Consider the following 72089-nt stretch of genomic DNA (forward strand, 5'->3'; position numbering starts at 1 on the left):
CAACGAAATAGGATTCGTATACTGACTCCATACGTTATCTCTCCATCGTAAGTATTAACTGTAAGTTCTATATTTCCTCGAAAGAGTATCTAACTCTTGGACTTCTCGATAGCAGGTAGTGCTCAATCCTGCATCTGCTCTTCGTACTATGTTGTACTTTCAATTGTAACCTTCGAGTTACAAAATAAATCCTTATTGTGACTCCTTCTTCTTCTTAGGATAAATACTTTCCTTTATCTATTGTAACAGACCGATGGGTCATGTTCTAATGACCTCTCATCGTATGATGCAACGCTTAGACTCAAGTCTCTTAGAGTCAAATTCCAGAATGGATTATACCTTCCTTTATATTCTAATGTGATATAATCACATTTTAGCTTGTAGCATTTCTAGCTACTAACTTCTTTAACAACGAGCGCGATGCTATCGATCGCATTGATTTCAATCTCCTGACTTAAGTCAGATGCTACATCAAACTCGGTTCTCGGAACCACGTAACAAACTCATTGCAGTCGGACTCAATTTGTCATGACCGCTAGGGTCAGAATAACAACCCTCTTACTAGTCATTACCGAAACAATGGTAATGACATACATGAATAAAACGGAATCAATTACTAGTTTCTTGGTAACCTTGCGACTTTCCCTGATTCAAGCGTGAGTCCTATGCTTCCAGTAGTATAGATCTCTACTACTATTCACACCTACTCATACTCGTCCCATGTATTATCTCGCAGTCCCCAAGTCCTAAAATCACAAAACAATTTAACACGTACTAATGTGTCCAATTAATCATAAAAATTCTCCTAGACTCTACTAGGACTTCTTCCATGCGTATCTTCAATCATTAATTCTACTTCAACTCGGTTGGTGATGGAAATTCCAGACGATGGGATAACTTCAAGAATTACACCAATCGTTCCATCATCTTGCCAATCGCAGGTGTACTTCAGACGTATCATACTCCTCTTAACGTTCCGTTATTTTATCAGACATATTCTGAAGGCAAGATACCACTCTTACGATATCCTTCGATAGGTGTCATTCAACACATTAGATAACAAAACCAGGGTTTATATTAATTCTTGAAACTATTACACAAAAGTTCAAGTTCACCCTATACTATGCCCCTAATAGGCTACACTTCCTAATACTAGCTATACCTTGATATGAAGTCTTCATCCTTGATTCCTCGCTTTATCATCTGCTTCGTCAAGGATCATTTAAAATGCTTCTGCCTTTGGCTGTGGCAGTGCATTTGGTTTTACTCCCTCATTCTTCTTTGGGCAGTCCCTAGATAAATGCCCTTCTCCTCGGCATTCATAACACACCCTCTTTTTGGATACACACTTGTTGGCATAATGCCCTGTCTTTCCACACTTGTAGCAAGTCACCTCTTCGTCGCATCTCTCAAAATGTTTCAGTGGAATATTTGGCTTTGTAGCTTCTTCCCTCTTTGGGCAGTCCTGTTTGAAGTGCCCTTCCTCATTACATCCGTAACATACCTTTTCGTTGAATGTACATTCATTGGCATAATGCCCATGCTTTCCACACTTAAAACATGTCACCTCCTCGCCACTTTTTCTCGAGTTTTTCTTTTTGCATTTCCCGCACCATTTTTCTTTATCTCCTCTTTTTCTAGACTTCGAGAACATGTTGCTCTTGTCAGACTTTGAAGACCCCTCAAATTTCCTCTTCTTGCCAACTTCAACCTTGTTGGCGATACAACCATTGATCACTTCTTCGACTGACTTAGCAACCCTGATAGTTGTCTCAAGAGTAGGTTCCTGGCGTACTGGCACAGTATGTTCATCCTTACTTTGTTGAAGTAAACGCCTTGTTTCCTCCATCTGATGATCCAACATCATTCGCACCATTGCGTATACTCCCGCCATCGTGATTGGCTCAGGTGCAACTGATAGCTCTGATGCACTCCCAATCACGTGTGGCTTAGGCTGCGGGTTATCGTTTCCCAATCCATTTTGTGTGTTTTACATTTCGATCTATACACCAAATTAGGTGAATTTAGATCTCTATTTCGATAGACGTTCAAATCATCCTTTTCACTCCGAAACGTTTACATGCTAGTTCTAATACCGTATTCGTACGCTTAGAATCCTAAACACATAAGGTTTCCAGACCCGGTCGGCAACAGACCATAGATCCGAACAAACAATATCATATATGGCAAACATATAGCATTTAGCAAATAAAAGCATTTTAGGCATCTCTCCTAAAGCATACTAGTGCTCGTGTCAATTTAGGTGTACTGCCTAAAATATAAAAGACACACTCAACTCACAATCATCGCTTAGCATCCTAAGTTTAAGTCTAGAAATTTACTACAAATTCCTAGTTCGATTAAACTAATGCTCTGATACCAACTGTGACATCCCTAATTTCACGGCCAGAAAAGACCGATTTGTTTATGCTTTGTTTTATAAAATCTGAGTGATCGTTTAAAGAAAACGGTTGCGGAATTTGTTCCCAAAACAAAATATGATAAGAGTTTATCAAAGCATTTCTTTAAAGAAATGTATTTTCATTATATAACAAAATCTCGGGATGTCATGTTCAATACAGACCAAAAGCATAAACAGAACAAAATAGACCTTACAACAGTTATTTATAACTACCGATCTTTAATCCAAAACCTCTCGTCAAGTCCACCAACTTATACTCTTGTGCCATTACCTGTAATGCAAAGAAAACCGAGTGGGTCAGGCTTGGGAGCCTGGTGAGCATATAGGGTTTTCAAACCACAATAAATAATTAATTTAATTTCATCAACCAATAATAACCCAATTACCCATTCCCGTTATTCTCACTTTACGTCCCTAAGACAACTAACACAAGGGACCTAGTCTAAGAATATTTCATCGGGGCGACAACACATGCTTCGGGGGTTCCTCAGCAATATAAGTCAAATAAGGCAACCATGAGGGGGATGGAATACAGCGAATAAACACCCAAGTTCATTAACACCTACAGGTTATGAGCCTGCTGGTGTTCCACGGGACTGTCTAGAAAGAGTCCGTGGTCGTCATCTAAATTCCGCTAGATGACTGGATCACAATGACATCGAGGCCTCTCAACATTTTTATTTCATCACACATCACTATCTACCCATGTTCTATCCACATATTTGTAGATAAAATATATTTGTTTATATACAACATAAAACCTGTATAACAAATTCTTTCGACACTCATATCACATGAGAAATAGTATATATTCACATAGCACATATTTTATAGAGTATAATCTATATATGTGTGTTAACAGAAAGCAACCACACACACTTACCCATTCCAAATAACGAGATAATATACATATAACACATAGCACGTATTTTATAGAGATACTTCATATCTATGTGTTAGAAGAAAGTAACTACACACTCACACCAAACATATACTTAATACATTCAAACAATACTTGTATTAAAATCGTGTTTATGAAAGGGACTATACACTCACTTGATCAGAAGATGATCAGACAGCACTACGGCTTGTAGAAGAAGTATTCTTCGGTAGATCTGGAAGATCTTCACAAAAACCAGACTCCTCGCGGGCAGAGCTTCGGCTCAGAAACTCTTTTCTTCTCAGGATCTTTGGGCTTCGGGACTCGCTTCGGGTCTCGGGATGATACCGGGGCTTCGGGATATTTCTTGCATGTAAATCGAGGTCAAACGGGAGAGAGAGGAGAGAAAATAGCAACCCTAAACGGCTGGCCCTTCAAATCTATTTATAGGGCAAAATCTGCCCTTGCCACGTCGTGGCACCTTTTTCCACGTTGTGGGCTTGATCGTCACTGCATGCGTCATCGCAAGTTGCGTCTGGGGGACTCCCGGAGGTGTCAGAAGACCTGCCACGTCGTGGCACTGCTTGCCACGTCGTGGTCTCTGACACAGCTTTAGGGTTTCATTTCTGGGCCGGGTACGCCCCGCATACACATTGGTACGCCCCGCGTACCGGGCAATCCTCCGCGATCAAACACGCGCACGAGTACGTTGAGCGTACACCCCAGTACGCCCCGCGTACCCGTCTTCCACTCTTTTCTTGACAAGGGCCTAAATGGACAACCGCCCAAAGATTAGGGTTCGTAAGCATACCTGATTTTCGGGATGTTACATAGTGATCCTCTAAACTATACCTATTATAGTTTACTAGAAAATTATGTAGTTGAATGAATGATTCTGTATGTACACCTTTGCTGCCCAAAGGTATTGAACTGATTGATAGTACTTTTATATCTACATATATATACATAATATATAACTAAGATTTAAGCGACATTCGGACAAACAACCGATACCCTAACTCCACATCCAACCAAGGAAAAAGAAATAAAGCGAGTTATCAGTCCTAAGTCCTTTAAACCTTATTTATATAACTATATCTATATAGACATGCTTTTGACCATATAAGTTTAAAAAGAGTTTTGTAATACATTTGAAGAGTTTAACTATTTGAATAAATAATGATGACTTGATCTAATTTTATAAAATGATTTGAAACCGTTTGTTTGATAACACAGTTTGAAGTATAAGAAATCCTTTGTTTGATAGTTATAAATCACATGTGATTGACTATATAACTATACTGTTTTCTACTTGTATTCCCCCCGTAAAAGCATTTAAAACCATTAAAGGATTAGTTTAGGGGTATAAACTCACATGTAGCGAGTGATTCAAATGAAATATTGATAGAGGATGCTAAATATGCCATGTGAAGTCCCGAGCACAAACAGATCCTAATAAGCATATAATAACATATATATATATGTATACAATTAGTGTACAAAACAACTAATCATGTAAGGGAAACATCCTTAGTAATTAGGAATCACTCACAATGGAGTGTATCAATCACATATGATTGATTGAAGGTAGTTCACGACCACTCTTTAAGTGTTTACGGCCAAATCATGATCTTATGAAGGGTTTACGGCCAAAGGAAGAGTTTACGGTCGTAAACTTTTGAAGATCATGCACTAATTGATTGTTTCATGGCTTGGAATCAAGTGTTTCTTATGGATAACTAGATGATAGAAGAGATACTCACACTTTGGAGGTCTTTAGGTTGTTTACGGCCAAAGAAACAAGTGTGTGTTCTTGGTGAAAAGGATGATGATTTGAAGATCTAACCCAAAAGAGTTGAATTCATGGATGAAATCAAAGGCTTTCACAAGATCAAGAATGAGATCAAGAAAAAATGGAAGAATCACTTACAATATTGAAGAGAAATGGAAGTGTTCTTGATGATACTTGAGAGAGAAATGAGTTTCAGCCTTGAAGATGTGAGAAGTGTTGAAGAAATAAAGGAAATTGATACTTAAGGGGAGGGGTTCACGGCCAACATGGAGTTTACGGCCGTAAACCCTAGTTTGCGGTCGTGAACTCCTTGTGATAGAGTTTCCGGCACGATTGCAACTCAATAATCTTTAGTTAGCTCATTCCTAGACTCAATCCTCGAATGTACTAGGCTTAGAACACTCAAACAGACCCTAAACAATGCATAACAGATAGCAGAAACAAGTCTGACTTCGGATTGAATTGATTGGCTTTAGAAGATAGAAATTTCGGGTTGTCACATCATCCCCCTGTTAAAGGAAATTTCGTCCCGAAATTAGAGTTTAAGAAAATATAGATAACTATGTGAAAAGATGTGGATATTTCAGTTTCATTTGATCCTCCCACTCCCAAGTGAATTCAGGTCCTCGCTTGGCATTCCAGCAAACCTTCACGAGTGTCTCATCAGATAGACACTTTTTAAGGTTGACCTCACGGTCCATGATCTCTACTGGTTCTTCCACAAAATGTAAGTTCTCGTTCAATTCGATCTCCTCGGGTGGGATCACGAGTGTCTCATCAGATAGACACTTTTTAAGGTTCGAGACGTGGAAAGTAGGGTGTACGTTACTAAGTTCCTGAGGTAGTAAAAGTTTGTAAGCTACGGGGCCAATTCGCGCGAGAATCTCAAAAGGCCCTATGTATCTTGGATTTAGCTTCCCACGCTTTCCGAAGCGTATCAAGCCCTTCCAGGGTGAGACCTTCAATAGAACACGGTCACCAACCTAGAATTCCAAAGGTTTCCTTTTCTTGTCAGCGTAGCTTTTCTGTCGGTCTCTAGAGGCTTTTAATCGTTCATGAATCTGAACAATCATCTCTGTCGTTTCCCGAATGATTTTCGGACCCGTGAGAGTGCTGTCAGGGACTTGCCCTTTAGCTAACTGAGTATCACCCACTTCAACCCGACACAGAGGTGATCTGCACTTGCGGCCATAGAGTGCTTCGAACGGTGCAACCTTTATGCTGGTGTGATAATTGTTATTGTATGAGAATTCGACAAGGGGTAAATAAGTATCACATGCCTTCTAAAAGTCTATCACGCAGGCTCGCAACATATCTTCTATTGTCTGAATGGTACTCTCACTCTGTCCATCTGTCTGTGAATGGTAGGCTGTACTCATGTCCAGCCTAGTTCCTAGTGCTTTCTGTAGTGACTGCCATAACATCGAGGTGAATCTACTATCTCTATGGGAGATAATAGATATGGGTACACCATGAAGTCGCACTATTTCTCTTAAGTAAGTTCTGGTCAGTTTCTCCATCTTGTTAGTCTCCTTGATAGGTAGGAAGTGCGCGGACTTGGTCAATCTGTCTACGATCACCCAAATGGTATCAAGTCCACCTGTTGTCTTGGGAAACTTGGTTATGAAGTCCATCGTGATCCACTCTCACTTCCACTCAGGTATCTCTGGCTGTTGTAGTAAACCTGAGGGTTTCTGGTATTCGACCTTCTTCAAAAGTAAGACACTTACTCACGAAGGTAGCAATCTCATCTTCATGTTAGGCCACCAATATAACTTTTTGAGATCCAGATACATCTTATCTGAACCTGGGCGAACGGAATATCGTGTATTATGTGCTTCTCTCAGGACAACGTCTCTGAATCCATCGAACTTCGGTGTCCAGATGTGATCCATGAGGTATAAGACTCCGTCACTCTTGCCTTCTAGGTTCTTATCCATCCCTCTAAGGGATTCACCCGCCACATTTTCAGGTTTCAAGGCTTCCTATTGAGCCTCCTTAATTTGTGTGGACAGGTGTGAATGGATTGTTATAGTCAATGATTTGAGTCGTCGATCTGAGTACTCTTTCCGACTTAGGGCGTCAGCTACTACGTTGGCTTTACCCGGATGATAACGAATTTCGCATTCGTAGTCATTGAGTAGCTTGACCCACCGTCGTTGTCTCATGTTGAGCTCCTTCTAGTCGAAAATGTGTTGAAGGCTTTTGTGGTCTGTAAAGATAGTGCTTTTCGTACCATACAGGTAGTGTCTCCAGATCTTCAGAGGAAATACCACTGCTCCTAACTCAAGATCATGTGTGGTGTAGTTGACTTCATGTGTCTTTAGCTGGCGAGAGGAATAGGCGATGACCTTTCCTCGTTGCATAAGAACACAGCCAAGCCCTTGGTTGGATGCATCGCAATACACTACGAAATCTTCTATCCATTCTGGGAGGGATAATATCGGTGTGGTGCATAAGGCTTGCTTCAGCGTTTGGAACGTTTTTTCTGGTTTCTCTTCCCAGTCAAAGGTCACACCTTTCTGGGTCAAGGTCGTAAGTGGTTTCGCGATCCTTGAGAAGTTCTGAATAAACCTACGATAGTATCCAGTGACGCCTAAGAGTTGACGAATCCTGGTAGGCGTCCTGGGTGCTGACCAGTTCTCAATGGATTTGATTTTGGAAGGGTCCACGTGAATACCCTCTTCGCTAACCACGTGACCTAAAAATTCGACTCTTCGAATCCAAAATTCACATTTAGAGAACTTCGCGTAAAGTTTCTCTGCTCGCAGTGTTTCTAGAATCAGTCGCAAGTGCTGACTATGTTCCTCCTTACTGCGTGAGTAGATAAGTATGTCATCAATGAATACTATCAAGAACTTATCTAAGTAAGGACGCCACTCCCAATTCATTAAGTCCATGAATACTGCCGGTGCATTAGTTAATCCGAAGGGCATCACTACGAACTCGTAGTGACCATAACGAGTTCGGAAGGCTGTCTTCGGAACATCCTCCTCTAACACTCGCAATTGATGGTACCTGGATCATAAGTTAATCTTCGAAAAGTAGTTCGCCCCTTGTAGTTGATCAAATAAGTCGTCTATGCGAGGTAGTCGTTAACGATTCTTAATTGTAAGTTTGTTCAGTTCGCATAGTCGATTCACATACGAAACAATCCGTTTTTTTTCTTCACGAACAAGACCAGTGCTCCCCATGGTCAGAAGCTTGGTCTAATAAATCCTTTACTGAGAAGTTCATTAAGTTGACTGGAAAGTTCCTGCATCTCTGCTGGATCTAGACGGTAAGGTGATTTAGCTATTGGGGTAGCTCCTGGGATTAAGTCGATTCGGAACTTGACTTGATGTTGCGGTGGTAATCTTGGCAGTTCTTCGCTGAAGATGTCAGGAAAATCGCGGACTTCTGGAATGTTTTGCATGTCTTTCACTTCTTGTCTCGCATCAACCATGTGAGAAAGGAATGCATGATATTCCTTTCGTAAGTACTTCTGGGCTTGCATACTTGATATGATGCGAAGGTTCGTACCTGGTTTGTCGCCGTAGATAACTAGAGTTACATCGTTTGGGAGGTTTAGACAGGCGACTTTCTCAAAGCACATGATGTCGGCGTGATATAGACTCAACCAATCCATGCCGATAATGACGTCGAAACTTTTAATTGAGATCGTCATGAGATCGATTTGAAACGAACAGTTATCTAAAGATAGGGTACATCCTATGAATATACAGTTTGTGCTCTCTGTCTTTCCATTAGCCATTTCTACGGTGAACGGTTCTTTCAGTGCTCGTGATTGTTGTTTAAGTAAGTGTGCAAATTTTTGGTTCACGAAACTCCTCTCCACTCCAATATCAAATAGTATGCATGCATATGAGTTATCGAGGAGAAACGTACCAGTGACCACTGTAGGGTCTGCTACTGCTTCCTCATGACTTATCGCCAAAACTCTACACACTCAACCAGTATTTCCTGCCTTCGGGCAGTTCCTCTTATAGTGACCAACCTCGCCAGATCCGTAGCAAGCCTGGCCCACTCCAATGCCAGGGACCTGGGTGATTGGCCTAGCCGGGGATTTGTTGAAACGGTTAGTATGCCCCTTCTTGTTGCAGTTTGCACAATGCATTTCCCTGTAGGGTCCGATGTGGTGGAAGTTGCACTTGTTGCACTTTGGCAAGCGCCCAACATACTGTTTCGCCAGCGCAGTGGCAGCAGGTGTTATCGCGGCATGAACCGCCACGATTTGCTGCTTCTTAGTAGAGTCCTGCGCGACATTGCTTTTCTTCTTGTCCTAAAATTTGCGTTTGTTGCCGGCTGTTTTGGATGGTTCTGGGATGGTAAGGGTTGTTGTTGTTGTTGTGCGAATTCCGTGATCGATGAGCCGCTATGCCAATCGCTTGGCACTGTCGAAGGTTGTGGGGTTTGAAGCTAAAACAACCCCTGAAATGGAGGCACCAGCCCCCAAATATATCTCTCGACCTTCTTTCTCTCAGTAGGGACCATTCCTGGACATAGAGCCACCAGATCACTGAACCTGACAGTGTAGGCTATATGTCGGGGCCCTTCACGGTTAGGCTCCAGAGTTCCTGTTCAAGTTTCTGAACTTCGCCCCTCGGGCAGTACTCCTCAATCATAAGCTCCTTTAGAGCTTCCCAGCCCGTTGCATTAGCCACTATCAGTGTAAGTGACTTAACATGGCTATTCCACCACGTTAGGGCTCTATCCGAGAAGGTGCAGGCAGCAAATTTTACTTTGCTTCCTTCCGGACAGGAGCAGATATCAAAAATCAACTTCGTCTTTTCGAACCATTGCGACAGAGCAATGATCCCACCGCTGCCATTGAAGGCTCTGGGTTTGCAGTTGGTGAAGTCCTTATAGGATCAATCTCTAGAGCGCACGGGAACATCACCTTGGGTAGAATGTATAGTTGTTCCACTCCCGCTAGTACCGCTAGCGCTGAATTGAGCTAAAGCTGCCGCAGCCACCGCAGCTTGGAGGGCTGATGGATCAAATTGTGGAGGAGGTAGTGATGGTTGAGTTAGAGTTATCAGGGGATTGCGTCTTGTTTATCTACATGGAGGCATCTTTCAACTATAAGTTTACAAAGATGGAGGTAATGGTAAGAATTCAATAGTGAGGATAATGAAAGTGACCCATGAACTAAATCACCATAGTTGAACAAATAGATGAGAGTGTGATTTCGATAGAGTTCTAACAATAGAAGGATGAAAGTATTTGGACAAAGATTTCCCCAGGAGATTAGATGTCTGTCAATATCATTGGTACTAAAGATGAGATAACTTCGGGAAAATTGACCTTGGAGTAGGTCTTACATCATACCAGAAATGAGAAAATTTTGACAGCACGAAGACCTAACAGAGTGAAAGTTTGAGGTCTTAACATAAGCAGGAAATTAATACTAGAGTCTATACATAGACCTAATTTATATCCAAAAGAGAGAGTATAGTACAATCTACTTCCTACTAGACCCGACTCTGGATTTGGACAATTGGCGTTCTAGCTCAAACAAACGTCTTTCCTGTACCATCTGACGGTCTCGCAGTTCTCTAAATTCAGCTTGGGATGCTGCTAGTTCTCTTTGCAAGAAGTTTGTATGATCTCTTATGGCATCATGATTGTATTGCAGGTTGTGAAGATGAATGGTATTGATTCCAGTCGTAGCATCAACCTGCATAACTCGGTTGATGGCGGCTCTTCCCTGTTCAGTGGTGCGAGCAACACGACGAACCAGTATGGGAAGTGCCCTATTTGCCGAACCCCCTGCTTCTAGATTGTAGAAGCTTCGGTCTCCTTGGTAGGGGTGATTATGTCCTTGTTCGTCACTCCACCTATCTAAGTTTATGGCCCACAGAGGCTTCGAGCCTTGAAAGTTCTGACGAGCGTTAGGGTTCTGAGCAACTTGAGGTGGATTGTAAGCCTCTGATCCTGAATCGTCGTCTTCGGGAAAGTCTTCTTCAAAGTCCTCTTCTATGGGAACCGCAGAATCTTCTTCTGGTTCGGCTTCGAGCTAGCCAGCATTCCTTCGGGAAGATGGAACCCAGCCATTATTATCTAAGCGAGAAATAAGGATATAAGAAATATTTAACAATTCTAAATAAAGTGATTAAACAATTAGACTTTTCTGTATTAGAAACTTACAGATAAATAATAAATTAATCTACTTAATATGACTCTTACTGGGTCCTTCTATGAAAACATAGTGCACACCAACTATATATTAGTTGGGTCCGATAGACCTTTGAATAAACGATCATACTCTAAGTCCACATCCAAACAAGGAAAAGGAAAAGAAGCTTAGATCACATATTCTCAGTCTATGAAACCTAATTATATATAACCGTACTGCATGCACTTAGTACTCCTAGAACTATCAACAAAAGCCTTTTGTTCTCATGTAGTTTATTCTTTGAATGAATAGTGCCTAAATACTCCTATAGTATTTTACTTTATGTTCTGTTCTAACGTTCTTCTGTATGTAGTATATGTATAGTTTGGTAAGTTTTAGACCTGTCGCAACACCACTATCACTCCCAAACACATGTTCATCGTATCTCAAATAAATATAGTTGATCATGCAATATTGATCCCAAATATGATTACATAACTGTCCAGGTTTGACTGTAGTATCCAACATCAAATTACTTTTGTTCTGTTTCTAGTATGACACTGTTCTGTAGTATATATGTAAGTATGTATACTTTAGTAAAATATTTTATTATTTAAAAAGTATATACTCTTGGTCAGAGTGTTTTAATCCCGATGTGTTTATAGTTGTATATATTTTTGTTGAGTATTAGTATTGCGTCATTGGGCTTATTATCTTGTATATCCAAAATGGGCCTGTCCATCCGTGATTATTAATTAGGGTTAAGTTATTTATAGTGCATGCATGTATAACATTAGAGGTAATCGTTCTCATTAATAGCTGCATTGTAACCCTAAACACCTCTACAATCGAAGTTCTTAATCGAGCTCTTCTGAGGTGTTAAAGTTTAATCACTCGACATCGTTTGAGCCATTCTCGTGTTCTTTACGTTATTGTTCTTGTTTTTCTGTTTAGAATCAATCGATCCTACTAGAACTTTATTCTATCAATTGGTATCATAGCAGGAGACTGTGTAACTAATACACATTCCTTCTGTTTGAAGAAATCTTTAGGGTTTCCGCTTTTATCGAATATATAGAGGCCGTCTTCTTCCTATCGACGGTAACTCTTGTGTTTGATAAAACCCTAATCTCAAGATTACAGGTCTGATTCTAGCAGTACCAAGGAAAGGATCATCATGTCTCATGACGACTCTCAATCTAATCCCATCAACATCTCCAACAACATTGGATCCAGTACCAGGATTCCCATTCTTTACACTCAAGATTATGAAGTATGGTCGCATCACTTTGAAGATTACGTAGTTGGATATGAAGACAATGGTTATCTCATCTGGGAAGCAATCACACTGGGTCCATTCGTTCACTCTGGAACGAATAGAACAGTAAAGACTCAAAAAGAGTATAATCAACTCTTGGTGGACGTGGAGAAAATCCCTTAAGACGAGAAAGACAAGCTGTTGTACAATATCAAAGCTTTGAGGATGATCAGATTTGCCTTACAAGCCAACACCTTTCGTCTGGTAAGTTCATACACTACCGCTAAAGAAATATGGGACAGGTTGAAAGAACTGTATTCAACCGACGAGGATCTGGATCACTCGATCCAAACCCTATTACTCTCTGAGTTTGGAGCTTTTGCACAAAAACCTGAAGAGACACTACTTCAGACTTTCGACCGTTACAATCATCTGCTTAGAAAGATGATGAAGCATGGTATTGAAAGGAAGGGGATTGAACAGAAAGTCACGTTTATGAATGGCCTGAGACCCGAATGGATGGCGGTTGTCTCAACAGTGAAAGCTTATGAACAATTCAAATCATATTCGCTGGCGAAACTGATGGGGATTTTAAAATCTCATGAAAGCATAGTGACAAAAGAAGCGAAGGTAGTTTCAGGTGTAGGTTCATTGGCTCTCGTTTCTAAAAGCAAAAGTGTGGCAGACGAGGAGGAAGAATCTGACATGTTAGAATGTGATCTAACCAGTGAAGAATATGCAATGATGGTCACAAACCCAAAGAAGTTTGCTCGAAAGAAATTCCCTGTCAATAAGAACCAAAACTGGCAAGGCAGCTATAGTTCGAAGAAGGTGAAGGAAGAGACAAAGAACACTTCTCAGAAGGATGAGGAAAAGAAGGAAAGCAAGCTTGTGGGAGACTCGGGGTACGATTGCCACTATTGTCATGGCAAGAACCACTTAGCCAAGGATTGTATGCTAAGGAAGATGGCTGAGAAAAGGGATGGTGAAGACGACGAAGCTTACTACATGAGAAAGCTTGAAGAAATAAAGAAAAAGAATGCAACTAACAGTCCCATGAATGCCTTGATCGTGCAGGAAAACGTAGATGAAGATGAGTTCGGTGGTGTTGAAGTTTGGTCCACAGATTCTGAGGATGAAGAGGTCAGAAAACCCACACATGGGAGATCTTTTGTGGCAAAAGAGGAGGATGGAAATTCGGCTGGGAAATGCTTAATGGTGACTGCTGGAGTGTCAACAGAAGATAATCATGAGGAACCGAACGTGTTTGAAGATAAATGCTTTGCAGCCAAGCCCGTCAGTGAAAGGATCAACGACTGCGATCGGTTGATCAAGAAGGTACAATCCGTCCTTGAATCTCATAAAATTCCGGTAACTGATTATGAAAAAGAATTAAATGAATTAATATTCAAATTCTCTAACTTAAGTGGTAGTCTTATGCAAACTCGCTTAACGAACTCTAACTTAACCGACCAACTTAGCAGGACGACTTCAAAGAGTGAGGAGAGAAGGATGTGGATAGAGCTGAAGGAGGCGGAGTTAGTTAGAGCTAGAGACGAACTTATTTATTTACAACGAGACAATTTAAAGTTTTAAAAGCAACGAAATGTTTTTTGTTTAATTGCAAAACGTTTATATACGAATATTACTCAATTGCACTTAGATTGTGAAATAGGGAAAAAGATTCATAAGATGATTTTACCCTTCCTTGAATTTAAGGAGGATGAGGTCATTGGTGAGTGTGAATCTATAATGTCCTCAGACGAGACTTCCATCACTTACAAAATCGGACTGGACAAAATTGAGACCTTTATTGACTCCAAGGAAAACAAATGCATGCTTAAGAATCTTTTGGATGAAAATGATAGGTTGAAAATTAAGTCCGAGACCATACAAACATTTGACTCGTCAAATGCCAAAGTTAGTTCAGAACATAAAATCGATGTAGAAAGCACGTCTGAATTTGATGAGGAAAGTGAGATGAGCGAAATATCAGTGAATGATGTGGTTGATTGTTCTGAATTTCTGAAGAGTGAAACCGAGAATGAACAACCCCTCATATCTGAAAACTCGGTTGAATATGCTCGCCTGTCAAAAGACAAATCAAAGAAACTCAAAGAGAAGGCAGTGGTCTATCAGAAAGTTCAAACAGTGCCAAATCAAGTATATACTGTTAAAGGTGTCATCAAGAAACAAACGGCAGAATTGAAAATCTTGGTCGACAAAGATAATGCTGAAGGATGCGACGATTACTTCTTGTCCGCCCCTATCGATAATGCAGACGAAACCGTCGGCTTATCTGAGCGAACTTCGTGGAGGGTAAAGGGTAGATACGTTGCTGAACCTATCAACAAACCCTCAAGTTTTGACAAACCAAGCTCAAGTGGAACAAAAGAGATACCAGAAGAACCAAGGAAGGCATCCAATGTATCTTCCAAGACAACCGAAGCTCAAAAGGAGAAACCGAAACCAAGCTTCAATATTTATAAATCTCAAAAGAAGCTGGCTGATCAAAAACGCCAAAGAAATAAGAGATACATGAAGAACCTAAATGAGCGAAAACAGTTTTGACAGTCACACAATCCTGACTTTGTCCCAACCAAGAGAGAAACTAGTGCCAAATCTCCTTCAAACAATCACCACAAACCTAGCAGTCAGATGAACCGAAAGCCCAGTTTCGGTCCCAACTCTTTCTACTCTCAGAACCGAAACCCTAGTTTTGGTCCTAACTCCAAAGTTCAAAAACGAAAGCTCAGTTTCGGTCCCAAAGACAAAGTTCAGAACCGAACATCAGGTTTCAGTCATAAAATCCATCATCCTCACTCCCAATCAAAGCCTAACTCTGAGAAGGATATCAAAAGTAAGAGAAAGCTAGTCTCGAAATCTGAAGTCAACGATAAGAAAAAGGCAGCTAACTCTAGGACTCAAAGCAAAACTTCACCTGAAAAACCATCTAACAAGAAACCATCTGATACACCACAACTTAAAGAAGATAAAAATAAAATCAAAGTGTACACCATCAAAAGAAAAGACGAAACCACTTTAATTAAACGAACATATTTGGTTGATCTTTCTGTTGCTATTCCCTTTTCTGTAAAAGACTCACCAGGGCCTAAGAGACTTTGGGTTCCTAAATCTGCTTGAATTTGCAGGTGATTAGTGACGAGCATTTTGACGACGAATGGTATATAGACAGTGGCTGCTCTCGTCACATGACAGGAAGGAGGGAAGAATTAAGGGAGTTTCGGTCCCTTAAAGATGGTGGTTGTGTCAAGTATGGAAATAACTCTTATGGAACGATCAAATGGTATGGGATGATAACCAATGGATAATTCTCAATAAGAAAAGTGGCTTACGTGAAAGGCTTGCAGCACAACCTCATCCGTGTTTCTCAACTAGTTGTGGGAACCGGGTTGAAAGTTTCATTCGATGATCAGGGCTCAGAAATAATTGAAAAGCAAACCAAAAAGGTGTTGTTGAAGTCTGAACGCAAGGGAGAGATGTATCCTTTACATCTCAATCCAATTCGAGGAAAACCAGCCATATGTCTGCTAACGAAGGCGAAATCTGATGAAAGCTGGTTGTGGCACCGACGACTTTCTCACCTGAACTTCAATGATCTTAATAAATTGGTGCTTGGTGATCATGTTCGCGGTCTTCCTCTTCTTAAGTTTGATAAGGAACACTTATGTGCAGCATGTGAGATGGGCAAGCAAAGCAGAAAGAGTCATCCTACTCGTATCAACACAAAGATCATCGAACCCCTTGAACTTCTGCATATCGATTTATGTGGCCCTTCGACTATTGAAAGCATCGGTGGTAATAAGTTCATTCTTGTAATAGTTGATGATTTTTCACGCTTCACCTGGGTTTTCTTTCTTAAACAGAAATCATAGGCAACTCCCAAGCTAAAAGCATTCATCAAGCAAGTGGAACTGCAACTGCGAAAGGTGGTGAGGAACATCAGAAGCGACAATGGGCTTGAGTTCAAGAATAAAGAGTTTGAAGACTTTCTGGCTGAAAGGGAGTAACTCACAACTTTTCTGCTCCCTATACTCCACAATAGAATGGGATTCTTGAAAGGCGAAACGTTCCTTATATGAAGCAGCCTGAACCATGCTGAGCTTCGCCTCTCTTCCACTTTATTTCTGGGCTAATGCCATTGCAAGTGCTTGCTACACTCAGAACCGATCCTTCCTCAACAAGCGATTCTCAATAACTCCATACGAGATTTTAAACAATCATAAGCCCAATGTAAAGTTTTTCCATGTTTTCGGTTCTAGATGCTTCATTTTCAACTCCAAAGAGAACCGAAACAAGTTTGACGTCAAAGCAGATGAAGGGATATTTCTTGGATATTTGCTTACATCGAAGGCATATAGGGTTTTGAATAAACGCTCCAGGAAGATTGAAGAAACCTACTATGTGACTTTTGATGACAATTTTATGAAGAAGATTCAAACAAGCGAAGGTACTGTAGAAGACATCTTTCCAGAATCAGGTCATGTCTCGGTTCCAATCTCCAATCTGTTTGAAGAGTATATGCTACTCTTTGATGAACCTGAGAAGGAAATAAACTCGGAAGCGAAAGCAGCAGATAACAACATCGACCACCTCAAAAATATCATGGATGATGCTGCAAAGGAAATGGAAGGTGATCATCCCACACCAACCGAAACTCAACCGACTCAAGACCCTCCAAGTGAAAGCGCTACATTCAAGGGGGAAGGTTCATCTGTACCAAAAACAACCGAATTGCCTTTCGAGGGGGAGAATCCAACTCCTACGCCAACCAATGATGGTCCAACCGAGGGGGAGAGTCCTGAACCCGATATGGATTACGCTTCCCCATTTGAGGGGGAGAATGAAAATGCAAATGACGAAGGCGAACAATCTGAACTTGAAGAAGAAGTAAATGCAGAGTTGGATCCTGTTTATGACCCGAACTACCCTCCTCTTACGAAACGGACAAAGGATCATCCCAGAACGCAAATAATTGGTGAATCATCTAAGCGAGTTCTCACACGCTCCCAACTTAAAGCGAAACAAACTGCTTTATTCTCACAAGTTGAATACTGCATGTTTAATTCGTTTGTCTCCAAGATTGAACCGAAAACGGTCAATGCTGCCCTTGATCACTCTGATTGGGTACAAGTGATGCAAGGCGAACTCCATGAGTTTGAACGTAATCGTGTTTGGAGATTGATTCCCACACTAAATGATGCATTTGTGGTTGGTCTGAAACGGGTTTTTAGGAATAAGCTGGACAAAGAGGGCAATGTCATTCGGAACAAAGCAAGACTGGTGGTGAAAGGATATTTTCAAGAAGAAGGGATTGATTATGAGGAGACCTTCGCTCCTGTAGCAAGGTTGGAATCTGTAGGAATCTTTCTGGCATACGCTGCACATAAAAACTTCGAAGTTTTCCAAATTGATGTAAAATGAGCTTTCTTAAATGGAGAACTAGAAGAAAGGGTGTACGTTGAGCAACCACGTGGGTTTGTGAACGAAAAGTATCATGATCATTGCTATGTTCTGGATACAGCAATATATATGGTCTGAAGCAAGCACCGAGAGCCTGGTATGAAACTCTAACTCGCTTTCTCAAAATGTCGAAATTTAAACAAGGTTCGGTTGACTCAACCTTCTTTCGCAAGAAAGAAGGCGAACACTTAATGATAGTTCAAATTTATGTCGATGACATCATCTTCGGCTCCACGAATCCTAGCTTAACAGCTGAATTCAGGAAGTTGATGAAGACTAAGTTTGAAATGAGCGCAATGGGTCCAATTAACTTTTTCCTTGGACTGCACATTAGACAGGGACTAGAAGGCATATTTATTAACCAGGAGGCTTACACCAAGACCCTGTTGGCGAAGTTTGGCATGATGGGAGATTCTAAAGTGAAGGTTCCCAAGGCGTTTGGCACAAAGCTTACACCGTCTCTGGATAAACCGGCTGTTGATATGACCCTCTATCTTCAAATGATAGGGTCTCTTATGTATCTAACAGCTAGTAGACTAGATATTATGTTTTCTGTGTGTTATTGTGCCAGGTTCCAAGCTAATCCTAGAGAACCTCATATGACTGCTGTGAAGAATATTTTCCGGTATCTGAAGCGAACCTCGTCTCTCGGTCTCTGGTATCTAGCTAAATATGGATTCTTTGTTCAAGCCTTTTCTGACGCAGATGTTGGTGGATGTGGTCTGGAGCGAAAGAGCACAACTGGAGGATGCCAATTTCTTGATGACAAACTCGTCAGTTGGCAGTCAAAGAAGCAGACATGTGTGTCACTTTCAACAGCCGAAGGTGAGTACATTGCAACAGCATCCTGTACGTCACAAGTCGTTTGGATACAAAGCCAGCTTAGAGATTATGGACTGAGTATGAAGAAGATTCCCCTTTACTGTGACTCAGAAAGTGCGATAAGGATATGTCACAATCCAGTCCAACACTCTATGACCAAACACATTGCACTAAGATATCATTTCATCAAGATGGCAATATGGAAGTACATTTCGTTCGGTCCTCTGATCAACTGGCTGACATCTTTACTAAAGCCTTACCAGAAGCAAGTTTTAATAGAATATTACAAGGCTTGGGAATGATGGAAGCAGATTCGGTACCGAAACCCCTTACATCTCTTTAAAATTAGACAAGAGAAATAGAGCGAATGCTCGGTCTATTTCGGTTCCGGAATTTTCGGGAACCGAAATGAACCGAACGCTCGGTCTATTTCGGCTCCGTAATTTTCGGGAACCGAAATGAACCGAACGCTCGGTCTATTTCGGCTCCGGAATTTTAGGGAACCGAAATGAACCGAACGCTCGGTCTATTTCTCTTCTTCTTTTCTAAGGTTAGGTTTCGGTTGTATATCTTGTATATTTTCTTCAATGTTTTTGCTCGCCTTTTTTTATCTTTTAACCTTATCTGCTATCTTTTAATTTTCTGTTTTTATTATTTTTTCAGAAATTCCAAAATCACAAAAATATTTTCTTTTCTATTTTTATTACTTTTCAGAAATTCCAAAATCACAAAAATATGTTATTTTTCTGTTTTTATTATTTTTCAGAAGTTACGAAAATCCAAAATTATTTTCTTCTTGTATTTCGTGTGGTTTCTTTTCTTTCTTAGGTCTCAAGAACACAGAAGGTACATACAGTGAATCAAGGGAAGGTACAAATTTTCTTATCTATGAAGTAGTTAGGCGTCCCTAGAAGCATGCTGTTGTATGTAGACCGAGGCCTCTAAGACTCTGTGTGAAGCCTTAATGATTCGATTTACACCAATCGTTTCTTCCCAATCAGGCTGCTAAATTCACTCAAGTCACGAGCTACCTTACTCTTCTAATATGTGTTAAGAGTTTTTTGCTTTTTCATTCTTATACAACAGAGGTACTTTCGGTTCTTCAACCACCTCATCTGCTTTCTCGATCTCGCCTCATTCCACCAATGTAACCCTTGAGACTCTCAGCTATTACCACTTAGGTTTATGGTTACACAAAATCTGTGTTTATGATCTTAGATGCGTACACCACGTGCTAAGTGAGACCCAAAATCCAACACCAACAATGAATTGACGGTGAATAGTTACTATTCAAGCTATTACTTGTTACCTTATGAAGTCTCTTTTTATTTTTGATTGATCTTTATGAAATTGTCTAACACCAAGGCATTTCTTCCCAAAAGATCCAGTTTAGTTTTTGTTTTTGAGATTTCTATTAAACATCCTGTCATTACAAATTGTATCCAACCTACTTGTTCAACAGACCACATCGATCTCACAAGTACTTCACTCAACTTTCAGTCTTATATTAAGTATCGAAGTTCGGTTGAAGATAAGCCACCCTTTAAAGCCAATATTTGAAAAGAAGCCTTTCGATGTTTATTAGAAAACGCTCGATCGTATTTTCTCGGGGAACCACACAAGCACTTCAAGTCTCTCTTGACTTTGAAGGAAGAGATTCATGCCCGAAATCATCTCCTTCATGCCTTATTAAAGACATCACTCACATCCTATACACATTTTGCTTTATTTCTTTATCTTTGGCACACTCTTGCACAAAAATTCTTTGTGATTTTCCAAAACTCTGGTTGGTGTTACTAATGGCTCGTTTCAGTTTTATGTTTGCGGATCTGACAGTACTGGTGTTTCTATGACATATGGAGCGAAAGTGGTTACTTTGAAGCGAAAGAATGAATTCTGTTTAATATTGCGTGTGTTGCAAGTCGAAGATTGTTTTGAAGAGACGATATGTGGATAAGAATTCAAACCAAGTGATCGGATAAGCATTAAATTGGGCACGTGAATTTGAAATGGTTCCTAAACCCACGCTTGATGACGTCTATCTAGGGAAACCAAGCTGTGAAATCATGCTTTTTCAGGCGACGTTTCAGTGATCATATCATCATCACGAAGATTCTTTCTCTCTCCTGGCAACGATATATAAAGGGTTTCTCACACCTATTGTACCTCCTTACCTTCTACGATTTCCTCTTTGAATACAACAGGCGATTTCTTACTATTCATCATCTTCCTTAACTACAACAATGGCAGAATCATCTTCTATGCAAGATCAGACAGCTTCATCAAACTTGCTTCCTATCAAACCCAACCAAAATCTTATCATACAACTGAATCCTTTTCTGTATGATGTATACATGCTACATATGGTAGAGGTGCTCAAGTATTCCCCATTGGTGATTGCTCTTACGCAAGTCGAATCAGTGGCAATGTCCTTGTTATCGCAGGTCCACACTACCGCTTCTTATGACAAGAACAAGGAACGCATCTATTTTGAGATCATTAATCACAAGACCTCCGTTTCCAAATCCCGCTTCAGTTCTTTGCTAGGGCTTGCTGTTGATACCTCTGTCATCTCTCCTGATTTCATCACTACGACTCAGTTATTCTCAATGTTCTATGAAATGGGTTATACCGATGTCCTCACTATAGTGACAAAGTTCAAGAAGTCCTGTTTGCCACCGCAATGGAATGGATTACTGACTCTCATCAACAAGGGTTTGGCAGAACGGGTAGCTGGGTCGGATGGTACTAGTAAAGGTTTTATGACCATTCTCTATGGTCTCTATAATGTCATTAACCTAGATTATGGTTCTCTTATCTGGTCACAACTGGTGCAAAGTCTCAACTCCTCAACCAGACATTCAAATATTTCCTGTGGTCGTTTCTGGACCATAGTCACTCGAAGGGCCATTGAGCACTTTCAGATTCCGGTTATGAAAGATGCAATGCTCTCCTCTGTGGCTACTTTTCACACCAAGAAGATTATATTCTCTGATGCAACCAATTTTCCTTCAATGGTTCGATACCTGAAACGATGTACAGGTGTGTGTCAAGCGAAAGTAATGTGATGGCTGAGTACCGGAAGCTTCCTCCCAAGGGTCCACGACAACTGACTCCTGAAATGCAAGCTGCATTGGATGCTGTCGAGAAGCCAGCAAAGCAAGGGAAGAAGGCAGATACCAAAAAGGTGGAAACCGAAGGTCCTTCTACAAAGCCTGTCAAGTCCAAGAAGCGAAAAGCTGAAAAAGCTGCCTCTTCGGCACCAAAGAAATTCAAGAAGATGGCAAGGAGACAAAAGAGTCCTTCCCCTTCTAGCTCTTATCATGATGAGGAGTAGTCTGCTGATGAGGAAGAAGAAGTTCAGCTTGAAGGTTCACCCAGAGGTAATACACCTCCTCGTTCTCCAACTCCTACTGAACAACTTAATGACAAGGTTCCAACTCCTCGTCCATCTCCACCGAAGTCTACTGTTCCAGTTTTGGTTGATCCAATTCCACCAACTCCTACAACTCAACCTACTACTACTGTTCCACCTCCTCCACCAGTTAGCACAATACCAATATCTACAACTCCACTCCCACCTCCAATTTTCTCCCAAGCCGCTTTTACTACTACCCCAATCACCATAACTTCAACCGAACCTCTAGTAAAAGTCAACGTATCTGATATGGGGGCTAATACTGAAACCGAAACCCCTGTTACACCCAAACCTCTTTCACCCTCACCCTCCTGTGATGTTGCTCCTACTCTTGGTGGTGATAATTTTGAGTTTGACTCAACTTATTATAGTCCATATAGACTTCCCACTGATGAGGATGATGAAGCTCCGGTAACGAAACAACAACTGCAGGGTCTTGATGATAAGTTTGATCGATTGCTTGCTTCTTCATCAACGTATAATGATGTGGTTATGAAGGCCTTCCTGGACACTGCTCTAGAGCAGTATACAGAGTCAATTGACAAATCAACAATGGCGGTTGATGCATCCACATCGTCATGCAAGAAAGCTACAACCGAAGTGGCAGAACTCATTCACAATTCAAAGATCTTTCTTGAATCTCTTAAGGGTCATGCTGATACAAATGCAGCAAAAGTGACTGCCTCGGTTGATTCCCTCTCACAGTCTCTTCAAGAGGAGAAAGCTAAATTTGATTCAGTTCGGTTTGAAATTCACACTGAGAACACTTCTCTCATTAGCTTAGTGAGCACTCGCTTGGAAAAGCTTCACGCTGATTTGGCGATGGAAAACCGAATACTGGATGATCTGGCTCACAAAACTAGACTGATGGAAATCAAGAAAGTTCAACTTTCCCAAGCTGATAAGGAAATTGCTTCATTGAAGACTGAGCGTGCAATTCTAAAAAGCTATGCAACTGATGTTCTTACTCTGTTGAGTAATGTTCTTAATGCTCATGATCCCATTCTCACTCTCACTTTCAGGAATCATTTGACTTCTAAACTTCTTCCGGCGATTGAAATCCTAAGCCAGATGAAGGGTGTTACGGAGCCGATAGTCACTCCGCAACAAGGGGGAGAAGGTGCTGTGAAGAAGACTCATCCTGTTCCTCCCAAGGTCATCATCAAAACCGAACCGAAGGGTAATGAAGCTTCGGGTTCTGGTATTAAAGACAAAAAGAAAGGGGTTTCTGATGAAAGCGACGAAGACGATGAAACAATTGCTGAAGCTTTAAAACGAAAGCAAATGGATAAAGAGTTGGATGATAATCTTCGGGTTGCTAGAGAAGAAGAAGAGAGAGAACGAAAGAAGAAGGAAGAGCATGATGCTCTGATTTGCAAGCAGGCTCTGTTTCCTCCTTGGACTAAGGATAAACTTATCAAAGAAGAAATTGAGTTCCCTAGCACTTACTGGCTGGAACCTGTTGTCTCCTTTGATTGTGATAACTCAAGGGACTCACAGTTCGATATGCCTATAACCAGAAAGGCATTTGTTTTTCACTGTTTTGATTCAACAGTTGAATTTCCCTCACCCCATCCACAGGTTGATCGTGATCTCATTAATTTCTATCTTCAGTTCAGTCAGCCTCAATACAAGACATGGAGTGCTTAGAAAATAACCTCTGTCAAGGTTTTTAAACCCACAACTGCTGGCAAGTTCATTAATGTGCAGTTCAGAGTAACACGAGGAAACAACAACTCTGTTCATATGATTTCCTAGGCTGATCTTCCAAATCTTAATCCTCATGATTGGATTTTGTTGTTCAATATTCTACTTACCAACTCTAAGGAGTATGAACTGATCCTGAATCACATCAAGAGAATGTTGGCGTCTTATATCCATGAAGTTGCTAAGATGGATCAGGAAGTTGCTCATGTGCTGAGGAAGAGACCGACAGTGAAGCCTACGGCGAAGCCAGGAGATGTAAACAAAATGAATCTAGGCCATATTGATTCAACTCATCTCACTGTCATGTTCACAAGAGGCTAAGGTGACAGGTTTTTGTTCGCTCTTTTTGATAAGCACTTATTCTCCACCGACTGCTTGGAACACATTCTCAATCTCATCCATCGGTGCAAGAAGAACTCTAACTCAGACAAGAAGAATTTTACTGACATGCTTCGGTGGTATATCACTTTTCGTCAAACTCTTTTGGCCATTATACCGAGTGTGTTCAAGACTATCAAGAAGTCCGCTATTGCTCAACCCAACTAAGCTCTCGCCTCAATTGACGCAAAGGGGGAGATTATTGGGTATTAGTATTGCGTCATTGGGCTTATTATATTGTATATCCGGAATGGGCCTGTCCATCCGTGATTATTAATTAGGGTTAAGTTATTTATAGTGCATGCATGTATAGAATTAGAGGTAATCGTTCTCATTAATAGTTGCATTGTAACCCTAAACACCTCTACAGTCGAAGTTCTTAATCGAGCTCTTCTGAGGTGTTAAAGTTTAATCATTCGACATCGTTTGAGCCATTCTCGTGTTCTTTACGTTATTGTTCTTGTTTTTCTGTTTAGAATCAATCGATCCTACTAGAACTTTATTCTATCAATTTGATGGGTTGATATACTCAATTCACTATAAACAAAGCTCTGATACCAATCTGTCACACCCCAAAACCGGAACAGCGGAAACGTTCGGGGGCGGAGGACATCATGTACAGTATCATAACAATGCACAATAGTAAAGCAAGCAACAACATCATCCATTGCATTAATAATATAGTTAATACAAGTGTGTTCTATGTATAGTTGTAAGACACCAAAAATATGTAATCAAAATAGAGACGAGTCTTGAATACGCTCCGTCTTCTCAAAACCTAGTCATCTGTACCTGTCTACTATCGACCTAAGAATACAAGTTATTTTGAAATCGTAGATCAACATTTAAGTTGGTGAGTTCATAAGTATTTTTAGTGTCAAATGTTTGCATTAGTTTCTTGAAAATGTTTGTAAAGTTCTATAAAAATGTTTGTAATAGTTTAAATCCTTTCCAGAAAATCCTATATTTTCTTCTTTAAATGCAATGTAGTCTACTCCCCAAGACCGACCTGTTTGTTTACTTTGTTTCTCTTAAAAGTGATGTGAAGTCTATGTTTGTACTTGAAATAGTATAAAATGAGTGTTTTCCATATTAGTAACTATCTTTACTAGAAAATAGTTTGCTTATCTCATGCGATAAATTCATTGAATGAATGTGATGGAAAATGAAGACTTATAGTAGTACTGATAGTTTATATAACTTATGCTTTAACTACCTTTTAACACTGAAATGGTTATTTAAGGTAAAATGTGATGAGGTTATAACCATGCTTGATTGACTAGTGTGAAACACGACGATCAAAAGACGTCGAAATGGTATGCCATTTGTCACCCGTACACCTGTAGGTCCCACTATAGCTAGCAACAAGGTGTAGGATAGTCAATCCCGTATAGATCTATACACAAACTTACGCTCTCCCTCCAGGAGACTCTGGTTACAAAACGTGACACAAGAAATATATTGCTATGCCATGAAATAGTGGCTCACATTATGTAATCTTGTTGTTGTTATAGTATGTTTGTTATAGTGGTAGTGTTCCTTTCTGTACTCGTTATAGTGATAGTGTTCCTTTCTGTACTTGTTATAGTGATAGTGTTTAGTGATCCTCTAAACTATACCTATTATAGTTTACTAGAAAATTCTATAGTTGAATGAATGATTCTATATGTACACCTTTGCTGCCCAAAGGTATTGAACTGATTGATAGTACTTTTATATCTACATACATATACGTAATATATAACTAAGATTTAAGTGACATTCGGACAAACAACCGATACCCTAAGTCCACATCCAAACAAGGAAAAGGAAATAAAGCGAGTTATCAGTCCTAAGTCCTTTAAACCTTATTTATATAACTATATCTATATAGACATGCTTTTGACAATATAAGTTTAAAAAGAGTTTTGTAATACATTTGAAGAGTTTAACTATTTGAATAAATAATGATGACTTAATGTCAGTTTATAAAATTATTTGAAACTGTTTGTTTGATAACACAGTTTGAAGTATAAGAAATCCTTTGTTTGGTAGTTATAAATCACATGTGATTGACTATATCACTATAATGTCTTCTACTTGTATTCCCCCCATAAAAGCAATTAAAACCATTAAAAGATAAGTTTAGGGGTATGAACTCACCTGCAGTGAGTGATTCGAATGCAAGATTGATAGAGGATGCTAAGTATGCCAAGTGAAGTCCCGAGCACAAACAGATCCTAATAAGCATATAATAACACATATATGTATACAATTAGTGTACAAAACAACTAATCATGTAAGGGAAACATCCTTAGGAACTAGGAATCACTCACAATAGAGTGTATCAATCACATATGATTGACTGAAGGTAGTTCGTGGCCACACTTTAAGTGTTTACGGCCAAATCATGATCTTATGAAGGGTTTATGGCCAAAGGAAGAGTTTACGACCGTAAACTCTTGAAGATCATGCACTAATTGATTGTTTCATGGCTAGGAATCAAGTGTTTCTTATGGATAACTAGATGATAGAAGAGATACTCACACTTTGGAGGTCTTTAGGGTGTTTACGGCCCAAGAAACAAGTGTGTGTTCTTGGTGTTCTTGGTGAAAAGGATGATGATTTGAAGATATAACCCAAAAGAGTTGAATTCATGGATGAAATGAAAGGGTTTCACAAGATCAAGAAGGATATCAAGAAACAATGGAAGAATCACTTACAATATTGATGCGAAATGGAAGTGTTCTTGATGATACTAGAGAGAGAAATGAGCTTCAGCCTTGAAGATGTGAGAAGTGTTGAAGAAATGAAGGAAATTGATACTTAAGGGGAGGGGTTCACGGCCACCATGGGTTTATGACCGTAAACCCTAGTTTGCGGCTGTGAACTCCTTGTGATAGAGTTTCCGGCACGATTGCAACTCAATAATCTTAAGTTAACTCATTCCTAGACCCAATCCTTGAATGTAGTAGGCTTAGAACACTCAAACAGACCCTTAACAATGCATAACAGATAGCAGAAACAAGTCTGACTTTGGATTGAATTCATTGGCTTTACAAGATAGAAATTTCGGGTTGTCACAACTTAAGGTCGGATGACACTTGCGAGTCTTGTTTGCTTGGAAAAATGATTAAGTCACGCTTCACTAGTTCTTGTGAGAGGGGTGAGGGTTTGTTGGATCTCATACACACCGATGTGTGTGGGCCCTTCAGAACCGCCACAAGAGATGCTAACCACTTCTATGTGACTTTTACTGATGATTACAATAGATATGGCTATATTTACTTAATCAAGCATAAGTTAGAAACCTTTGAGAAATTCAAAGAGTTTAAGCAGGAAGTGCAGAATCAGCTGGGCAGGAAGATAAATATGCTCCGATCCAATCGAGGTGGTGAGTATCTTAGTATCGAGTTCCTTAACTATCTTAAGGAGTGTGAAATTATTTCACAGTTGACGCCACCCAGGACACCACAACTTAATAGTGTGGCTGAGAGGCGCAACCGAACCTTGTTGGACATGGTTCGCTCCATGATGAGTCGAGCTTCGTTACCAATCTCATTCTGGGGGAATGCCTTAGAGACTGCCGCCCATATCCTTAATCGACTCCCAACTAAAAAGGTTGCCAAAACACCTCACGAGATGTGGACAGGGAAGGCTCCCTCGTTAGCACACATCAAGGTTTGGGGTTGCGATGCTTTCGTGAGGCGCGAAACTCACGACAAGCTCGAACCTCGGAGTGAGCGGTGTATTTTCATCAGCTACCCGCAGAAGTTGTTTGGTTATCTCTTCTATAGACTGAGTGACAATGTTGTCTTCGTTGCGAGGAGAGGGGTTTTTCGGGGGAGGGAACTCATAAACCAAAGGGACAGTGGGAGGAAAATTGACCTTGAAGAACTTCAAGAGTTAACCGATGAAGGAATCTCAAACACTGGCGATCAACCTGAGGAGGAAACTCCTGTTGAGCCGATTGACGAGTCTACACCTCTGAGGCGTTTCGGTAGAATTAGGGTTCCACCTGAGTTTTATGGGTTCCATATTACTACAGAAGGTGATACATTTATCAGTGATAGCACACTGGTAAATTTGGATGAACCCAACAACTACAAGGAAGCTATGGCAGGCGCCGAGTCTGCTAAATGGAAGGAGGCTATGGACAACGAGATTCAGTCCATGTATGACAATCAAGTTTGGAACTTGGTTGATAATGTACCAGGTCGTAAGACAGTCGGGTGCAAATGGATCTTCAAGAAGAAGACCGACATGGATGCGAATGTACACACATATAAGGCACGATTGGTTTCAAAGGGCTTTACTCAAACTCCAAGAGTTGACTATGATGAGACCTTCTCACCAGTAGCAAAGATTAAATCTATTAGGGTTGTACTGGCCATTGCTGCATTTCATGACTATGAAATATGGCAGATGGATGTCAAAACCGCTTTCCTTAATGGGAAGTTAGTTGAGGATGTTTATTTGAATCAGCTAGAGGGTTTTGTCGATGCGAAGTACCCTAATAGAGTGTGTAAGCTTGAGAAATCCATTTATGGATTGAAACAAGCCTCTCGCAGATGGAATCTTTGTTTCGATGAGAAAGTCAAAGAGTTTGGCTTTTCGAGGAACGAGGATGAGTCCTGTGTATATGTCAAAGCTAGTGGGAGTATAGTTAGCTTTCTGGTGTTGTATGTAGATGAGATACTTCTCATAGGAAATGACATCCCGACCCTGCAGGAGGTGAAGTCCTGGCTCGGGAAGTGTTTCGCTATGAAGGACCTTGGAGAGGCTGCCTATATTCTGGGTATTAGGATATTGAGAGACAGGAGTAAGAGACTAATTGGACTTACTCAAAGTACCTATGTGGATAAGGTGTTGAAGAGGTTCAACATTCATAATTCCAAGAAAGGTAACTTACCGATCTAGAGCAATGCCAAACTAAGTACGGCTCAGAGTCCGAGTACAGAGGCTGAGAAAGAAAAGATGAGTCGGTTACCATATGCTTCCGCTGTTGGCTCGATCATGTATGCTATGACTTGTACTCGCCCTGATGTGGCCATCGCTTTGAGCATGGTCAGCAGATATCAAGGGAATCCTGGCAAGGCACACTGGACTGCAGTGAAGAACATTCTCAAGTACCTGCGGAGGACTAGGCGTGGTCCTTACCCTCAGTGGGAGTGATGACTTGAGAGTGGTGGGTATAGTGACGCCAACTTTCAGACCGACATGGATAATTTCCGCTCTCAGTCAGGTTGGGTGTTTACCCTAAATGAAGGAGCAATTACTTGGAAAAGTTCCAAGTAGGAGACTGTAGCTGATTCAACGTGCGAATCAGAGTACATAGCAGCAAGCGAAGCGACAAAAGAGGCGATATGGCTGAAGAACTTCATCGGAGACCTTGGAGTTGTACCAGCTATAAAGGAGCATGTGGAGATTTTCTGTGACAGCGATAGAGCGGTTGCCTTAGCCAAGGAACCAAGCGATCATGGTAGGTCCAGACACATCGACAGGAAATATCACTTCATAAGACACAAGATAGAAGAAGGACTCCTCGTGGAAAAGAGGGTATCATCAGATGAGAACCCGACAGATCCCCTCACGAAGGGAATGAGTAGGGTTAAGCATTTATAGCATGCGAGGCGCATCGGGATGAGGGATGATATTAGTTTTAATGGTTAGATAGCTTATGGAAACTTGTAATAGATAAATTTTAATTGACATTTGATGATTAAATAAAAGGTGTTTTTCATTTACTAGTATGGTACCGTCTTATGTCAATCGTTTATAATTGTTTCATTTTTGCATGTTTTGACTTCCAGCATAATTCAATTATTCAAACTATCCACAGTCGATCATACTTTGGAAGTAAGTATTGAGGCAAGACTGTCATGAATTGGGCTTGTAGATTGTCTAAAGTGGTTAGACATAGCAAGGGATTGCTACAACATTCATGAGTGCTCATAAGGTCTGAGTATTGGATTCAACCTGCGCTCACTTGAATCACCTCATGGAATTTATCTCGAGTGATCGTGAGACGATAATATCATATAATCTTAAAACCTAGATATATGAGTTGTTAACTATAAGTTGGTTATACATTGATAGTACGAAACCGCATTGTCACACCCCAAAACCAAGAACAGCGGAAACGTTCAGGGGTGGAGGACGTCATGTAAAGTATCACAACAGTGCAATGTAGTAAACAAGCAACAACATCATCCATTGCATTAAACGTAAAGTTTTAATACATGTGTGTTTCTTTTCATTGTATTAAGACACCAAAATATGTAATCAAAATAAAAGACTCAAACAGACCCTTAACAATGCATAACAGATAGCAGAAACAAGTCTGACTTTGGATTGAATTGATTGGCTTTACATGATAGAAATTTCGGGTTGTCACAACTTAAGGTCGGATGACACTTGCGAGTCTTGTTTGCTTGGAAAAATGATTAAGTCACGCTTCACTAGTTCTTGTGAGAGGGGTGAGGGTTTGTTGGATCTCATACACACCGATGTGTGTGGGCCCTTCAGAACCGCCACAAGAGATGCTAACCGCCTCTATGTGACTTTTACTGATGATTACAATAGATATGGTTATATTTACTTAATCAAGCATAAGTCAGAAACCTTTGAGAAATTCAAAGAGTTTAAGCAGGAAGTGCAGAATCAGCTGGGCAGGAAGATAAATATGCTCCGATCCAATCGAGGTGGTGAGTATCTTAGTATCGAGTTACTTAACTATCTTAAGGAGTGTGGAATTATTTCACAGTTGACGTCACCCAGGACACCACAACTTAATAGTGTGGCTGAGAGGCGCAACCGAACCTTGTTGGACATGGTTCGCTCCATGATGAGTCGAGCTTCGTTACCAATCTCATTCTAGGGGCATGCCTTAGAGACTGCCGCCCATATCCTTAATCGACTCCCAACTAAAAAGGTTGCCAAAACACCTCACGAGATGTGGACAGGGAAGGCTCCCTCCTTAGCACACATCAAGGTTTGGGGTTGCGATGCTTTCGTGAGGCGCGAAACTCACGACAAGCTCGAACCTCGGAGTGAGCGGTGTATTTTCATCAGCTACCCGCAGAAGTTGTTTGGTTATCTCTTCTATAGACCGAGTGACAATGTTGTCTTCGTTGCGAGGAGAGGGGTTTTTCGGGGGAGGGACCTCATAAGCCAAAGGGACAGTGGGAGGAAAATTGACCTTGAAGAACTTCAAGAGTTAACCGATGAAGGAATCTCAAACACTGGCGATCAACCTGAGGAGGAAACTCCTGTTGAGCCGATTGACGAGTCTACACCTCTGAGGCGTTCCGGTAGAGTTAGGGTTCCACCTGAGTTTTATGGGTTCCATATTACTACAGAAGGTGATACATTTATCAGTGATAACACACTGGTAAATTTGGATGAACCCAACAACTACAAGGAAGCTATGGCAGGCGCCGAGTCTGCTAAATGGAAGGAGGCTATGGACAACGAGATTCAGTCCATGTATGACAATCAAGTTTGGAACTTGGTTGATAATGTACCAGGTCGTAAGACAGTCGGGTGCAAATGGATCTTCAAGAAGAAGACCGACATGGATGCGAATGTACACACATATAAGGCACGATTGGTTTCAAAGGGCTTTACTCAAACTCCAGGAGTTGAGTATGATGAGACCTTCTCACCAGTAGCAAAGATTAAATCTATTAGGGTTGTACTGGCCATTGCTGCATTTCATGACTATGAAATATGGCAGATGGATGTCAAAACCGCTTTCCTTAATGGGAAGTTAGTTGAGGATGTTTATTTGAATCAACTAGAGGGTTTTGTCGATGCGAAGTACCCTAATAGAGTGTGTAAGCTTGAGAAATCCATTTATGGATTGAAACAAGCCTCTCGCAGATGGAATCTTTGTTTCGATGTGAAAGTCAAAGAGTTTGGCTTTTCGAGGAACGAGGATGAGTCATGTGTATATGTCAAAGCTAGTGGGAGTATAGTTAGCTTTCTGGTGTTGTATGTAGATGACATACTTCTCATAGGAAATGACATCCCGACCCTGCAGGAGGTGAAGTCCTGGCTCGGGAAGTGTTTCGCTATGAAGGACCTTGGAGAGGCTGCCTATATTCTGGGTATTAGGATATTGAGAGACAGGAGTAAGAGACTAATTGGACTTACTCAAAGTACCTATGTGGATAAGGTGTTGAAGAGGTTCAACATTCATAATTCCAAGAAAGGTAACTTACCGATCTAGAGCAATGCCAAACTAAGTACGGCTCAGAGTCCGAGTACAAAGGCTGAGATAGCAAAGATGAGTCGGTTACCATATGCTTCCGCTGTTGGCTCGATCATGTATGCTATGACTTGTACTCGCCCTGATGTGGCCATCGCTTTGAGCATGGTCAGCAGATATCAAGGGAATCCTGGCAAGGCACACTGGACTGCAGTGAAGAACATTCTCAAGTACCTGCGGAGGACTAAGGCGTGGTCCTTACCCTTGGTGGGAGTGATGACTTGAGAGTGGTGGGTATAGTGACGCCAGCTTTCAGACCGACATGGATAATTTCCGCTCTCAGTCAGGCTGGGTGTTTACCCTAAATGAAGGAGAAATTACTTGGAAAAGTTCCAAGTAGGAGACTGTAGCTGATTCAACGTGCGAATCAGAGTACATAGCAGCAAGCGAAGCGACAAAAGAGGCGATATGGCTGAAGAACTTCATCGGAGACCTTGGAGTTGTACCAGCTATAAAGGAGCCTGTGGAGATTTTCTGTGACAGCGATAGAGCGGTTGCCTTAGCCAAGGAACCAAGCGATCATGGTAGGTCCAGACACATCGACAGGAAATATCACTTCATAAGACACAAGATAGAAAAGGACTCCTCGTGGCAAAGAGGGTATCATCAGATGAGAACCCGACAGATCCCCTCACGAAGGGAATGAGTAGGGTTAAGCATTTATAGCATGCGAGGCGCATCGGGATGAGGGATGATATTAGTTTTAATGGTTAGATAGCTTATGGAAACTTGTAATAGATAAATTTTAATTGACATTTGATGATTAAATAAAAGGTGTTTTTCATTTACTAGTATGGTACTGTCTTATGTCAATCGTTTATAATTGTTTCATTTTTGCATGTTTTGACTTCCAGCATAATTCAATTATTCAAACTATCCACAATTGATCATACTTTGGAAGTAAGTATTGAGGCAAGACTGTCATGAATTGGGCTTGTAGATTGTCTAAAGTGGTTAGACATAGCAAGGGATTGCTACAACATTCATGAGTGCTCATAAGGTCTGAGTATTGGATTCAACCCGCGCTCACTTGAATCACCTCATGGAATTTATCTCGAGTGATCGTGAGACGATAATATCATATAATCTTAAAACCTAGATATATGAGTTGTTGACTATAAGTTGGTTATACATTGATAGTACGAAACCGCATTGTCACACCCCAAAACCAAGAACAGCAGAAACGTTCAGGGGTGGAGGACGTCATGTAAAGTATCACAACAGTGCAAGGTAGTAAACAAGCAACAACATCATCTATTGCATTAAACGTAAAGTTTTAATACATGTGTGTTTCTTTTCATTGTATTAAGACACCAAAATATGTAATCAAAATAAAAGACAAGTCTTGACGGCTCCGTCTTCTCAAAACCTGGTCATCGTACTTGTCTACTGGTGACCTGAGAATACAAGTTATTTTGAAAGAGTAGATCAGCATTTAAGCTGGTGAATTCATAAGTATTTTAGTGTCATTGTATAAGTGTGATGAAAAGACTTGTAGATGTTCAATGTAAATGTTTGTGTACGTTTGAAAACCCTAGAAAATCCCATATTTCGTACTAGTATAAAATGGAGTCTTCTACCAAGACCCGACTGGTTAGAAAGTGTGTTTCTCAGAAAGAATGACTATTTTTCCCAAATACAACTATTAATATAGAAATATAGCTTACCTCATCGTTTATGTGAATGTGTCACAAAATAAAGGTAATAAGGAAAATTATATAATCATTTGAAATTGTATCCATTCGTCTTATATGATATACACGACGTGGTAACTCGCCGAAAAATATGACCGTAGACATCCGTCGATGTGCAGTTTCCCACTGTAGCTAACAGCCGAGGTGTAGAATGGTCAGTCCCGTAAGTATGTAGTAGTATCTATTCATATAGTATGTAATAGTATCACTTCATATAGTATCTAGTAGTATCTCTTCATATAGTATGTAATAGTATCTGTTCATATAGTATGTAATAGTATATCTTCATATAGTATGTTATAGTATCTCTTCATATAGTATGCAATAGTATCTCTTCATATAGTATGTAGTATAACTACATAGTATCTCTTCATATAGTATGTAGTATACAACACACGGATCCTATAGATCATATATAGACACATATATGTATATAATTAGTATTTGTACTACTAATTAAGCAGGTATTGAGACCCTAGAACATGGAAAACACTTTGATTCAAGTGTTAGAAGATCATAGGGTTGCATCTAATGGTTGTAGGGCCCTACTTAGGAGTTTACGGCCCAATAGCAAGTCACCCATGAGTTTACGGCCAATGGGTTTGCGGCCCAATGATTTTACGGCCGTAAACTCATGGTGTCTAGTACCATTTTGATGTTTAAGGTCTATTAGCTATCTTGAGGTTGTTCTAGACTTGATTCCAAGACTTAGGAAGAAGTTGTGGCAACATTGCACCACAAATTAGGGTTTACAGCCTATGAAGATCTTGGGCCGTAAACTCTTGGTCTTGAAGATTTCTTGATGTTTAACACATAGTCTAGCTTTAAAACATGTATAGGAGGTGATTACTTACAACTTGGAGGTGAAAGGAGGGTGTTCTCGGCCCAAAACACCTAAGTGTTCTTGGTGTTCTTGAGGATCTTGAAGATCTACCCAAATCAAGTAATTTCATGGATGAAATTAAGAGTGATACAAGGAGGAATGGTGTAATAACACACAAAGGGAAGTAATCACTTACACTTGTGAAGATTTGGAAGAAAGTTCTTGAAGATCCTTGGGAGAGAATCCGAGTTCTAGATTAGAAATGGTAACAATGTTTGAAAAATGGCCAAGTTTTCCTTATATAGGCATGGAGTTTACGGCCCCATGAATTTATGGCCGTAAACTCATGGTCTCATGGCCGTAAACTCCTCCTTAGAGGGTTTAAGGCTAGCTTAATGGTTTGGAACCCTAGTTGACCCATTCTAGTATTTAATTCCTTCATTGTACTAAGCTCAGAAAGTTCAAACAGACTCAAAACTGTGCTAAAGTTAGCAGATACAAGTCTGACTTTTGATTGAATTGAATGACTGTACAAGATAGAATTTCGGGTTGTCACATCATCCCCCCGTTAGAGAGAATTTCGTCCTGAAATTAGAGTTTAAGCAAATAAGTAGTTACAAATAACTAAGTAAAAAGATGAGGATATTTCAGTTTCATCTGATCCTCGCGTTTCCATGTGAATTCAGGTCCTCGCTTGGCGTTCCAGCGAACCTTCACGATCGGGATACGGCTTTGCTTCGTTTGTTTGACCTCTCGGTCCATGATCTCTACCGGTTCTTCCACGAAGTTGAGGCTCTCGTTAATCTCGATCTCGTCAAGTGGGATAACAAGAGTCTCGTCGGAAAAACACTTTTTCAAGTTCGAGACGTGGAAAGTTGGATGTACGTTACTGAGTTCACGCGGTAGATTGAGTTTGTAAGCTACAGGGCCGATTCTTGCAAGAATCTCGAAAGGCCCTGCGTATCTTGGATTTAGCTTTCCACGCTTTCCAACGCGTATCAAGCCCTTCCAGGGTGAGAATTTCAATAGAACGCGGTCTCCCACCTGGAATTCCAAAGGTTTCCTCCTTTTGTCAGTGTAGCTTTTCTGTCGGTCTCTAGAGGCTTTGAATCGTTCACGAATCTGAACGATCTTCTCTGTCGTTTCCCGTATGATTTCCGGACCTGTGAGAGTGCTGTCAGGAACTCGTCCTTTAGCTAACTGCGTGTCGCCAACTTCAGCCCAGCACAGAGGGGATCTATACTTACGGCCATAGAGGGCTTCGAATGGAGCAGCCTTTATGCTCGTATGATAACTGTTGTTGTAGGAAAAAATCGACAAGGGGTAAATGGATATCCCATGCCTTTCCAAAGTCAATCACACAGGCTCTCAGCATATCTTCCAATGTTTGTATCGTTCTCTCACTTTTCCCGTCGGTTTGTGGATGGTAGCCTGTACTCATGTCCAGCCTAGTTCCTAAGGAGTTTTGTAGCGACTACCAGAACCTTGAAGTTAATCTACTATCTCTATCGGAGATAATGGATATTGGGACACCATGCAGTCGTACGATTTCCCTTAAGTAAGTTCTTGTAAGCTTCTCCATCTTGTCAGTCTCCTTGATTGGTAGGAAATGCGCGGATTTGGTCAATCTGTCGACGATGACCCATATGGTATCAAGTCCACCCATTCTCTTGGGCAACTTGGTTATGAAGTCCATAGTAATCCGTTCCCATTTCCATTCTGGTATCTCCGGTTGTTGTAGTAATCCTGAGGGTTTCTGGTACTCGACCTTAACCTTAGCGCAAGTAAGACATTTACTTACGAAGGTAGCAATTTTCTGCTTTCATGTTAGGCCACCAGTACAGTTTCTTAAGATCCAGATACATCTTATCTGAACCTGGTTGGACGGAATATCTGGTGTTGTGAGCTTCTGTCATGATCAAGTCTCTGTAGCCACCGTGTTTTGGTGTCCAGATACGATCAATAAGATATAACGCTCCGCCACCCTTGATTTCTAGATTTTTATCCATTCCTCTCAAGGATTCACCCGCCACATTTTCAGGTTTCAAAGGTTCTAGCTGAGCCTCCTTAATTTGTGTGGACAAGTGTGAATGGATAGTCATAGTCAGAGATTTGACTCTCCGACCAGTGTATTCTTTTCGACTGAGGGCGTCAGCTACTATATTGGCCTTGCCAGGGTGATAACGAATTTCGCATTTGTAATCATTGAGTAGCTCGACCCACCGTCGTTGTCGCATGTTGACTCCTTCTGATTGAATATGTGTTGAAGGCTCTTGTGGTCGGTGAAGATAATACTCTTTGTTCCGTACAGGTAGTGTCTCCAGATCTTTAGAGCAAATACCACTTCTCCTAACTCCAGATCGTGTGTCGTATAGTTGACTTCATATGTCTTAAGCTGGCGGGAGGCATAGGCAATGACCTTTCCTCTCTGCATAAGAACACAACCAAGTCCTTGGTTTGACGCATCACAATACACAACGAAATCTTCTATCCCTTCGGGGAGGGATAGTATCGGTGCGGTGCACTAGGGTTGTTTCAGTTTTTGGAATGCCTTCTCTTGTTTCGCTTCCCAGTCAAAGGCCACACCTTTCTGGGACAATGTAGTAAGAGGTTTCGCGATACTAGAGAAGTTCTTTATGAACCTGCGATAGTAGCAAGCGAGACCTAGAAATTGACGAATTTCTGTAGGTGTCTTCGGTGCTGACCAGTTCTCAATGGCCTTAATTTTGGAGGGGTCCACGTGAATTCCCTTTTCTCTAACGACGTGGCCCAAGAATTCGACTCTTCGAATCCGAAACTCGCACTTGGAGAACTTCGGATAGAGCTTCTCCGATCGTAATGTTTCTAAGACTTTTCGTAGGTGCTGACTATGTTCCTCCTTACTTTAGGAGTAGATAAGTATGTCATCGATGAAGACGATAACGAACTGATCCAAGTAAGGACGGCACACCCTATTCATCAGATCCATGAATACAGCTGGTGCGTTGGTTAATCCGAACGGCATCACTACAAACTCGTAGTGTCCATAACGAGTTCAGAAGGCTGTCTTGGGAACATCCTCCTCTAGCACTTGTAATTGGTGATACCCGGATCTTAGATCTATCTTTGAGAAGTAGTTCGCTCCTTGAAGTTGATCAAATAAGTCGTCAATGCGGGGTAAAGGGTAACGATTCTTGATAGTAAGCTTGTTCAGTTCTATGTAGTCAATGCACATACGGAACGATCTGTCTTTCTTCTTTACGAACAAGACCGGTGCTCCCCATGGTGAGAAACTTGGTCTAATAAATCCATTTCGGAGGAGTTCGTTAAGCTGACTGGAAAGTTCTTGCATCTCTGCTGGTGCCAGACGATAAGGCGATTTGGCTACTGGGGTAGCTCTTGGAACTAAGTCGATTCTGAACTCGACTTGACGTTGCGGTGGTAATCCTGGTAGTTCTTCTGGAAAGATGTCCGGAAAGTCGCGTACTTCTGGAATGTTCTGAATGTCCTTCACTTCTTGGCTCGTGTCGACGATGTGTGCAAGAAATGCATGATAATCCTTCTGCAAACACTTTTGAGCTTGGATGCACGAAATGATGTGAAGGTTCGCACTTGATTTGTCGCCATAGATAACGAGGGATTCGTTGTTAGGGAGATTAAGACGAACTGCTTTCTCGAAGCACATGATGTCGGCACGAAGAAGACTCAACCAATCCATGCCGACTATGACGTCAAAACTTTTAATTTGGACCGGCATGAGGTCGATTGGGAAAGAACGACCGTCTAAAGTTAATGTGCAACCTACGTATATGCAGTTACTGTTTTCCGTTTCCCCGTTTGCCATTTCTATAGTGAATGATTTTTCTAACGCGTGAGGTTTTTGTTTAAGTAAGTGAATGAACTTCTGACTTACGAAGCTTCTCTCTACTCCACTATCGAATAATATGCATGCATACGAATTATCGAGAAGGAACGTACCAGCAACTACCGTAGGATCAACTACGGCTTCCTCGTGGCCTATAGCCAAAACTCGTCCCACTCCGCCGGTATTCGCTGCCTTCGGGCAGTTTCTTTTGTAGTGACCCACCTCGCCACAACCGTAGCAAGCTTGGCCCACACCAGCATTGGGAACTTGAGTGATCGGATTTGCGGGAGTCTTGCAGAAACGGACAGTGTGTCCGTTTCTGTTGCAGTTGGAACACTGCATTTCCTGACAAGGTCCATTGTGGTGGAAAGTGCGTTTGGTGCACTTTGGGAGGTTACCCACATAAGGCTTTGCTGGGATGAGATTTGTAGGAACAACAGTAGGTACAGTAGCAGCATTACTGTAACTAGCTGTTGTTTCTTTGAGGATTCTTGTGAAGACCCACTTTTCCTCTTGTTCCAACCTTTCTTCCTGTTACTGTTGTTATTGTTTCCCCTTTGTTGTTCTGGTGCAGAAATCGTTGCATTCTGATGGTTTCTGTGATCAATAAGAGATTGTGCCAGTTCTTTGGCACTTTCAAAAGTGTCAGGTCTTGAAGCTAACACACTTGATTGAATTTGGGGCGACAGTCCCCAAATATATCTTTCTATTTTCTTGCTCTCAGGAGCAATCATATCCGGGCAAAGAATTGCCAGATCACAGAATCTGTTGGTATATGTTGATATATCAGTACCAACCATTTCAAGATTCCAGAGTTCATGCTCGAGTTTTTTAATTTCCCCTCGTGGACAGTACTCTCTCATCATCATGATTTTTAAGTTCTCCCAACTTATCGAATTCGCCACTATTAGAGTCAGTGCCTTAACGTGGCCATTCCACCAAGTTAAAGCTCTCTCAGAAAGGGTGCAAGTGGCAAACTTGACTTTGCTGTGCTCGGGACAGGAGCAGATTTCAAAGACTGATTGTGTCTTTTCGATCCACTGTCTCAATATCATAACACCTCCAGTTCCATTAAACATCCGGGGTTTGGCATTCATAAAGTCCTTATAGGTGCACTCTCGGGAGTGCCCATGACTCTCGCCATGGTTAGAAGGAAGTGTGCCAATTCCCGAACCAGTAGCAACAGGAGTATTGATATGCGACATGGCAGCCGCCACAGCCGCCATGACTGCTGCTTGGAACATAACAACATCGAACTGAGGAGGTGGAGGCGGTGGTGGTATCGGTGCTTCCTCACCATTGTTACGTCTTGGATTTCTACGAGGAGGCATCTTTCAACTGTAGGTTGAAAATATGAAGATAATGATAAGAATCCAATAGTAAAGAAAATGAATGTGTCTCATGAACTAAATCGCCATAGTTCAACAAAAGATGATAGTATGAGTTCCATAGAGTTCTAATGATAGAAGAATGAATGTTTTTGAACACAGAAATTCCACAACATATTTACTGACTGTCGTTAACACTGATATTTAAGATGTAATGAGTTTGGGAAAATTGACCTGATAGTAGGTCTTACATCATATCGGAAGTAGGAAAAATCATGACAGCACAAAGACCTATTAGACTAGAAGTTCAAGGTTTTAACAGAAGTGGAGAATTAGTACTAGCGTCTACATATCGACCTAAGTTATATCCAAAAGATAAAGTAGAACAGTCTACTTCTTGCTAGATCAAACTTTGGATTTAGACAGACGGCATTCTATTTCATGCAAACGCCTATCCTGCATCAATAGACGATCTCGTAACACTCGAACTTCGGCTTGGGATGCAGCTAGTTCCCCTTGCAGGAAGTTGTTACGATCTCTTGTCGCGCTATGTTGGACTTCCAGATTGCAAAGTCGAACATCATCGGCTCCGACATTAGCTTCAATCTGCATCATGCGATCAATGGTAGCTCTTCCATATTCGGTATTCCGAGCAATACGGCGAACCAGCACGGGAAGTGCTCTATCGGCAGACCCTCCAGCTTCCAAGTTATAGAAGCTCCGGTCTCCTTGACAGGGGTGATTCTGCCCTTGTTCATTACACCACCTATCTATAGCTACGCCCCATAGAGGCGTTGGTCCGTGAAAAGCCAGACGAGGGTTAGGAATTAGGGCTTGTAGAGGTAAGTCCTCAACTTCGGGTTCGGAGTCGAGGTCCTCTGAGGAATCTTCAGCAAGTTCATCATCAAGGGGGATTGCAGGTTCTTCTTCTGGTTCAGCATCGAGCCAACCAGCATTCCCTTGATTCGGGAAGTACGGATCTCTAGGAAGATTAAATCCGGCCATTTATCTAGTCGAGAAATAAAGGATAAGAATGATTAATAATCCTAAGTAATGCGGTAAACAAGTACAAGTTTCTGTAAGAGAAACTTACAGACATGACAATATGACTCTTGTTGGTTCCTTCTATGAACACATAGTGCATACTAATTATATATCACTTGAGTTGAATAGACCTTCGAATAAGTGATCCCACTCTAAGTCCACATCCATACAAGGAAAAGGATAAATAAGTTTAGATCACTCATTCTCAGTCTATGCAACCTAGTAATATATAACAAATAAATATGCACTTAGTGCTCATAGAACTATCAGCAACAGCCTCCTATTCTTATAAATTTCCTTGGGATAGTGTTGGTAAGTTTATAGACTTGTTGCCACTTCACAACCATTCTCGGGCATATGCTAATCACTTCTCGGACCAAGATAGTTGATCAAGCTATGTCATTCCCAGAACTGACCATACATCCCCGAGCCCACCTGTGATGTTCAACAATCGTAATACTTTTGTTTTTGTCATAGTGACACTGGTTTTAGTATGAATGTGGGTATGTATACTTAGTTAAATATTTTATTATTTAAAAGTATAAACTCTTGGTCAGAGTATTTTAATCCCGTTATGTTTATAGTTTGTATATCTTTTATGGGTTGATATACTCGATTCACTATAAACAAAGCTCTGATACAATTCTGTCACACCCCAAAACCAAGAACGGCAGAAACGTTCAGGCGTGGAGGACGTCATGTAAAGTATCACAACAGTGCAAGGTAGTAAACAAGCAACAACATCATCCATTGCATTAAAAGTAAAGTTTTAATACATGTGTGTTTATTTTCATTGTATTAAGACACCAAAATATGTAATCAAAATAAAAGACGAGTCTTGACTGCTCCGTCTTCTCAAAACCTGGTCATCGTACCTGTCTACTGGTGACCTGAGAATACAAGTTATTTTGAAAGAGTAGATCAGCATTTAAGCTGGTGAATTCATAAGTATTTTAGTGTCATTGTATAAGTGTGATGAAAAGACTTGTAGATGTTCAATGTAAATGTTTGTGTACGTTTTAAAACCCTAGAAAATCCCGTATTTCGTACTAGTATAAAATGGAGTCTTCTACCAAGACCCGACTGGTTAGAAAGTGTGTTTCTTAGAAAGAAATACTATTTTTCCCAAATACAACTATTAATATAGAAATATAGCTTACCTCATCGTTTATGTGAATGTGTCACAAAATAAAGGTAATAAGGAAAATTATATAATCATTTGAAATTGTATCCATTCGTCTTATAGAATATACACGACGTGGTAACTCGCCGAAAAATACGACCGTAGACATCCGTCGATGTACAGTTTCCCACTGTAGCTAACTGTCGGGGTGTAGAATGGTCAGTCCTGTAAGTATGTAATAGTATCTATTCATATAGTATGTAATAGTATCACTTCATATAGTATGTAGTAGTACCTCTTCATATAGTATGTATTAGTATCTCTTCATATAGTATATAATAGTATCTCTTCATATAGTATGTAAAAGAATCTCTTCATATAGTATGTAATAGTATCTCTTCATATAGTATGTAATAGTATCTCTTCATATAGTATGTAGTATAACTACATAGACTCATGAATGAACTGACTCATGTGTGTTTCCTTGCACCAGGAATAGTAAGTAGTATCTCCTAAACTATACCTATTATAGTTTACTAGAAATGTAGTTTGAATGTCTTAGTATGTTTATACACCTTTGCTACACAAAGGTGTTGAAACTGAAGTAAAGCTTTCATATCAATACATATATACTCAAAACATAAGTGTATAGATATGGTTTTAACAATGTATAAGTTTAAAATAGGTTTTGTAATACATTAAAAGGGTTTGAAACAATAAAACTAAATGACTTGATGTCAGTTTATAAAATGATTCAAAAGTATATTGTTTGATTACAAAGTTTAAAGTATAAGAAATCCTTTGTTTGAAACACAGTTATAAATCACATGTGATTGATTATATAACTATATGTTTTCTACTTGTATTCCCCCCATAAAAGCATTTAACATCATTTAAACGGTAGATTAACGGGTATGAACTCACCTGTAGTGGGTGTTTTGGATGAAAGCATTGTATAGGATGCTAAATGTCAAGTGAAGACTTGAACACAACACACGGATCCTATAGATCATATATAGACACATATATGTATGTAATTAGTATTTGTATTACTAATTAAGCAAGTATTGACACCCTATAACATGGAAAACACTTTGATTCAAGTGTTAGAAGATCATAGGGTTACATCTAATGGTTGTAGGGCCTCACTTAGGATTTTACGGCCCAATAGCAAGTCACCCATGAGTTTATGGCCCATGGGTTTGCGGCCCAATGAGTTTACGGCCGTAAACTCATGGTGTCTTGTACCATTTTGATGTTTAAGGTCTATTAGCTATCTTGGGGTTGTTCTAGACTCGATTCCAAGACTTAGGAAGAAGTTGTGGCAACATTGTACCAAAAATTAGGGTTTACGGCCTAAGAAGATCTTGGGTCGTAAACTCTTGTTCTTGAAGAATTCTTGATGTTTAACACATAGTCTAGCTTTAAAACATGTATAGGAGGTGATTACTTACAAATTGGAGGTGAAAGGAGGGTGTTCTCGACCCAAAACACCTAAGTGTTCTTGGTGTTCTTGAGGATCTTGAAGATATACCCAAATCAAGTAATTTCATGGATGAAATTAAGAGTGATACAAGCAGGAATGGTGTAATAACACACAAAGGGAAGTAATCACTTACACTTGTGAAGATTTGGAAGAAAGTTCATGAAGATCCTTGGGAGAGAATCCGAGTTCTAGACTAGAAATGGTAACAATGTTTGAAAAATGGCCAAGTTTTCCTTATATAGGCATGGAGTTTACGGCCCCATGAGTTTACGGCCGTAAACTCATGGTCTCATGGCCGTAAAGTCCTCCTTTGAGGGTTTAAGGCTAGCTTAATGGTTTGGAACCCTAGTTGACCCATTCTAGTATTTGATTCCTTCATGGTACTAAGCTCAGAAAGTTCAAACAGACTCAAAACTATGCTAAAGTTAGCAGATACAAGTCTGACTTTTGATTGAATTGAATGACTGTACAGGATAGAATTTCGGGTTGTCACACGCATCTGTAAATCGATGTTATAAAACGTGTTGTTGTGTATGGCTCAATGAATAGTTAGTACAAGCATATAATGTCGAAGTTTATCTGTTTCTTTTAGTCCTTGGAGGATTAAAAGTGACATCTTGGGTCCCTCGATGATTTTTTTTGACTTACCGGGCCCGGTCAGAACTAAACTGATGTGTTCGATTAAGTTCTATGTCAAAAAAATCAGAAATCAGGAAACAAAATGTTGGACAATAAGATCGATTGTGTTCCATGTGTTTGTCCGGCGGATATCTTGAAAATAGAGGATTCTATGATCACTTTTCTAAAATGGTACGTCTAAGTTCGACAAAGGCATTTAAGAGCCACGATTGCTAGTCGGATCCTGAAATTATACTTACAACTATAGTTATTAATCTTATCCAATTGGCAGACTGTTGGATAAGGTGTCTAAGTCCATAACTATATTTGGTATGTACTTGACCCAGAGTAGCATGGTCCATTTGGGTTGCATTTCACCGGGACATTTTGTAAGATGGACTTTTGAGAAGAGGTTATGATTTATTAATATATTATAAGTTCTAATATATTAATATGAAATCATATTATTTAATTAGTATTGATTAAGAATTAATTTTGTGATCAAAAGAGACTAATTAAATATATGGGCTTGATTGGTTAAATCATTCATTCTTGTAAAATGGGCTAATGATTCATGATTCCTTATGTTGGGATAAACCCATGGTGTGATCCATGGATACTCCATGGAGGTTTTAACCCATGGAGCATGAGGGATATGAAAAGTCATGCACATTAGGGTTTGCATGGTGTAACCCTGATGTAGCCACCCTATATAAGAAACTCATGTATGCATGAAATCGGCACCCTAGTGATCTTGTGAGAGCCATAGCCGAATTCTTGAGTGCAAAGTAACCTCTCTCTAGTCTTCTAATTGTTGGTGGTGATTTGTGGTTCCATTTGAGGCATTCACACTATTGGTGCTAGGATCTTAAAGCTTCAAGGCTTCAACTACAACAAAAGGTATGTCATTCTACTAGATTTTTGTATTACATATACTTCATGATATGCTAGCTTGGATGAAACCTTGGAAAAATGAAAGTTTGCATGTATTATAGAGAAACATAGATCCAAGATTTCTGAGGTTGCGTGCACACCTTAGGAGTGTTAGAATGCTCAAAACACATCAATAGCCTGGTACGTAGAGCGATGCTTGACCTGCAGGAAGGTCAAGGCAAAGCACTAGAGGCCCCACGACAAGATACAGCCGTTGGACATTCCCGTGTGGAAATGGGAGGACATCACTATGGATTTCATCACAAAGCTTCCCAGGACCGCGCGTGGGGTGGATTCGATATGGGTTATTATGGACCGGTTGACAAAGAGTGCTCATTTCATCCCGATTTGTAACGTCCCAAAAATCACAACTAAAAATTTCTTTTAAATACGTTACTAAAACCATATTTATAAAAACATATCATAAGTCATAACATAATTTCCGAATGTTAATTCAAAACATAATCTTATTATCATAGTAAAACATCTCAGGCTGTCTAATCTATGGTGTGTGCCATACGATCACCCCGAGCTCTTCCCTCCGCTACCAGAAGTACCTGAAACCAAAACTGAAAACCGTAAGCACGAAGCTTAGTGAGTTCCCCAACCTACCACATACCAAACACATAACCGCAAACCACAAGTACTGGGCCACGCCCTCTACCTCGGGCCTCACCCTCTATCTCGGGCCTCGCCCGCTACAACGGCCTCGCCGCTCCAGGCCTCGCCTGCCTTCAAGCCTCGCTCGGATACATATCTGTTTCACTTAGGTCTCGCCTGTCACTGGGCCTCGCTCGCTACAACAGGCCTCGCCTGCCACTGGGCCACGCCCGCTAACATATACTAACACGTAAACATATCATAAAACATAAACTAAGCACATACTACTGGATTCCTATTCTAAGGCCTCGCCTATCTTGGGCCTCGCCCCTGTACTGTTACTGATGAGTCATGGAACCCCGTCCACACTCCTACTGATAGTGAGATACGGGCCCGGCCCACACTCACTCTTTCCCTAACTTGGGCCTCGCCCCTGCTCTGCTGCTAATGAGATATGGAACACCGTCCACACTCTGCTATTGGTGAGATACGGGACCTCGCCCGCACTCACCTCCCTACCAGGCACATACATGTATCACACAGACAACAAGTATACTCTAACATGCAAACCGTTCCTTGGGCGCCCGCCCGCTATCAATGGACCTTGGTCCTGAATATCATACTGGCATACAGTGCCTAGGGCTAACCCCTGGGTCTTCCTACTCATAACTACATTGGTCGACATTGTGGCCTTAGACCCATCCACACAAAGGGAAACTCACCTGCACTTGCTGAACTTTGCTGGTAACCCTCTGGCTGCTGTCTGATAACTCTCCGAACCGCTGCTCCACTAGCTCCCCGAGCTACTAATATCAATAATAGCACTTAGTCTAACTGTCCTCCAAAAGTCAACTATGTCAACTCTGGTCAAAGTCAAAGTCCTGGTCAAAGTCAACCTTCCAGGTCGACCCTACTCGCCGAGTCAGCCTACTGACTCGCCGAGTTCATAAGCTCAGAAACCCTTCATTCGCGACTCGACTCGCCGAGTCAGCCCATGACTCGCCGAGTCTACCGATTTCCGAGTCCTGTCCTGTCCAACTCACTGAGTCTCCACTCAACTCATTGATCTGAGCCTTAACTAGAAGGGTTTGGGGTTCTACGACCAGACTCGCTGAGTCCAAGAACAGACTCGCCGAGTCCAAGGCAATCTTCAACAGACTCGCCGAGTTGTTCTTCCAACTCGTCGAGTTCCTGCCTATCTTCATCCAACTCGTCGAGTCCACCCATGTGACTCGCCGAGTCTCTTTAGTTCTTAATCCATACAGTGGCTTTTCGAGCCATGTAGGGGCTCCAACTCATAGATCCACACTTCTAAGGCCTATTCCTCACGTAAAGTTGCAAACTTTACGTGAAACCAAGGGGCAATACGCTTAAAACACTCTAGGGCTAGGGTTTAAGGCAAAAATTCTTCACCAACACACCAAAGACTGTTACTTTATCGCTCTCTGGATCCTTAATAGCGTAGATCTGAGGTAGCAACCTCAGATCTACTCCAAACCCGAAATAAACCTCATCCTTACTCAAAATGCCCAATTCTCAAACATAAGATGGATCTAGATGCAATAAGGTCAGCTTATTACCTCGAAGTTGACCTCCCACTGAAGAGTAATCCAAATCTCTGCAAAGTCCCTTGCTCCAAGCTTCTTGATCCTCAATATCTCTTCACTAAAACCCTTATCTAGGCTCCAATGGCTTCCAAGGGTTCTCACACACGGTTTAGGGTTTCTGGAGCTAAAAGAGGAGTAAAGAGGCTGGGGAAAGGGTGTAATGTTCTTTAAATAGGGTGCAAACCCCGGATTTAGGGTTTTTCTCTTCAGACCAGACTCACCGAGTCCACTTTCCAACTCGCCGAGTCGGTCACTTACTCTATGCCCCGGATCCCGCTCCGACTCGTCGAGTTCCTCCCTGGACTCGACGAGTCGGCCCCTTTAACTTATGGTTTTCCTTTCCTTTCTTGGCCTTTCTGATTTCGGGTGTTACATGATTCAGGAGAGTATATTGGCCGAGAAGCTGGCCGAGGTCTACCGGTTGACAAAGAGTGCTCATTTCGGACCGGGATGTCCGTTTTACGTCCAGATCTTGGAAGCGGTTTCACAACTTGATGGGTACGTGTATTTATTTCAGCACCGCTTTCCACCCTCAGACGGATGGACAGAGCGAGAGGACGATTAAGACTCTCGAGGACATGCTTCGTGCATGTGTTTTGGATTTCGGTGGCAGTTGGGATACGTATCTTCTGTTAGCGGAATTTTTTTATAACAACAGTTACCATGCTAGCATAGACAACCTCCCTTTGAGATGCTCTATGGGAGAAAGTGTAGGACCCCTATATGTTAGGGTGAGGTCGGTCAGAGGTTCATCGGGAGTACCGAAGTGGTGCTCAAGACTACAAAGATGATCCAGCAAGTCCGGAGCAGGCTTCAGACTGCTCAAAGTCGGCAGAAGAGCTACGCCGACAACCGATGTTCAGATTTGGAGTATTAGGTGGGTGACATGGTCCTCCGGAAAGTGTCACCCTGGAAGGGTGTCATCCGGTTTCGGAAACGGGGCAAGATAGGCCCCATGTATATCGGCCCCTTCAGGGTCATAGCCCGGGTGGGCAAGGTGGCTTACCGATTGGATCTTCCGGCAGAGCTCAGTCAGATCCACAACACTTTCCATGTTTCCCAGTTATGGAAGTGCTTAGTTGATGATTCAACAGTCGTACCCTTGGAGGATATTCTGGTTGATGACAGCCTGAATTACATCGAGAAACCAATTGCGATTTTAGATCGGAAGACGAAGACCTTGAGGAACATAGTGGTTCAGCTTGTGAAGGTGTAGTGGCAGCACAGTAAGGGTTCTGAGTGGACGCGGGAGCCCGAGGAGGAGATGAGGGAGCACTACCTGGGTTTGTTTTCAGATCCAGTAGACTTCGAGGACGAAGTCTAAAATAAGTGGGGGAGATTGTAACACCCGGAAGTCATCAGGTATTATGATTATTATTATTCAATTCAATTGTATTTTCTTTAATATGGAGGACTTAAGGCGTATGCTGGGCGTACAAGGTGTACGCGCGGCGTACATAGGAGAGGCGCACATTGGGGAGGGCGTACGCATGCGTACGCTGGACGTACCCATGCGTACGCGGGGCGTAGGGTGTTCAGATGCAAACCCTAAATTTTAGGGTTTACACCCTATTTAAACAACTTATAGCCTCCAACACCATTATCCTCTCAGCCTCCCTTGCCCTCTCAGTGTCCATCTCGAACCCTAACCCTCTCATTTGTATGTTAAGCTCATTTTGGAGTTTATTGGTGTGTTTTGGTGATTTTGAAAAGATAGAAGTTTGAAGAAGGAGCAAGAAGTTGGAGAAAGCTTGTAGATCTAGGGGATTAGCATCATTTCTGACTCATTTGAGGTATCAAGCTCCAAACTTGATGATTGCTTGCTTAAATTTGATTTTGGGGATCTTTTGTGTCAATTTTGGACTCCGTTGTTGAGGCTTCTTGTATCTTGATGGTTTCAGACCTTAAGAACTGTCCTTTTGAGCCCATAGAAGCACTTAGAGTCATAAAAATCGGACTTGGTTGGTTAAGACCTAACCATGCAAGTGTTTGATGATCACAAAGTCTGGTTTAGGACCTAAATCATGTTTTGACCCCCACCCATGCATGCAAGCACATAAAGTTTGTAACTTTATGGACTATGATGTCTTTAAGGACGTAGATCTGCATTCTGGACGAGAGAGCTTAATGGATTAAGTCACAAATAGAGCCCTAAGGAAACTGGCTAGTATGCTGGGCGTAATCCTTGTACGCTGCGCGTACTGGGTCAATTTCCCGCTTTTGGTCAAGGCCAGCGTACGCTGGGCGTAGGTGCCAAGTAAGTCGTGCGTACACATGCAGAGTGGCGAACCTGGGCTTTTGGGCCTTAGAAGTTTGGGCCTCGACAGTTGGGCCCCATGGCCCACTATGGAGTTGAGTTTGGGCCTAGGACTGAGAAGTATAGTATTTGGGCCATAATGGTCCACTCGAAATTAGTTATTTTGGGGCTAAGGATTTATTGGGCTTGGGGCAAGGCCCATTTGAGGAATTGGGCCCAATTTGGAAAGTTGGGCCATTAGTGGGCCTTTAGTGGGTAATTGGTGGGCTGGGAAGGATAAGATGGGTTTGGGCCGTGGGTATGGTCCAATTTTAGACCAAGGGGTAAAATGATCATTTACCCTAGGAAGTATTATGGATTTTGATTAAGTGTTGTTATGCTATTGATAGCCGGGAGTCACCGGAGCAGCTGTTAGAGCTTTCTTCCCGCGATATTCGACGTTCAGCATTACGAGGTGAGTTTTTCTCCAGTAGGAACAGGTCTACGGCCACAATACCGGCCTGTATCGATATTAGTAGTTCCGGACCTCGATCCGATGCCGGGGCAAGGCCGAGGAATGTTTGTATGCTTGATGTCTTCATGATTCTTGCATGTTTTTACTTATGTGTTTCCGAACTTCGGTTCGATGTCGGGGAAAGCCCGATGTATGTTATGTGCTATGTTATGTGTTTATGTTATATGTGTTGATATGCTTTGTATACCGGACTTCGGTCCGATGCCGGGCGGGGCCCGATGTAGTGGGCTAGGCCGAGTATATGCTTTATGTGATTATGTGTATGGTTTGTGGTAGTTTTGGGAGCTCACAAAGCTTCATGCTTATAGTTTTTAGTTTTGGTTTCAGGTACTTCCACTAGCAAGGGGAAGGGCTCGGGATGATCGCATGGCACACACCGCAGTTTCTTTAGCCTGGGATATTACTCGGATATTTGATATGTGATTTGGATACATTGACACTTATTTTGTTATGATGTTTTGAGTATTGTGACTTATGTTTTATATATCGAATGGTAATTATGGTTTTATTAATGTTTTTATAAGAAAATATTTGGTCATGATTTTTCGGTCGTTTTAGGTTTTTATCACTGTTTCAAGCAAAAAAACTAGGGGAGTATAACAACAACATTATGCGCTGCAAACATCAAGGAAAAACATGAATAACAGGAGAAAATTGTATAGAAATTACTTGGCAGCCAAACACATAGGGGTGTTCAAATGCGGATATCCGAAAATTCGGATATCCGAAAATTTCGGATACTATATATTGTTATCCGAATCAATATCCGAAATCCGAAATTTCGGATACGGATTCGGATAACAATATGGATATCCGAATATTTTATCGTGCTATTATTTACAACCAACAAACCAACTATAAATAAACATTTTAGCATGAAAATAAACTAATTGTACGAACGTAAACAATACATAAATTCAAAACACCACAAAACTAAAATGATAATGTGTTCTGTCGAGCTTCAACGTCAATGCAAAGTTGCAAAGATCCATTTATAAGAAAGCCGTGATTTGTAAATTAAAAACTCACTTTTAAAAATTGTATATTGAATTGAAAATGATAAGAAAAAAGAAGGATAGTAATGTAATCGGTAACAAGAATATTAGCATATTGCAACATATAATTATTTGTTTATATCAAAAACACAAAGCTAAAGTCTATTAGGTTCCACCTTTTCAAATTTTACTTTAACATAAATTAAAAATATATATAATTTTAAAACTAATTTTCGGATATCGGATATCCGAACTATCCGAAATTTATTGAAATCAATATCCGTATCCGAATCTGAAAATACGGATATCCGAATTTCGGATATCCGAATATTCGGATATCCAAATTTTTCGGATAATTTCGGATCAGATTTTCGGATTTGCGGCTCGGGTAGCGGGTATCGGATGTTTTTGAACGGCCCTTTTTGAACAGCCCTACAAACACATATATAAGTTGTTTAGTGTGCACCTACCTAAGCACAAAAGGACAGTAACAACTGATTGTTTCAAATTTATGTTGGACATAATAGGAGAAAAGTTAACTTTTTTTTTTTTCAAATGCATCCAAAGTAAAAAGAAGACATCTATGCAATGGTGAAATGTGAAGATCGAAAAAGGGTTCTGGAGGGTGTTTAGTAAAAATACAAAATGACAAATTATGCTACATCCTAATTTGAAATATCGGTGGAGTGTTTCCACCGTCACTTCAAACCCTTTAGCTTTCTTAAAGTTGAAGTTTTTAGCCTTCTATTTTTAAAATGTCACTTTTAGTCTTTAGACTTCAAGCTTTTTAAAATTTCAAGTTCATCAAATTTATAAAGTTGTCTTTTCCCACTATATATATATATATATATATATATATATATATATATATATATATATATATATATATATATATATATATATATATATATATATATATATACACAGAGAGAGAGAGAGAGCTAGGTTCAGGTATTTAAAGTAATTATTGTGTTATTGTATGAATAAATGTAGACCAATTATTTCAAAAAGATAAATATGTAATCTTACATTTAATTAATTGTGGTAAATATATAAATCAATTAATATCCCTTTAATTTAGGAATATCAGTTTTAAAACCCAATTTCTAGTCCGCCTCTTCCTTCTTCTATTATATTCATCGACTCCGGCAGATTCAAGGAGGGCATCGTAACCCGCGGATCACGTCACCGTGGCGTCGTGCCAGTCATCACCTGCCTCACAGTCAAAGGAGTCGAAGATGTCCTCAACAAGCAGTTCGCTTTCGAGCTATCTACCCGATCCGATACTATGTACTTCATAGCCGATTCTGAGAAGGAGAAGGAGGATTGGATCAATTTAATTGGACGCTCAATTGTTCAGCACTCGAGTCTGTTACTGATAACGAGATCGTTGATTATGATAGCAACAGATAATTTTATTAAATCACTGTTTTTTTCTGAAATTTACATGTAAAGTTAGGTATGATGCCATTTCCTCCTTTATGTTTATGCTTCCTATGTTTGAGTATGAATCAAATTGTTGTCTCCAGTTAGGTGTCTCGAGCAGCAGCAGTGAAGAAGAAGGGGGTGATCGACGAGCAGGTCATTATCGCATTCTGATGGTGCTCTGAAGATCGTCGACGCTGATGAGGAATCAAAATCAATTGTGGTTTTAGGGTTTCCCCCCCAAAAATACCAAAATCAATTGTCGTTTTAGGGTTTCTCTTGATCATCTCCAAATCGTAAGTGATACTGTGCTCTGTTGCTTTCACTGTATTTTACTTATCTACCCGATTCCGATATTGATCATTATATTCACGGTGCTTTTCTTGTGTCGATTTCTGATCATCGACATGTGTATATCTGTTGTTGAATTTTTGAACTATTTTTTTAAATCAACGAATTGTTGCTTCATAATGGTCATCTATTGTTGTTGGACATAATCGATGATCATGATTTGACTTTATGCCACGAAACCATTTCCCTTATATTAGAATCTTTAGATTTATGTGGTTTTTAGTAATCAGAAGTGATGATAAAAATTCAATAATCCAAGAAGGACGCACTCGTGGTAGGTTTGCTTTTATGCTTTATCAGGAATTTACCCATATGATTTCATTTTTCTTGAAATATAGAAGGGTTTTACTTGCACGTTTTTGGTTTTGATCATGCTCACTTGATGTTAGAGTTCTACCACTGTGATAATTAGACCTAAATTAGGTTGCTTTTTATGCCTTGTTTTATATATTGTTATACAATTTAGAATAGGAATAATGGTTTTCCTTTATTTAACATCTTACAAATTTTCCATTATTTAAGTTTTCCTTCCATTTCCCTAGTGCCTTCATTTTCTCATTAATTTTTAAACATCATTTATCCCGACAACACTTGGTATTCTATCTGAATGGTATTTCTTCGTTTATAGTATTCTATCTGAAAAGAATGATTTTTATGATAATCATGAACATATTCTGTTAAAATGCCCCGAATTAATATAATTATTGGTAAAGGAATTCCAATTCTATCAGAATGGAATCACGAATTCCAATTATGTTGGAATGGAATATTGATATTTTCTCACTAATTTATTCATTGGATTTGTTTCCACAGAAGCTGATGCTTAAAGAACGGACCACGAAATTTGAACGACGCCTCTTAGCAACATTATTCTTTTAGAATGAATTAGTGTATTTGTTAGATTTTGACGTTTTTTCCCGATTTGAAAGGTTTTTAGTTTTATTCTTTAACAATAAATGTAATTCTTAGCAATTGTTACATGTATTCTATAAGAATTAATATAATTTTTGTTTTAATTCTTCAATTGTTGGTTCGAGAATTTGTTATTCTACATGAATTTTTTAAAGTCATGATCAAGAAAATATGTTCAAGAATATATTTTTTTATTTTATGCTTCTAGAATATTTTTATTTTTGAACATACACAAACATATTCTGTCAGAATGTCCGAATTAAAAACCTTATAACTAATAAAATCAGATTTTTAAAATTAATAGAATCTATGATTCCTTAAAATATGCAAATTTCCTTTATTAAATCTATATTAATTTACTAAAATACCCTTCTAGTTAAATTAGATGGTATTTTTCGATTATTTTTAATTCAATAATATGTATTAATCACTTTTTTAAAATAAGTAAAATGCTTGGCCCACATTTATGCATAAAATAACACAATAATTACTTTAAATATAATAACCTAAGCCTATATATATATATATATATATATATATATATATATATATATATATATATATATATATATATATATAGAGAGAGAGAGAGAGAGAGAGAGAGAGGTTCCGTTGAGATTAAAAATAAAATAGAGATCTGTAGATTCAACATCAGTCACATATTTCAAATCTGCCGCTCTAACCCCCTGGCGTACCGACGCAGCATGCCTGGTATAATCATAAACGATTATACAGCGCCGCCCGTTCATTTCTCCTCCGCCATCATCCCCACCACCATAACCGCCACCGCCACCACCACCTCTACACCACCCGAGCCCACCACTGTCACATCTGTCACTTATACTACCTCCACCTCTTTCACCACCACGTCTTCTGCTGCCGACTGTTATAATCATATATGATTACTCAACCTGTGAACAGACATATATGTATAATCATTTATGATTAGGCATACCCCGCTGCCATTGGCACGCTGAAGCGTTAGAGCAGTAAATGAGAAATATATGACTAAGGTTGAATCTCAAGATCTTCATTTTTTTTAATCTCAAGTGAATTGTCCCATATATATATATATATATATATATATATATATATATATATATATATATATATATATGGTTATGATTAAATGCAAATTGTATAATTGTGTGAATGTATGACAAATTTTGGACAATTAGATTAGATTTTTATATGGATCAGATTATATGGTGTACAATAGTTACAATGGAACACAATATACAAAATCATTTCTTTTTAATCAAAGAAAATTAAAAATAATAATTATAAGTACATAGTTGTCATTTTAATTCACTCCAATAAGAGAATTAAAGATAATATAATTATCTTATTCAAAAGCAATATTTTGTTATCAGAATCAACTCCAATTCTCCGGATATTTAAAAAATGATGTTATATGAATCACACTGAAGAGGCGAAGAATTCTTCCAATAAATAGAGAAAGAAGGCCGATGATAAAGAACATGAAAAAGAATACGAGTTCATTCTTAAAGAATGCGGGTTAATTTCAAATACTTTTAAGAATTAAGGATTATTAAATAATATGAGTTCATATATTCTTAATAATAACATATTGTACCAAAAATAAAATATTCTTAAGGAATACACACATATATTATACAACTAGGGAAGAGTCCCACTTTGCGGGATTCGACCCGCCAAAAAAACTTGTTTAGGGTCAAAACGAAGAAAGCAATAACACAAAAAAAAACAAAAAACACAAATGGAAAACCATTTCTTTTTCAACTAAATACAAACTTGAATTCCACATAAAGAAATAGACCGTCATTTTCATCCATGTATATAATCTAAAGTTTTGGTGACAATTTCTGTTGGTGTAGTCTTGCTCTTTGACATCTATACCCTTGGAGACATGGTTATATTATTGAGTCATTTCAGATTCCATGTCTAGCGGTGATTCGTGGTTTAAGTCGATGAGTTTTGGTGTATCCTGTGTGGTCACACACAAAGTTTAGAATGTTGACTTTTGTAAAAAATACATATCTAATATAAGAGAGGTGTCAGTTATCATTTATTTGAAGTCCTATTCAAAATTATAAGGTTTTTCTTTGTTGACAGCATAAAAATAAAATTACATATTTATCCATTATCATCATCAAACAAATTAATGATATTGATTCAGTCTTGTAAATATTGAAGGATCTTTATGACATTTAACCAAATAAACAAAATCCAAAAGGGCATCCATATCTTGCACGTTTAATGATATAAATGCAATATTCTTTTTTTTTTAAATAATGACAAAATAAAAGCAAAAAAATGTTTATTTCTTAGCCTATAAGTATATAACATCAATCATCAATTTGGATCCGTATGTTTACCCTTTACTTTATCATTGTCTAATAGTCAAACAAAATGTAAGATATGAGATAATATGCGAAATATTACCTTTCTTCACTGGTAGTGCCCAAGTCTTCTTTCCCAAGGTAATGATTCATGCACAAATCTTCCAAAGGAGATTGAAACAGAGTGCGGGAGTTCTACTACAGTGATAAAAAATTATAGTCTTTAATTGAGTTTTTTTAAACGAAGAAAAAATTATTTTATATATATGCCAAGGTGGAATATTTCAACATAATGTTAGTGTTAGATACTAGAACAATCCATCTAGCTGTTGTGGCTTCAGATATACACCTCCAGTTATACAAGAAGCCTGCAAATTATACAGCGACAATATATATTCAGATAAGGGCAGAATGGTCATTTTCATAAACATTCATTCTCTCTCTTAATCTTATCTCTTGATTTTGACACTTACATTGATCTAATGAGTAGGAAAATTGGTAGGAATAAAAGGTTGGAGGATATTTGATTTCTCAAAAAAAAATATTGGATTAAATGAAGTACTAAGAATTACATTTATGATAAAAGAATATTGGATTAGATGCAAGAAATAGCAATACACTTGGATTGTTTTTTTTTTTTTTTTTGTTTTTGTTATAGGATCCTACTTTCATTTCTTCCTATTACAGAATTGTACTTTGAAAAATATACCAATTTACAGAAATTTCATCTAAATAGAAAGCAAATTCCACTGCTATGATAAGAAAAAAATGGAAAATACAAAATATAAAAATGTCACCCCTTTCAGATTATTAACTCAATTAGGTCGTTTTTTTATTTTTCTTTTATTTTGCAATTAAGTTTGTCAGGATAAATGATGTTTAAAAGATATTTGAGAAAATGACAACACACTAAAGGAAATGAAAACAAAAAAATGAGGTAAAACATGTAAAAAGATAAGGCTTAAATGGTTAAAGCCTAATAAGTAACAGAAACAGAGAGCATATCAAGTAGATTGACATTTAATCATTTACATACATTAAATTAACAATAAATAATTAATACCATGAGTTTTTTCTGAATCAAACAAAATTAATTTTAGTTTAATTTGTGTTACAGATTTGTTCCAAATCTAAGCACTTCAAGATAATTTACATTACCTAGAAATCGTTAGTTCCAAATTAGGTTGAATCCTTGGTATTTCAGAAAAGATAAGACGACTTCTCTGCTCCTCAAACAAAGTTTCCCATTATGCTCTGCAAAAAGATGCATTATGTTTAACTCAAAGTTGTAACATTGTCTTAAAAACCACTTTGTAACCTCATTAACTGAAAGAAGAAAATCAAAAGGGTATAAAGATAGTTGATGAGCCTACATGTATCTTTTATAGAAAGTACTTTTATACTTATCCATAGATTACAGTTAGCTAAAATACAATTAACAGGTGTTCCTTTTTGAATTAATACATAAAGACTTAAAGTGTGTCTAAACAGGGGAAGTGAGTACTTGATTCATACGAATTACACGTAAAGAGAAGGGTAGAATTGTCATTTACTTACATTCAGAAAGTTCATTCAATCCAAGAAAGAAAGTCTTTATATCTACAACACTTACCTAGTCAGACATCATTTATCCATATAGCACTTGATGGGAGTAAAAAAAAAAAGAAAAAAGAAACAGGCCCTTAGTTATTAGTTATTACCAAATTTGATATTAACCATTGTGCTCCTTTTTCTATAAAAATGAATATGAAAAAGAGAAGGTGAAGGAATTATTATCCTAGTAGGATCGATATGTTCTAAACAGTGAATAAAATAACAAGAACAAGACACAAGAATGGCTCAAATATTGTCGAATGATTAACTTTAACACCTCAAAAGAGCTCGATGAAGAACTTCGACTGTAGAGGTGTTTTAGGGTTACAAACGATAATCAGAGTAATAAAATCAAGAACATATCTAATGCATACATGCATGCACTATAAATACTACATAACCCTAATAAAACACGGATGGACAGGCCCAATCCGGTTAATACAAAATAAGCCCATGACGCAACATATTATCCTACAATCTCCCCCTTTGCGTCAATGGAACCGAAAGCTCAGTTCGGTTGAGCAACAGAAGACTTCTTGACAGTCTTGAACAACTTCGATATAATGGCCAGAAGAGTATGACGAAATGTAATGTACCACCGAAGCATGTCCGTGAAGTTCTTCTTGTCAGTTGCATTGTTCTTCTTGCACCGATGGATAATATTAATAATGTGCTCCAAGCAATCGGTTGAGAACAGATGTTTATCCACAAGAGCAAATAAAAATTTGCTATGTTCGGCTCTTGTGAACATGACCGTTAGATGCTTAGGATCAATTTGACCTATTGTCATTTTATTCACATCTCCCGGTTTCGAAGTTGACTTCACAATCGGTTTCTTATTCATAACCGCTGCAATCTCTTGATCCATCTTCGCTACTTCGTACACATACGATCCCAACATCCTCTTCAAATGATTCAGGATTGGTTCATACTCATTTGCGTTTGTAAGCAAAATGTTGTACAACAGGATCCAATCATGAGGATTCAAGTTTGGGAGATCTGCAAGGGAAATTATCGAGACCGAGTTGGCTGAACCTCAAGTGACTCTAAATTGAACGTTGACGAACTTCCCTACAGGTGTCGGCTTTAGCACTTTGACGGATGTAATCTTCTATGCACTCCACGTCAAGTACTGTGGTTGACCGAACTTCAGATAAAAATCAATCAGTTCACGATCAATCTGAGGATGAGGCGAAGGGGCTTCAGCAGTAGAATCGAAGCAATGAAAGATGAATGCCTTCCTCGTCATAGGCATATCAAATTGAGAATCCCTCGTGTTCTCCACATCGAATGAAGCCACTGGTTCCAACCAGAAAACACTTGGAAACTCAATCGCCTCTTTGATCAATTTTTCCCTAGTCCATGGAGGAAAGAGGGCCTTCTTACATGCAAGAGCATCATGCTCTTCTTTCGTCTTCCTTTCCTTCTCCTCTTCTTCCCTTGCAACCCTTTGAGTCTCATTCAACTCTCTATCCCTTTGCCTTCTTTTCAGAATGTCTGTTATTGTTTCCTCGTCTTCATCACTATCATCATTGACTGGACCCTTCTTTTCATTAACACCAGAACCCGAAGCTTCATTACCCTTCGTTTCAGGTTTAATCACGACTTTCAGTTTAACAGGAGGTTGTCCTGAAGGCGTTTTCTACCTTTACATGCACACCTTCTCCCCCTTGTTGCGGAGCGACCATCGGCTTCGGAACACCCTTCATTTCACGAAGGAGTTCAATCGCCGGAAGTAATTTGGTAGTAAGATGATTCCTGATAGTTAGCGTCAAGACCGGATCATGAGCATGAATAACGTTATTCAACATACCGAGGACATCACCTGAACAACTCCGAAAGACAGCACGTTCAACCTTCAGCAATTCATTTTCTTTTTCTGCTTTTTCAAGCCGGACCTTCTGAGCTTCCACAGCTGCAGTTTGTCTAGCCAGGTCATCTCTCAGTTGGCGTTCCATAGTTAAATTAGCAACAAGTTTTTCCAACCGAGAGTCAATGGATGAAAGATGAGTTGTATTCTCGGCTGAATTCCATCTCGGCTTGAATACCAGCTCGAACGGCTTCAAATTTGGCTTGCTCTCCTTGAAGTGATTGTGTCAAAGATTCAACTGAAGCATTTACCTTGGTAGCATTGGTGTCAGCATGACCCTAAAGCGACTTTAAGAAAAGTCTAGAATCATGAATGAGATCCTTAACATCCTTAGTAGCTTGTTTGGACTGCGAAGTAGAATCATCCATAGCATCTGAGCACTTATCCATTGAATGATTATTTTGTTCCAAGGCAGTATCCATGAAGGCTTTCATGACAACATCGACAAGCTTCTGATAACACTCAAGCAGCTTGTCAAGCTTCTCATGAGCACTATCGAGTTGTTCCTTAGTGGCAGGAGCAGAATCATCATCTTCAGTTATTAGACAATAAGGACTGTAGTAGGTTGAGTCATACTCAAAATCATCTCCTCCAAGAATCGGATTTGAATCATCAGAAGCAGTTGGTGAAATTGGTGTAGTGGTAATAGGAGGGTCAGTGCTAGTAAATGCCCCCGCATCAGATACGTTGACATTCACCAGTGGATCGGTTACGGTTGAGGTAATGATAGGTGTTGAAGTGATAATGCGAGTAGTGTGGACAGGTGGTGGTGGGATTGGTGAAGAAATCGGTTGTGTTGTAGAAATCAAAGGTATTTGAGCAACCGATTCTGAAACAGTAGTTTTGGATGAGATGGAGGAATAGGAGCAACCGAAACTGAAATAGTGACTTTCGGTGGTGAATCAGGTGGAGTAGGTACCTTGACATTGAGGTCATCAGTCGGAGTTGGAGATCTAGGAGGTGTATCTCCTCTCGGTGAGTCTTCAAGATGAATTTCGTCATCCTCATCAGCTGATTTATCCTCCTGATGATCATAGCTTGAAGGGGAAGGAGATTTTGACTTCCTCGCCATACGCTTGACTTTCTTAGGATGAGCCGAGGATCCCCCTTTCTCCGATTTGCGCTTTTTAGATCTTTTGTCCTTAGATGAAGATCCTTCTTTCTTACCCTTCTTCGGTTTATCAGGCTTTGAAGATGCACCCTCTACCTGTTCTTCAGATTTATCCTCCTTCTTTTTGCCCCTTTTGGAGGGCTTTTCCACAGCTTCCAAGGCTGCCTTCATCTCCGGTGTTAATTATCTTGGACCGGTAGGACAAAGTTTTCGATAAGCCTCCATAATTTTGCTGTTCATCGGTACGCATCGATACATTGGTTCAGGGATTGAGCCTACATGTTGGTATCTTAACGGATCAGCAAGAATGACCTTCCTGGTGTGGAAAGTGGCCACAAAAGACAACAGAGCATCCATTATCACTGGAACGTTAAGTGAAGTGATAGCTCTTTCTGTGACTATCGTCCAGAAACGCCCATAAGAAATTTCAGAATACTTTGTCGATGAAGTGAGGCTTTGAACCAGCTGAGACCAAATTAATGATCCATAATCGAGATTGAGTCCATTGTAAAGACTATAGAGAATGGTCATGAAACACTTGTTCGAACTATCTGACCCTGCAACCCTTTCACCCAAACCCTTGTGAAGCAGAGTTAATAAACCATTCCACTGTGGTGGTAGACATGACTTCTTGAACTTTGTAAAGGAAGCAAGAACTTCAGTATACCCCATCTCATAGAACATGGAAAATAGCTGAGTCGTCGTTACAAAATCCGGTGAGATAACAGAGGTATCGACTGCAAGCCCTAGCAATGAGCAGAATCGAATTTTCAAAATCGAAGTCTTGCGATTGAAGATCTGAAAGTAGATTCTATCCCTGTTCTTGTCATAAGTGGCAGTGGAATAAACTTCAGAGAGTAGAGACATTGGAACAGATTCCAACATAGACAATGCCATAACCAGTGGAGAGTGCTTTAGGCATTCAACAACGTGAAGCATATACAAGTCGTACAAATACAGATTAAACTCGATAATCAAGTTCTGGTTGGGTTTGATCACCAGTAGGGAAGAAGAAGTTGTTTGTTCATGGTGAGAAGATGAATCCGCCATTGTTGAACTGTTGAGAATTCGCATGTTGTATTGGAGTGATGTTGAGAATGGTAAAAAGGTACAATAGGTGTGAGAAACCCTTTATATACCATTACCATGAGAGAGAAAGAATCTATCGTCATCATTACACGATCTCTGAACCGTCGCCTGAAAAAGCGGGATTTGACAGCTTGGTTTCCCCAGATAGACGTCATCACGCGTGGTATTAGGAGCCGTTACAACTTCACACGCCTATTTCCATCCTTATCTCGTAAAATCGTTTCAAATTCTTATCCACACAATGCCTTGTCAACTGAATTTTTTTCCTTGCACAACACATAGGTCAATCAAAGTGCATTTGAAAACTATCCTTGGTATTTTGAAAAATTACAATAAATTTTTGTGCAAGAGTGACAAAGATAAAGAAATAAAGCAAACGTGTATATGATGTGAGTGATGTCGTAAACCGACATAAAGCAGTTGATCCCGGGCACGAATCTCTTCCTTCAAAGTCAAGAGAGACTTGAAGTGCTTGCATGGTTCCCCGTACAATTACGATCGAGTGTCTGTTAATAAACATCGAAAGGCTTCTTGTCAACTATCGGCTCTAAAAGGTGGCTGATCTCCAACCGAACCTCGATACTTGATATAAGACCGAAGGTCTGGCGGAGTACTTGTGAGACCGATGTGGTCTGTTGAACAAGTAGGTGAGATATATATATATATATATATATATATATATATATATATATATATATATATATATATATATATATATATATATAAGTGGTTGGGAATTGAAATCTCAAAAATAAAACAAAACTGGACCCTTTTGGGAAGAAATGTCTTGGTGTGAGACAATTTCATAAAGGTCTCTCATAAAAATAAAAGGAGATTTCAATAGGTAACAAGTTAAATCTTGAATAGTAAAATTCACCGTTAATTCCTTATTGGTATTGGATTGTGGGTCTCACTCAGTACGTGGTATACGCAACTAAGATCATTAACACAGATGTTATGTAACCATAAACCTCAGTGGTAGAAACCGAGAGTCTCAAGGGTTACTTTAGTGAACCGAAAGTAGATGAAGAATATTGATTAGGTGGTTAAAGAACCGAAAGTACCTCTGCTGTTCAAGATTGACAAAGCAGAAAACTCTTAACTCCTTTGAGAAGAGTAAGGTAGCTCGCGACTTGAGTGAATTTTGGCCTGATTGGGTAGAAACGATAGGTACAGATCGAATCATTAAGGCCTTACTCAAAGTCTTTGAGGCTTCGGTCTACATGCAGCAGCATGCTTCTAGGGACACCTAACTAGTTTGATAATGAGAATTTCATACCTTCCCTTGTTTTAAGATCACGAAGGTTCTGTGTCTTGTAGCCTTAAAGAAATATAAAGAGAAACCATACGAAAAGAACAAAAAAAAAATATTTAAAAAAAACTTAGTGAAACTTAAAAAGAAAAATATTTTTGTGTTTTGAAAAAACTTAATTTTTTTTTTTAAAAAGAAACATATTTTTGTGTTTTTGTTGATAAAAAGAACTTAAAAAAAAACTTAACAAGGAAAATATTTTTGTGTTTTTGTTGATAAAAAAACTTAAAAAAAAATTTAAAGATAAAAGATGAACAAATTATACAACCGAAACTAACCTTTAGAGAATTTAAAGCAAAATAGACCGAGAGTTCAGCGAATGTCGGTTCCAAAATTATGGAGTCGATATGGACCGAGCGGTCGGCTTATATCGGTTCCCTAAAATTACGGAGCCGAAATAGACCGAGCGGTCGGCTTATATCGGTTCCCTAAAATTACGGAGCCGATATAGACCGAGCGATCGGTTCATTTCGGTTCCTTAATTTTTCATGGAACCAAAATAGACCGAACCACGTTCTATTTTACTTAGCTAACCTTTTACGTTGACGAAAGGTGTTTCGATACTGATTCTGCTTCGATCATTCCTAAGCCATGTAGTATTCTATTGAAGCTCGTTTCAGGAAGGCCTTGGTGAAGATATCGGCAAGCTGATCTGATGATCGAACAAAGTGAACTTCCACATTTCCATCTTCAACATGATCTTTGATGAAGTGGTATATAAGTGCAATATGTTTGGTCTTGGAGTGCTGCACTGGATTGTGACATATCCTTATCGCACTTTCAGAGTCACAGTAAAGCGGAATCTTCTTCATACTTAAACCATAATCTCTGAGGTGACTTTGTATCCATATTACTTGCGATGTACAGGAAGCTGCTGCAATGTACTCTGCCTCGGCTGTTGAAAGAGACACACACGTCTGCTTCTTTGACTGCCAGCTGACAAGTTTGCCATCAAGGAACTGACATCCTCCCGTTGTGCTCTTTCGGTCCAATCCACATCCACCAAGATCCGCGTCGGAAAATGCTTGTATAAAGAATCCGGAATTTGCAGGATACCAAAGACCGAGAGATGAGGTTCGCTTTAGATAGCGAAAGATATTCTTCACGGCTATCATGTGAGGTTCTGTTGGATAAACTTGAAATCTGGCACAATAGCAGACGGAGAACATTATATCTGGTCTACTAGCCGTCAGATACATGAGGGATCCTATCATTTGACGATAAAGTGTCATGTCTACAGCCGGTTTATACAGAGATGGTGTCAATTTTGTACCAAACGCCATAGGAACCTTCACTTTCGAGTCTCCCTTCATTCCAAATTTTATCAGTAAGTTCTTGGTGTAAGCCTCCTGATTTATGAATATACCTTCTGGTCCCTGTTTTATGTTCAGTCCAAGAAAAAAGTTAATCGTAGCCATTGCGCTCATTTCAAATTTAGTCTCCATCAACTTCCTGAATTCAGCTGTTAGGCTAGGATTCGTGGAGCCGAAGATGATGTCATCGACATAGATTTGAACAATCATCAAATGTTCGCCCTCTTTCTTACGAAAGAAGGTTGGGTCAACCGAACCTTGTTTAAACTTAGATATTTTAAGGAAACGAGTTAAGGTTTCATACCATGCTCTCGGTGCTTGTTTCAGACCATACACCGCTGTATCTAGAATGTAGCAGTAATCATGACACTTTTCATTCACGAACCCAGGTGGTTGCTCTACGTACACTGTCTCTTCCAGTTCTCCATTCAAGAAGGCACACTTCACATCCATTTGAAAGACTTCAAAGTTTTTATGAGCAGCATAGGCAATAAATATTCTTACCGACTCCAATCTAGCTACTGGAGCGAACGTCTCTTCATAATCTATCCCCTCTTCTTGGCAGTATCCCTTCACCACTAGCCGAGCCTTGTTCCGGATGACATTGCCCTCTTAATCCATCTTGTTCCTGAAGACCCATTTTAATCCGACCACTGAAGCATCCTTAGGAGTGGGAATCAATATCCAAACTCGATTTCTTTCGAACTCAAGCAGTTCGTCTAGCATTGCATGTACCCAATCAGCATGATCGAGTGCTGTGTTGACTGTTTTTGGTTCGATTTTGGAGACAAACGAATTAAACATGCAAAATTCGACTTGTGAAAATAATGCAGTTTGCTTTGCTTTCAGTTGAGAACGTGTAAGAACTCTTTCTAATGATTCACCAATGATCTGTGTTTTGGGGTGATCCCTTGTCCATTTAATCAAGGGAGGATAATTCGGATCATAATGTGGATCCAATTCTGCATTGACCTCTTCTTCGAGTTCTGATTGATCATCTTCGTCATTTGTATTAGCATTCTCCCCCTCAAATGGCGAAGCATATCCAATGTCAGGTTCAGATGTTTCTCCCTCAGTTATTGTGGGATGCTCCCCCTCGGTTGGAGATGGAGTTTCTCCTGCAGCTGGATGCTCCCCCTCGACTTGAGCTTCAGGAGTTGGAGTCGGATGCTCCCCCCCTCAACATGCAGGTCTGCTTTGTTGGAAACAGAAGGTTGATCCTCGTCTGCTTTTGGAGGATCGGTTTCAGCAGCATGTATGGCTTCATCAATGATTTTCTTCGGATGATCAACTTTGTTGTCCGCTGCATTCGCCTCTGAATTGATGGCCTTTTCTGGTTCATCGAATAACCTTATGTATTCATCAAACAAGTTGGAAATAGGAGCCGAGACTTGACCAGTTTCGGGGAAGATTTCTTGTGCAGTACTTTCGGTTGTTTGAATTTTCTTAATATAGTTGTCATCAAAGGTAACATAGTAGGTTTCTTCGAGACGCTTGGAGCGTTTGTTTAGAACCCTATATGCTTTTGAGGTCAGTGAATACCCAAGAAATATCCCTTCATCATCTTTGACGTCGAACTTGTTTCGGTTCTCCTTGGAATTAAAGATGAAACCTCTGGAACCAAACACATGAAAAAACTTTATGTTTGACTTTCGATTGTTTAGGATCTCGTATGGGGTTAAGGTGAATCTCTTGTTGAGAAGGGATCGGTTTTGAGTGTAGCAAGCACATACGATGGCATCAGCCCAGAAGTACAGAGGCAGTGAAGCGAAAGATAGCATCGTGCGGGCAGCTTCACATAGAGATCGGTTTCGCCTTTCAACAATTTCGTTCTGCTGTGGAGTGTAAGGAGCGGAGAAGTTGTGAGTTACTCCTCTTTCAGCCAAGTAATCTTCAAACTCCTTATTTTTGAATTCAAGCCCATTATCGCTTCGAATGTTTCTTACAGTCTTTCGCAATTGCACCTCGACCTGCTTGATGAATGCTTTCAACTTGGGAGTTGCTTCATATTTCTGTTTAAGAAAGAAGACCTAGGTGAAGCGAGAAAAATCATCTACAATAACAATTATGAACTTACTACCACCGATGCTTTCGATAGCCGAAGGTCTACACAAGTCAATATGCAGAAGCTCAAGAGGTTCAATGAATTTTGTATTGATGCGCGTGGGATGACTCTTTCGGCTCTGCTTGCCCATCTCACATGCTGCACATAGGTGCTCCTTATCGAATTTCAGAGGAGGAAGACCTCGAACATGATCACCTAGCACCAGTTTGTTGATGTCATTGAAGTTTAGATGCGAGAGTCGCCTATGCCATAACCAGCTTTCATCTGATTTTGCTTTAGCCAGTAGAAATATTGCAGGTTTGCCCTTGATAGGGTTGAGATTGAGAGGATACATCTCTCCCTTGCGTTGAGACTTCAGCAGAACTGTCTTCGTGTTCTTCTCAATGATTTCTGATCCCTCATCATCAAATGATACTTTCAGTCCAGTTCCAACAACTAGTTGCGAAACACTGATGAGGTTATGCTGCAAACCTTCCACGTACGCAACTTTTCTAATTGAGAATTCCCCATTTGTAATCATACCATATCCTTTTATAGTTCCAAACGAGTTGTTTCCATACTTCACAAATCCACCATCTTTTAGGGACCGAAACTCCCTCAACTCATCCTTCCTTCCTATCATGTGACGTGAGCAGCCACTGTCAATGTAACATTCGTTGTCGAACTGCTAGTCACTCAACACCTGCAAATTCAAGCAGATTTAGGAACCCAAAGTTTCTTGGGCCCTGGTAAGTTTTTCACAGAAAATGGAATAACTACTACAAGATCAACCAAATATGTTCTTTTAACGAGAGTGGTTTCATCTTTACGTTTGATGGTGTACACCTTTATTTTATCTTTGTCTTGTTTAAATTGAGGTGTATTGGATGGTATTATGTTAGTAGGAATTTTCTTTTGATACCTAGGTTCAGCTGACTTTTTCAAATTAGTGTTATCTTTCTTAGAGTCAAGCTTTCCTTTTCCTTTAACATTTCTCAAGGAGTGTGCCTTATGAGATGGACGAGGAGGGCCGAAATGGGATTTTCGGCTCTGATCCTTTGGTTTTGAACCGAGACTGGAGGTTCGGCTCTGGGATCTGAAGTTAGGATCAAAATTGGGTTGTCGGTTATGAATTTTAGTATTTTGAGGGCCGAAACTGGAGGTTCTGTTCTTAGAGTAGAAAGAATTTGGACCGAAACTTGACTTTCGGTTCATTTGACTGCCGGCCTTGTTTGATTGATTTCCAGCTTGAGCATCCTTCTTGGTTTGGACAAAGTTGGGATCTTGAGTCTTCCAAAACCTTTTTCTCTCATTCAAAATTTTCATATACCTCTGATTTCTTTGGTTTTGGATTTTCCTTTTGAGATTCGGCTCGATGAGACTCCTTCTTGGGTTCTTCTGGTATCTCCTTTGTTCCACTTGTGCTTGGTTTTGCAAAGCTTGATGGTTTGTTTATAGGTTCTAGAATGCATCTCCCTTTCACTCTCCATGAGGTTTGCTCAGATAAGCCGACGGTTTCATCTGCATTATCTATAGGTGCTGACCAGAAGAAATCGTCACAGCCTCCAGCGTTGTCTTGATCTACCAAAATTTTCAGTTCTGCTGTTTGTCTTTCAGATACTCCTTTCATAGCATAAACCTGATTTGGAACCGTTTGAACCTTTTGGTAGACCACTGCCTTTTCTTTGAGTTTCTTCGTCTTGTTGTCCGACAGACGAGCATATTCGACCGAGTTTTCAGATATGAGAGGTTTTTCAATCTCGGTTTCGCTCTTTTGAAACTCTGAGCAATCAATTACATCTTCTACTGAGATCTCACTCATCTCACTTGCATCGTCAAGCTCAGATGAACTTTCAATGTTTATCTTATGTTCGGTCATCGGTTTGGCGTTTGATGTGTTAAATGATTTTAAGGTTTCGGTTTAATTTTTAACTTATCGTTTTCATCTAAGAGTTCTTTTAGCATACATTTATGTTCCTTAGAATCAATGAAAGTTTCAATTTTGTCCAGAGCTATTTTATAAGCGACGGAGGTTTCTTCAATTTTTTCCAATTTCACAATCTAAATGCAACTGCGTGATATTAGTATATAAACATTTAGCAATCAAGCAAAAAACATTACGTTGTTTCAAAAATCTTAAATTGTCTCGTTGCAAATAAATTATCTCATCCCTAGCCCTAACTAACTCCTGCTCCTTCAGCTCTATCCACATTCGTCTCTCCTCACTCTTCGTTGACATCCTGCTGATTTGGTCAGTTAGGTTAGAATTTGTTAACCGAGTTTGCATGAGACTTCCGCTTAGATTATTAAATTTGAATTTTAGCTCATTTAAATCCTTTTCATAATTATTTACCGGAATTTTAAGAGATTCGAGAAGGGATTGTACCTTTTTGATCAAACGATCGCAGTCGTTGATCTTCTCACTGACGGGCTTGGCTGCAAAGCATTTATCTTCATGCGGGTTCGATTCCTCTTGCTCACTCTCGGTTGATATTCCAGCTGTCACCATCAGGCATCTTCCAGTCACCTTCTCATCCTCTTGGCTCGCCATATAAGCTCTACCATGTGTTGGCCTTCTTACCTCTTCATCCTCTGAATCCATGGACCACACTTCAGCCCCGCCAAATTCGTCATCAATCACCTTTCCTTGAACGATTAAGGCATTCATCGGACCAGCATTAAATTTCTTCTTCTTTATCTCTTCAACCACCAGTTTGCTCTCCTTCTTTTCATCCTCCTTTTGAGATGTATTCTTTGACTCTTCCTTCACCTTTTCTGAACTATAGCTTCCTAGCCAGTTTCGGTTCTTACTGACAGGGAATTTATTCCGAGCAAACTTCTTCGGATTAGACACCATCATCGCATACTCTTCACTGGTAAGATCACACTCTGACATGTCGTCTTCCTCTTCTTCTTCAATCATATTTTTGCTCTTAGAGACAAGAGCTAGTGAGCCTACACCAAATACCAGCTTTGCTTCTTTTGACACTGTGTTTTCATGAGACTTTAAAATTCCCATAAGTTTCGCTAGGGAATAAGCCTTGAACTGTTCATACGCCTTCACAGTTGAGACTACCGCCATCCACTTGGGTCTAAGACCGTTCAAGAAGGTTACCTTCTGTTCGATACCTTTCCTTTCAATACCATGTTTTGTCATCTTGTTGAGCAGATGATTGTATCGGTCAAACATCTGAAGCAAAGTTTCTTCAGGTTTTTGTGCAAACGCCCCGAACTCAGAGAGAAGCAGAGTTTGAATAGAGTGCTCTAGATCCTCGTCGGTTGAATATAATTCTTTCAGCCTATCCCATATCTCCTTAGCTATAGTGCATGAGCTCACCAAACGGAAGGTGTTGGCTTGTAAAGCGAATCTTATCATCCTTAACGCTTTGACATTGCACAACAGTTTATCTTTCTCGTCCTGAGGAATCTTATCCTCGTCTGCTATCAGTTTTTTATACTCCTTTTAAGTTTTCACGGTAGTATTTGTTCCAGAGTGAACAAACGGACCCAGCATGATTGCTTCCCAGATTAGATACCCGTTATCTTCAGATCCAACCACATAATCTTCAAAGTGATGCGCCCATACTTCATAATCTTGCGTATAAAGAATGGGTACTCTTGTGGTAGATCCAATGTTGTTGGAGATGTTGATGGGATTAGATTGTACGTCGTCTTGAGACATTATGAGCCTTCCTTAATACTGTTAGAAATCCGACCTGTAAACTTGAGAATAGGGTTTTATCAAACACACCAATTTCCGTCGATAAGAAAAGACGGCCACTATTTATTTGATAAAAGCGGAAACCCTATAGAGTTCTTCAAACAGAAGGAATGCGTATTTGTTACACAGTTTCCTGCTCTGATACCAATTGAAGGAATTATTATCCTAGTAGGATCGATATGATCTAAACAGTGAATAAAATAACAAGAACAAGACACAAGAATGGCTCAAATATTGTCGAATGATTAACTTTAACACCCCAGAAGAGATCGATGAAGAACTTCGACTGTAGAGGTGTTTTAGGGTTACAAACGATAATCAGAGTAATAAAATCAAGAACATATCTAATGCATACATGCATGCACTATAAATACTACATAACCATAATAAAACACGGATGGACAGGCCCAATCTGGTTAATACAAAATAAGCCCATGATGCAACATATTATCCTACAGAAGGTCAAATCCAAATCTTACCACAAAATTAATATGAAAAAAACAACTATGCAAACATGAGGGAATCTCCGGTTGACCTTGGACTTACATAGGAGAGTTAGTAAAATATAGGGCTAACTATCAATTGATGTAACAAAAAGTGGTAATGGCCTCCTATATGATCACTTAACACATGAAACCAAGAAAATGAGAATTTAATTTCCTGATTAGTAAAAAAACAGAAACATGAATAATTGAAACTGAAAAAATATGCAGTCCTAAAGAAGCAGATGATATCAGCCTTAGATGTATAAAAGTATAAATCATAAACTTTAAAAGAATAAAACAACTAGTTGGCTCCACATAATTTTGTTGGTAAGTTAGAGCCAAAAATACGAAGAGAAAGGTTACCATGTGGTGAGTAGCAACGACATAGAGGAACAACGCGATTAAGACTTTTGGACTGCCTACATACGAAATGGATAGAAGATCGGAGAAAGTCTTGTACTGCCAAAAACACCTCCATGAAGTCTTCGCCACATTTTCTTGCAATTGAAAAGACAAATTCATATTATTAAAAATTTAGTAAAGAAATTGAATCAGCAAACGTGGAAGGCGGTAGCCGTCGACGTCAAAGGGAGCCCAGATGAACTGAGAAGGAAACGATAAGAATAAAGAAGAGCAGGGAGAGACTGAGGCGGTGGAGGAAATATCGAGAAAATGGTTTATGTGTAGATGGTAGACACATAGTTGGAAGGGTGCGGTGGGTTTTGTGAACACATAACACGTGGAAACCACTATGAACAAAAAAGGAAAAAAGATTAAAAAAAACCACAACAGACAAACCAAAAAAAAAAAAATCAACCAATCACAACAAGGTCCTGTTCACCAAGGACTTCTAAATTAGTATGTATATAAATAACATCTCAAATTTTTTATTATACAATGGAACACATTCAAATCTTGTTTCCGGTTCATTCTCTATACATATATTTATTTTTAAATTCTTAAAGAATACAACTTCTTTCAAGATATCTTATTACTTATTAGAATTAACATTCGTTAAAGAAATACGAATGCATTTTATAACACAAGAATATATACAAAATTTGACGAACATACACAACATTCTATACTACATTCTTTAAGAAATTGTTTGTAATATATACATTACATTCTTCGTTTAATATA

This window comes from Lactuca virosa, chromosome 1 (genome assembly GCF_052849685.1).
Source record: "Lactuca virosa cultivar CGN04683 chromosome 1, Lactuca_virosa_CGN04683_v6, whole genome shotgun sequence".
NCBI lineage: Eukaryota > Viridiplantae > Streptophyta > Magnoliopsida > Asterales > Asteraceae > Lactuca > Lactuca virosa.